The sequence below is a fragment of the Populus alba genome, chromosome 16 (genome assembly GCF_005239225.2).
Source record: "Populus alba chromosome 16, ASM523922v2, whole genome shotgun sequence".
Lineage (NCBI taxonomy): Eukaryota > Viridiplantae > Streptophyta > Magnoliopsida > Malpighiales > Salicaceae > Populus > Populus alba.
The window spans coordinates 11,317,499-11,389,587 of NC_133299.1; the positions used below are offsets into that span (position 1 = coordinate 11,317,499).

The following is a 72,089-nucleotide window of genomic DNA, read 5'->3' on the forward strand; positions in this document are numbered from 1 at the left end:
AATATAAAACTTTTCATGTAATATAATTTAATGATCTCAAGTTTAAAAATCACTTACACAACTATTACATTAGCCTTTTTATAGGTAAGATGCTCTCTACATATGAAATTCTCTTGTAGGCTAGTTTAATATACATGTCATCTGACAAACACCTGCATATTAGTTCTAGATATTCGTTATACCGTAATTTATTAGAGCAACTGCTTCTTTTTATAAATGAAAGAATATAATATACAATGGTCTCTATAACTCTAATTAATGTCCAATGCATTGAAACAATATGAATCTTATAATTATAATAACTTTATAATTTTCTATACAAAATATTTTTGTTTCATAGAGTTTATCTTTACTCCAGATTCATTAATCGAATATAATTGAAGATTCAAAGATAAAAAAAAAAGCCTTTATTAATAATAAATATATTTTTACATGAATAAAATATCTGTTACGTGTAACCAACCGATTAATTACATGGCATATTCACTAACAAACATCTCAATACTTTTTTTTATATATAAAAAAATTCAATATGTGTCATATTTTGAATTCATGATTAATTTTTGTTCTCTTAGAAAACATATTAATGATGTCTAGATATTTTTTTTTGTGTGAAAGAAAAAGATTAATTTTTTCTTTTCATGTTTTTTAAATGATTATCCATTATAATAATAATTTATTCCAAGAAGCAAAGTTATTTAACGCAACAGAGTTCGTTGTTTATGTTGCGAGATCATATATCTTAATACACATATCTATCACATTTTCAAATTTAGTCTTTAGTTATCATCAACTACTTTTGTTTGAAGTTATCATTATAGATGATTCCTAATTTATTTAATCAAATGCATGCAAAACTTTTTTCATTTTGTGATTAAAGTTTTTTTTTTTGCCAAAAATGTATTGTGAATGCTTGCACATTCATATTTTGTGCTGTAAAATAAAATTATGCAACATAGCTATTAGAAACATGAGCCACATAGCTAGTAGAAAACACTAAAAAATATGGGTAAATCATTGGAGCCCATGCCATTAGTCACCCATAGATAGGGCATTATGAATTGAATAATGCCATTTTCCTTCACTAATTTATTTTTTTTAATTTCACTTTTTTAGGACCAAATTGATGGCTAATTTAAGTAAATTTGTTAAGAAATGATAAGATTTAGAGTCAAATGACCAAAGTGAAAAAGGTCGAGAATATGGGTGACAGTTTCAAAATTATGGCGAAAAGTTTACTTTTTAAGTGATAAATTTTATGTCCCTTAATATTTTGAAAATTTAATTTTAATACAAAAATTCATTTTATTTATTTTTCAGTTCTTATTTTGATAGAGGAGAGAGAAGGTAGTCGAACTCCGGTTGTAGAGAGTGTTTTGGTTAACACAGATTTTAACCACAAAAAAAATCAATATTAATATCAACGAGATCTATTCGATTATGAAAGTTTTACCTATGTGTTTTTTTGTTCCTTTTCATTGTCTAAGATTGTAGATTTAAGCTCATGAATTTTATTTTTCCAAGTTTATTTTGGATTTTTGTTCTGAAATTTGATTTTTTTAGACCATTAAAGGATTTATCAAGTTCTAGGTGTTTTGAGTTAAGAATAGGTTAAAAATAAATTGTTTTGGTAAAACAACCCATGGCCTAACTTTTCAAGAACCCTCTAGTCGCTTGAAACTGGACCAGCAAACGGCGCGTTGCTAGCACATTATTTCTAGGACAGACGACGCGTCATTCACACTTTAATTGAAAAATAAACTTAAAGAGGCATGTTGTGTGGGTCATTTTTCTTTTAGATGACTAGGCACGCAGACCATGCAGGTGCCTAACATGTTTTGCTTTCTTTTTTCTCTCTATTTTTTTAAGGTTTTTTTCTACATCGTACACTTAAGGCCATTAACAAAAAAATAATTTGAATTTCTTTTTATTGTGTTCCATAGAAATTCCAATTTTCTTCATCAAATCATAGCTTTTTTTTTTTTTAATATTAGTGAGCGCTTGTTTTGAACCCCCTTAATAATTACAATTCAATCATTTTTTTTTAATAAAATAAAATAAAATTATGGCATTAGTTTTTTAAAACATTAGCCAACATTTTTTTTATAGCCCTTCGTAATGGTCTTAGGCTCATGATAAAAAAAAAAAATTACTAACACTAAAAAAAAAAATATTATTAATGGCTACAAAGAGAAAATGAGTGGTAATTTCAAAATTTACAAGAAAAGTTCACTTTGATACTTCAACTTTTTTAATGATAAATTTCCAACCTCTTAATATTTTAAAATTTTAATTTTAATATAAAACTTTATTTTTATTATTTTTCAGTTCTTAGTTTGAAAAAGATGAGAAAGAGTGGCTAAATTATGGTTATAAAGAGAAAACATTTTAGTTAACACTAATTTCAGTCATGAAAAAAGATTGATTTTATTGTCAATGACTTCTATTTGATGAGGAGAGCTTCACCTAGGTATTTTTTATTTCAAGTTGATTTTTGAATTTTTTGAAGTTGATTTTTTAGCTATTTAAGATTATGGATGAATTTATCAAAATATCTAAAATATTTTCTTAGTCTTTTAAATCAAAATAGGTTGAAAACAATTAAGTTTTTTTGACATAAAAAATCCGTTGCCCAACTTTCAAGCAACCTTCTAATTGCCTGAAATTGGGCCAGTTAACAGCACACCACACGTAATTTTTTTTGTTTTACAAAAACAATTAGAGTAAAAATGAAGAGTTGGGCATCCTCTAAGATAAAAAATTAAAAAGGCCTGATGCACGAGTCATGTATTTTTTGAATGGGCCAAGAGAATAGGTCTGCTAGTGATACGTCTATTTTTTTTGTTTTATTTTTTGTTTTTAATGTTTTTCCTATATCTTACACTTTATTTCATTGACTAAAAAAAATTTGAAATGTTTTTTATATGGTGATATTGAAGCTCCAATTTTTGTTTTTCATCAAATTATATTTATTTAATTTATATTAGCGAGAGTTATTTTTGAACAACCCTTCATAAATTAGTTTTAGTTTTTATTCAGTAGCTACATTTTTATGTTGTTTGATTAAATACTATTCAATCCTTTTTTTTTCCCGTTAAATTGTATGAAATTAATTTTCATAACATTAGCTAGTATTAACCCTTTGCAATTGTTTTGGCTCACGATAAAAATTATTTTACTCACATTAAAAAAAAAAATTGATACCTGCAAAAATTACATTGCTAATGGCTAAACCTTTTTTTTCTAAGAAGAAAATTTTATTCAGCTCACGCGGAATGCGAGCCAAATACTTTATACTAAGGATATCTGGCCGCAAGCTTCACATTTGAATGTGAAAGAGAAATGGGTTTGGCAATTTCAAAAGAAAAAACACAAGTAGCCGTAGCAATGAATGGTTCATCCTAATTCCTATACATAATTAATAAATTATTTGGAATAAATAGTTTCTCTTTCTCTTGTCTATAATTAATAAATGCAAGATCTGAAAAAAGGGACATCATCACTTCGTTTTTACAGGAGGAGCTACTGTTTCCCTTCACACACTGCAACATCATTCTCTTTTTTTTTTGTTAGATTAAGTATGATTTAATTTGATTATATATATTAACTCACATTCATGTGACTGTAATTTTCTGAATTCCAGGTACAGTAATTCACTGCTCAGAATTCATTCCCCCTCGATTGCCTCTTGCAGAAACCAAATTGAAATTGAAACTTTAAGCATGTATTTTCTGCATTTGATGCATGTATTCGTCAAAAGGGATGCTGTGTTATGCATCTTTTTATTTTTCTGCAGGTGATCTTGATCTTTCATATGCATCTCCAAAGGACATTACTAGCCTTGACATCTCAATGAACCACAACTTGTTCCCATTCTTCATGTAGATAAAACAGCCCTGAAGCTACACCTTTGATGACATTAGGCATGTAGTCATATACAAAAAGTAACTCTCCTTTACGCCGGCAGTAGCCTAAGAGTGGGACTAAGTTCTGGTGACGAAGGTGGCCGATGCTGACAATTTCCACCAAAAATCCCTCATCACCTGTCTCGATTCATGAGACACCCTTTTTACTGCAATCTCAACCTTAGAGGTTGGCGGCCACCTTTGTAGACTCTGCCAAAGCCACCAATACCCAACAGTTCCTTGTAGACTCTGCCAAAGCCACCAATACCCAACAGCTCCCAATCTTCCAGCACTTCTGCGAACTTCCTTGTCCTTCTTACAGCAGAAACTATACACCCTTTTAACTGCAATCTCGACCTTTTTAACTGCGATCTCAACCTTAAAGGTGGATAATTAAAAGCTTGATTTTGACTATAATTATTATAATTTCTTTAATAATATAAGTTATTTGTGGATTATATTTCTGTAAAATGAAAATACCTATTTATTTTTATAGTTTCTTATGTAAACTATTAACATATCAATTGATATATTTCTCTGTTTTACTGGTAAAAATATAGATTAAAAGTTGTAAATTGACATGACTGACTCTTATAGTAATTAATATTAAATGACCTACCAAAATTTGAAGGGACTTGTTTTTTGTAAATGACAAAGTAAGTGAGTTGATTTGTCTAAAAAATAAAGGAATCAATATGAAAAAAAATAAAGGTGTTTTGACTTTTCTATTATTTATTTTACTTTTATTTTAATTTTATTATATTGGTAATTACTAGCTAGAATTGTTAATATATAATTAGTTAAAACATTTTACTTACTATTTTATTATTCGAGTTTATATTGTATATTTTGTATTGTGTTAAAAAAATATTTTTGACAACCTTGATCTACTTTTCAGGTCATATCATTATGTGTTAATATATTAAATTGAGAAAATTATTCACAATTTAAAATAGCTTATGGTTTAACTTGTTAATGAAAGGGTTATATTTGATGACAATATAATAATACAGGCAACAAAGCATTGTTTAAGAAGGTATGACAACATGCTAAGAAAAAAAAAAAAAGTACACACTGCAAGCAATCAAAAGATAAAAAGAGGTTTTCTTTGTATGGAGATGAAGTTTGGATATATATATATATATAAAGAGATTTTCTAAACATAGAAAATCAAAATTGATACTTAAAAGAGATGATTCATTTAGATTTCTTGAAGGAGTCAATGCTTACAAAATGAATTTACAAGCCAAATATAATGTTATTGTTGTATTTAAAGTATCTAATTTTTTTTATTTGATATAAATGATGATTTAAGATGGAATCGTTTCAAGAAGAGAAGAGATGACGCAATCCATTTCAAAAACAAGTATTTCTTTATTTGATGTATAATGTCTACGGAGTTCTTGAAGGTTAGTGGGCTAGGATAGAAGGCGTGACCCTTTTGTTGTTTGGTTTCGTTGGTTAGCCTCAAAGGGCCATTGGAGGTTACGTCAGCAAACCCATTTGCTAGCAAGTGAAGTTGAGATCTTGAGAAGCTGTCCGTGAAGCTAACTGAGAAAGAAAATCTGGAATAACATTGCAGCTGTCTCCACCTAGCTGTTACTTGTTCATGTTTGGCGATTGTAATGGAATATCCAATCAGCAACACTAAATAGAAAGTTATGCATTAGATGATCGTGATCCTATAACCTTCACTTTCAGAGCGTTATTATGGGAGGCTGCTGCTGGAAGGCACCATGCCCATCATCCCTAGACTTTTGTTAATTATGGGTTAGTCGCCACTGATATTCTTTTATATCGTTCAGACTTGACCAGCAGACTCAAGAACCTTAAGGTTTATCTAGTTGTCCACCATCCCTCTCGTGGCCCATATAAACAGTAGAGGAGCCACGATGAGGATTAAAGGGCCAATTGCCCCTTTAAATTTTTTTTTAAATATTTTTTATATTAGAATTTTAATATAATAACTTCACAAGTTTAAATTTCTTTATTAACTACTAATTGATCAAAGTTTTTTTTTTTTTTGTTTTGAATTATTGTTCATGTCTCTCTTCATTTTATAAAATTTCTCTTCAAGTCTTAAATTATTAATTAGTTAAGTAATCTTTTATGCTTTATGCTTTATGTTTTAGGTGAGTTTCCTTTATTTTTTCTATTTATTTCATTGTTTAATTTTAGTTTTATTATTTAATAAGTAGTTATTAAAAATGTTGGAGTTTATGATAATTTATGGATTTGTTAAATTAATGTGTATAGATTATATTATATGCAATGAATTGAAATGAGTTTTGATGAATTAATATGTATTTTGTTATGAATTTCTTATGAAAAATGATAGTGATCAACTTACTAGTGATTAAAAATAAAGTACTGAATAATTCAAAAAATTAGGGATACAATAAAAAAAATTAAAAATATATATTTATATTTATATTTAATTCACCTGTATAAAACAAACAAGTGAACAAAGAACTATTGCCAATAATTTTACTAGTCCCTGAAAAATTTAAAAATAAATGAAAGAAAATTTAATTGTATATATAGAAAAAGAATATCTTTAATAAAAAATAAGAATGAAGTCATTATGAAATAGTTTCAAAAATATAAAAACTCGAAAAAAATAATTATAATATAAGTTTTTTTATTTTAAAAATATTCTTAAATTAATTTTGTTTTTCAAATTGATTTCTCTATATGTAATATATGTTTATATAATATATAATATCAAGTATTTATTATTAACTTGTCCTTTCATTTTAAATTTTTTTGCTCCGCCACTGCATATAAAAAATATATTAGTCTAAAAAGACAACAAGCTTAATGTAGTGTTACATTTGTAGATTCAGAAACCAGTTGTACATCAAATCTCTCTTGAGGCTTAGAGTGTGAATTAACTTGGTGTTAATTTTGCAATGATAATCCAGAGCTGAGATGTGTTTTCTTCTCTAGTAACGCTCGTAGGAGAATTCATAATAAACAATACCGATTGATCAATATGGTTAGAAGATATATGTCAATTGTATGGTTTATTTTCTTCCAGTTTACACACATTTCAACGTCAACTCGGATCCATTGGTGGCCAATGTCCACTCTAATGTCATTTTCAATATCTACTTTTCTTCTCCTTCTTTTGCATAAAAGACGCATAAATTTTCAACACTTGGATTTCGCCAGAATGGAGTAAGGTTAGATGTTGACTCATTGTGTAAAATTGAGAAAGCTCCTAGAATTGGCCTGTGTGTGTGAGAGAGTGGAATGAACAAATAAAGGCCTTATGCTGGTAATTGATACGTAAATGCTTGTGTTGTGAATGTTCTCAATGATTTCTTCTTTCCTTTTCTTTTCGTGTTTTTCACTTTGGCTTGTCTTCAGTTAAGCAAGCACGCAAATAGCAAAATTTACGGACAAATTGTTGTGCGACTCGCACTCAAAATATAATTAATTCTACTCTTCTTTTCCTTCTTTTGCATAGAAGACGCATAAATTTTCACCCAAATTATAATTAAAACGGTTGGATTGTAGCCAAAATAAACAAATTATTTTGGTTATGGTAAGGTTTTGAGTTATTTTTGTTTTTTAAACTTAATTTTTTTTATAAAATTATAGCTTTTGTTAATATGAAATTTTATTTACTTTATAATTTTAAAGAGTTGAAATATTTATAATTTTATCAAAATTTAAACAGAGTTTCCTCATAACTATATTTAAAATTTTGTTCCACTTAAAAAAAACCTATAAAAAAATCACAATAACCGTAATTAACAAATTTTAACTATACTCAACATATTCTCATATTCGATAATCACAAGTAGCCCATGAATGCTAAAAAAAAAAAAAAAACATGTATATATTCAAAATGAATATAAAATAATTCAACAATACAATATTTAAGTAATCCTAAAATATATAAATATAACTCATATATTTATCTATATCTACATTGTCTACTGGATGATCCAAGCTCTTCAGTAGCACCATCGGATCCAACTCCTTCTCCTGCTTGAGTAGCCTTATCCTTTTCCATGACATCATCAAGAGTTAACCTTTCTCCAAAGATTTCAAGTTTAGTAGGAAACCATTTAACCACCTTGACGTTACGATGTGAACTTCGCTTTCTTCGTTAGTACTACGAAAATAAGATGCAACCTCTCGACCCTCCTATAACAAAAAGTTAGTCTAATATTAATGAAACATTAATGTTAAATTAAAAGATAAATATATAAAAATCAACGATCAACATATATTAATCATAAAAAAAAACTTTATTACTTACATGATGTTGAATCCTCGAGGCATGTTGCTTGTATTGCATATATCAAGGTAGAGGAAGCTGCTTGGGATCCAGAATAATGATCTATCATGTTATACTCATGTACTAAATCATATACTCCTCGTCAATAATCATAGGATGCATCTTTGTAAATATCTCATTCCTCCATGCATCTCACTATGATACATAAGCATTATGAAGGTCTAACCAATCATAATCATTATTTTTACCCCTACGAATAATGGTGTGCAAAGCACCACTCATATTGAAATCGAATGGAAAGTGTTGTCTGTAGCCGAGCTATCACATTATTCGATTCGAACAATGAAGCTCGACCATCTCAAAACATATTAGCAGGACCACTGATGTCCATATATCTATCCCGCTAATATAGACAACTAGAGTAACAACCAATCTTTCTTCCAAGTAAGGCATCCAAATGACCGGCATATTATAAGTTAAATAAATATCAAACAACAATAATTTGGTACAATTAATTATTGTATTTAGCAAATAGTTAAAAAAAAATACATGGATAACATATTGCCTATTGAGCTCGCTGTGATAAAATGCTAGCATATGTGCTAGATTATTTTCACAAACTCATTAAGCACACCACCTAGCATTAAAAACATGTTAGTTTAATTATATTTTTCAAAGTTTCAAGAACACAATATAAATGTATATAATTGCAAAAATGACATCGCAATACTTGCATCCCAGTGGGAGATGAAGTGTAACCCCCATAGTTTGAACTGTTATTTCCAACAATCTCAAAATTTGGGGCCTGTTTATATGGAGATGTTCCAACCACTATAATTGTTATTAAATAAAAATATTTTGTTAATTTCCTTATGCATGAAGACATTCAAATCTAAATAGTTATTTAGATTCTTTTGATTCATACCTATAGAAATAACAAATACCCCATACCTGTTTGACCTTCTTTATGCATGCAAGATATAAATGTTTGTACAAGGATGCCAATACAGTAGATCCATAACTATATGTGGGGATAACATCGAAACTTTTCAAGAGCATCAAACAAAACAAAGGAACATATCTCCCTATAAGGTCAATAAATAATACACTACCAAATAGATGGAGTATCTATACTATAGCATACTTATAAACAAATTAAAACCATCATAATAATTAACGTAATCATAACAAATAATAAACATATCATATGGTGGTTTCAAAAATGTCTCCTTAATCCACTTAAGATGTATGCTACCCTCCTTCAATTCAGAAGGAGGGGGTGCTAGTTCAAATAATCACTCGCATAATGCAATCTTATTACAAACACTAATAGATGTGACTGCCCATCCATCAATAAACAATCCAAGCAAAACTACCACGTCCTGTATTGTCAGTGTCATCTCTTTATGCCTAAGATAGAACATGTGTGTCTCAAGTCTCCATCGCTCAATCAATGCATGGATCAAGTTGTAGTCAAGACAACTGATATACAAAAAACATGCTTGGACCATATATGGCTGGACTCACTCATATACTTACATTTACCTATGTGTATGACAGTGAATGGTGGTTTCTTCCTGCATAACAATTTGAATTATAATTGCACTAAAATATAACATTTAATGATAATTAAATAAACCTAAATTGAAAATATATTAAAATTAAATAAACTTATAATGCCAGCGAATATGTTCTTTGATCGATGTTGATCCTGCAACAATAGGATAAAAGTGTCAGCGAGTCCGGTAGGCATGTACTGTGACTCATATTCAACATGCTCATATTCATGCTCTACATGAATATTATAGGCATGCTCTCTATACTCATAGTAATGCTCACCCTGATCAGTGTCCAAATATGGATGCTCAACATGAGTAAATGATCTACCACCTCAAGTGTGTGGCATCTTGTGTAATAGTACCTGTGATTGATATAAAATTATATAAGTTTAATTTGCTTAAAAAATATTGTAATATATCATAACATGATCTAATAAATTGTTACATTTATGTTGTTGATTATGATATTTTATTTTTTATTACACCTTGTGTCATTGCATATGCCACACCTGTAATGTGCATGACCTTCTTTTGCATCCATCTCGTTGTGCAAATGATAGACATTTGTCGACACCTGGAAAATTTCTTAAAAGACTCCTTATGTGAACCAAAAATATGCTTAATCACCTTCTGTTTTGCAACCTATGCTTTGTCATATGATATTTTATACTTGTAATGCATTTTTGTTTTATCATGTATGTTGGCAACTATTATTGAAACATTATTCATTATAGGGGTTGATATAGCACTAACAATAAAATTTGCATCAAGCTGATGGTGGTGTTTTTAGACAAAGATCGAAACACATGTGTGTGACCCTTTTAACTTTTCTATCTCAAATGAATTTGATCTTTTATGATATCTCCTACGCAAACACCACTTACATTCTAGTGCTTGCACTCATTGTAATTAAATAAATTTTGAGTTCAATCGTTGGAATCGGTACCCAACTGAGTGTGCAATGTGTCACCATTTAATAACTTTAATGAATTTATTTTTACTACTAAATGTTTGACCAAACTCCAAATTAGAACCTTCTAACATAGTCTAGTGCCCAATCATGTGAAACAACAAAACTAAACCTAGAAACATCTCCAAATTAAGAAACGGAGTAGGAGTAATAATTTCATCATCAACATCATTATAAAAATCTTTAAAATTTAATTTTTACATTAGTATATCAAAACGATCTAATAATATAAAAATTAAATTTAAAACAAAACAAATCGAATCATTATCAACATCATCTTTATTGTCACTAGGTTCATAATAGTTAAATCTATGTTGATCAACAAAAAGGATTGTCAAATATAATATCATCTATTCTTTGCAACAATTTATTTGACAATAAACTATTCTTATCTCTACCAACTAAATTTGAAGGACCAATAAAAGTTGAAACACACCTAAATTTTGGTTGACTACTTATATACAATATAATTATGTTCAAACCATTTTAAATGAAAGAATCAATAATTGTCTTAAAACTACCATCACACACAATCGATACAGGATAATATTGTTGTTCATTAATTTGACACCTCTAAGTTATTTCAACATCAATATCATTATAATTTCACCCAAGTTCATGACAAATAATTTTTTTAATTTCTACATACGACATGTCTAAATTACCAGTTAACAACAAACTGCTCTCGTCATTGTATGTTATATCAGTGTTCACTTAAGGAACAATATTATTACCATAATGACATAACATAAATATGTTATTAGATATTTTGTAAGAAAAAAAATCAGATTCTAGTTAAGTTAACGCAATTTTAACTAAATTGAATTACCTCAACCCTAATTAGAAAAATTCATAACAAATTCAATCAAATTCTCAAAATTTAACGTTAAAGCAAATTTACCAAAAACAATTAAACATAATTCATAATACATTATCAATTGATATTTTTCATGGTCAATTGCATTAAATCAAACACAAATTCATAGCAAATTAATTTAATTAAAAAAAAATACTAAATTCATCAACTTATCGATAATTCAACAAAACATATAATTTGTCATAATTCAACCACATTTATACTCTATTGCATGAACGTTTATGCGTATTTAACTATATTATTGTCGATTACATAAAATCTCTAATTTGGCAACTTAACCAAAATTAAATGCAACACATAATTAATTCGTCATTAATTCAACTATATCAAATAAACTCTCATTGAATATATTCTTAACTAATTTATTATTGATTCAACAAATTCTAAACTCAACCTAAACCATTATTTGATTTCAATCAAACCAAATACAAATGAATAGCATAGAAGCATATTAAACTTGTTTATAGGACTAAAAGAATGAATGAGGTATCGATGGCAATAGTGGTGGAAGAAAAGGAAACAACGAATTTTCAACACAAAAACATTAAAAAATGCTTGAAGACTAGGATGAGTTCAATTAAGACAAAATCTGAGTGCTTAACAAGTTTTTTTTGGGAGAGAAGTGGTTTACTCCATAAGAGAGAGACAACGTCGTGTTTGATCTGTTTAAATTTTAATTAATATTGCTTTTATAAAGTGCAAAATATAGTTTTCACCCTTCAAAATGACAGGATAAAAGCATGGCATTTTTCTATAAAACATTTCTCAAACAGTATCATTTACTTGAATTTTTAAATTTACTATTATTAGAGAACCTGAAATTCACTTGAATGATGATGCCCACTGTCAAAGCTCAATTCCACTTTAAGATAAATAATTTATATTCGAGCATCCAAAATCAATAAATCCGCAGTTCAAGACAATTGAAAAGAAGCAAAATCAGCGGAGGGGGAAAAAAACCCATAAATGAACAACTCATTTTCATCAAGTAGCCTTGATAATTTTTCATACACAGACACGATTTGCAGTTTTATTTTACAGGGAAAATACTCGAGGGAAAAAATCAAAATGAAACTTGTTATGGCTGCATATAGTTATCCTGTAAATTGGCAAACTTCGACATTGAAATGAATTGTGGTAAGAGATGATCTGTCAGTCTCAACAATGTTTTCCCAGAAAAACATGCCAATCAAAATGGGCAGAGCAACAAAAAAGAAAAACTGTTCTTGTCAGCCTGAGTCATTCACTACCCAGTTTCCCCCCTACCACGGAGAAGTGACAGCGGCGAAGTAGAAAGTGAGGCAAAACTAGCACCGCCGCCACCATTTTCCATGAAAGAACATGTGCTCATTTTATCAAATGAGGACGAAGCAAAGGAGTGTGCAAAATCATCGAAAACCTCGCTCGTACCCTTCACTCCTTCATACGCACCATTTGGATCCCTCAAATTTTGAGGAATCCCGACTTCCTCATCCAGATACCTCACTACTTGCCTCATGCTAGGCCTTGCCATTGGAGCATTATGTGAGCACATTAGACCCAATTTGATCACCATCATCACCTCGCTTTCGTTATATTCACCGTTTAGCTTAGGATCTATCACATCAGGGGCTCTCCCTTCTCTAAACTTCTCCCACACCAAATCCACCAGCACCAGTTCTTCAGGCAATGCTTTGGGTTCAATAGGCCTCCGGCCACACACAACCTCAAGCAAAAGTGCACCATACGCATACACATCCGAGCTTTCTGTGGCCTTTCCAGTTCTTGGCAATTCTGGGGCTAGATAACCCAGTGTACCCACAACCCGGGTCGTATTTGGGTTCGCTCCATGTTCGTATAATCTTGCAAGACCAAAATCACTAAGCCTACCGTTTAGCTCATCATCAAGCAAAACATTGCTGGCCTTAACATCTCTGTGGATTACCACTTGCTCATAGCCTTCATGTAAATACAGAAGCCCAGAAGCGACATCCTTTATGATCTTAAACCTCTGCTCCCAATTTAAGATCATTTTTGGCTCTTCAAACAAGAACTTGTCTAAACTACCATTAGCCATATAATCATAAACAAGAAGGAAATCATCTCTTCTGCGGTACCAACCTAATAATTGAACTAAATTTCGATGGCGAAGCCGACCAATACTAGCAATTTCTGATACAAACTCCCGCAAACCTTGTGTTGATTCTTTAGAAATTCGCTTCACCGCAACTTCAATCTTTGAATCAGGTAATATCCCCTTGTAAACTTCGCCAAAACCACCTTTTCCAAGTAGCACCTTGTCACTGAAACTGTTAGTTGCCTTCTTGAGTTCTTGATAAGAATATCGATGTGGCCCCATTTCCAGCTCCCAATCTTCTACTATGTCAGCATTCTTGATTTTTCTGATCAGATAAATAGCAGTTGATATTGATATGATAACAAACACAACAACTGCAGCTGAAACACCGATTACTAAACCTGTATACTGCTTCTTGTGACCTGCTGGAAGTGAAGGTAAAGAAGAAAGATCCAGAGCTGGAGCTTGCCCATTTAACTTAAAGCTCCAACCCAGCATATAGTGTGAACTAGCAAGCAAACCTGTTGAAGCAGATAAACCCACATACATATATTCTTCAAACAGAGATGACAGATCTACGTGAGAAGACAAGATTGGAATTTTGGGTTTCTTGGAAGTAGGCGAAATAGTTACATTGACAACATTTTGAACTGAATCGTAGTCGATCCAAACTTGGATTGGCTTTCCGCCCTTAAGGTTTAAATCTTGCTTTGAAGAATCGGAATCACCAGTGTAATATGCAGCAGAAGCGGATGCGTTAGACTTCAAGCTGCCGAGATCAATACCAATATGGTTGTCATCAATGTCACCAAACTCAAAATCTTGAACCGTGTCGAACTCAACAGCAAAAAGATGATTAGTCAAGTTAACCACACTTGAATTGAGTAAGCCAAGATACTGACTTGGAAGAGCCTTTAGATCCTTTGTGGTTGCGATTGTGAAAGCAAGACCATGGCCTCCAAGTTTTGGATACTCGGGAACTATAACGAACACAAAACAAGTGGAAAAGGACAAAGCTGTGCCATTACTGGAGTTCTTGAACTTGAATGGAGAAGGATAAAAAGCATGACCCAGTAATCTACTAGTTTCATTGGTTAAGCGAAGTATACCATTTTTTTGAATCTCTGCAACCCCACTCAAGGTTATGTTGGTGGCAGCATCTTTGAATCCGGAGTACAAGAATTCATTCAGCTGGCTTGAGACTGGGATTATTAAGAGAAAGATAAGAGCAGAGAAAGATTCAAGAAGATAGCCCATGCCAAGAAAAGATCAAGGTGCAGTGCAGGAGGAAAGGAATCAAACAGATATTATGCTACGATTTTTGTGAGTTTGGTGAGATTAAAGGAAGAGCAAGAATGGTGGGTCATCTTATTTTGAGAAACAAGTGAAAAATTAGGCTGTAAAGTGCTCTTCGCCTTCTAGATAGAGGTGCAAATTCTTTTTTTCTTTTTGTTTTTTCAAGTCTTTTTCCATTTTGAAAATATATAACCAAAAAAAAAAAAATCTTAGAAATATGCTTAAACCACAGCTAAAAATACCATCAAAGGAGAGCGGTTTTTGGAACGGAATACGGTTCATTTCATAAAAAAAAAAATTAAAAAAAAATTTATTGTTTTGAATAGAATATTAAAAAGATAAAATTAGAAAATGATAAAATACATCTAAGTCTCTTAATGCATAGTTTTTAGACTCGACTCGGTTCAAAGCTCGAGTGCCAGGTTTTGATTGGGTTATCGTGTCGCCGGGTTAAATTTTTTTTTTTAAAAAATCAAAACAACTATATTTTAATTAAAAAAAAAGTTAACAGATTGCAACCGGGTTTTTGACAGGGGCTTGCCGGGTCAGCCGGGTCGCTGGGTCATCCGGATCGCTGGGTCATCCGGGTTACACCGGGTTTTTTCTTTTTATTTTTTTTCTTCAACTCAGCCCGGTTCTAGTCTCGGGTTGGCCAAGTTTCAGGTTGAACTACCAGGCCGTACCGGGTTGAAAACTATGCCTTAATTGTTGAAAAACTACAAATGTGTTCTTTGACTCTTGCTGACAATCGCCTTGTTAGACCTCTGTAGTTTTTGTTTTCTTCTAAACCCCAAGCATATTATTATTATTTGATTATTAGCAGAGAATAAACGATCATAATGGGGAGTTTGGAGAAAAAACAAGATGTGCATTATAATAAGGGATTAAAGTATAGATTATAAAGAATGAAGTATTAAAAAAATTCTAATTGCATCAAAATCCCGGACCCGGTGATTAATGAATAAAACACTAAAAACATAAAACAAATTGTGGAGTGGAACTCAACAGGTACGGTCTCTCTCATGCATATAAAAGCCCTTTGGATTTGGCGCAAGACCAAGACCACACCCAAGTTTGAACTATTCCATTCCCACCTCACAAGATGGATCAGGGAGAGGTTACCAAAAAAAAATAATTCAAAAAATCAATTAAATTAAAAAATAAAAAAATAATTGAAAAAATTAAATATAAAAAAAACTAATTAAATTTTTTAAAAATTAACCGGTTTAGTTCGGTTTCATCCATAAGACTAAAATTAAAAAATCAAACCGAACCAAAAACCAAAAAAACCAAGTCAAACCGAAAAAACCATTGAAAATTACAAAAAAAAACCCCAAGAAACAATATAATTTTTTATTTTTAATATAAAATAACCAAATTAAATTGAAATCATTCGATTTAGATTTATTTCGGTTCAATTTTAATTTTTTAAAAACAATTCAATTTAGTTATTTTATAAATAAAAATTAAATCGAATGAGAAGCACACTATTCTCTCTCTCTGTATATCTCTGTGTGTGTGTGAGACTATCAACATGGTTTTTATGTTTATTACCTCTGCGGCCCTCGCACTGACCACTGACTGACCTCTCACTTTTTGAGTCACAAGGATCTGTGTTTTTTTTTTTTTTTTTTATCACAATTTTTTATATTCTGTTTTATGTTAATTGAAAAAAACAGATAAATTATATAAATATAGATTAAGCTATTATTAACCTAGAATAAAAGGCCGTCTATTTTGATCTGGCAAATTAGGGAATTATCGATGATGCTTCATTAGAGCTATGAATTATAATTATATATATATATATATATATATATATATATATATATATATATTTTTTTTTGGTAACCCGGGGTATCCGGGCCAGCTTACGCGCACCACGACTATTCCCCGGGCCCACTGAACATCCTGCAAGCCAGTAGGCAGGTAAGGCTGACAGACTACTCTTGAGGATCGAACCCAGGACCTTCGCAAAGACAAGCTTCGCTTTTGACCAATGAGCTAGACCCTCAAGTGTATGAATTATAATTATATTGTACTTTAGAGTGCTAGTATGTATGTGGACATAGCTACTGCCGGCGTGACAGGATATTATATATATATATATATATATATATATATATATATGTCAAGTGGTATTAAGATAATGTCGAAGGAATAACAAAAGGCTGCTTTTTGGGCAGTGCTGATTTATTTTGTAAACATGAATGCAGACAGTGGGGCTAAGAACTAAGAAGAGTTGCGTTTATACCAGAAATGACCCCAGCCATCTTAATTTGATTTGGTTTCTTCAGCGGTGGATTCGTTTGTTTTATGTAAAATATTTTTAAATTTAAAATGTTTTCTCATGTAAAATGTTTTAAATGTTTGGCTAAAAGTGCTTTCAAGTAAATCAATATAAAATATTATTTTAATAGTCATGATAGAAAAGGAGAAGGAAATGAAAAACAAGGTGATGGTAAAATACTAATAGTATTGGTAATGATAATTATTGTGGAGAGACAATACTAGTGACATGGTAGTTATGGTGAAAAAGGTGGTGGTAAGGTGTCTAATGTGATGGAATTGAAAAAAAAGATGGAAGAGATGTTGGTGGTGGTTGAAATGGTTAAAAAAATATCATAAATAAATTGATATTTGTAAGAAATTTTATGGGTTGAAAATATTTTTCAAAAAATCAACTAATTATAAAGATTGATTGTAAAATATTTTTCATTGACTAGTTTTTATATAAAATATTTACATGCAAAAAATACAAGAAAAATATTTTTTTAAAAATATTTTATAGAAACAAACATGAAAAAATCTAGAATATTTTCATGTAAAATATTTTACATGCAAAACAAATGAACCCTAAAACAACCAAACTAACCAAAAAAACCACATCTTTATTGTTTTTCCTTTTATCTTTTTTTAAGAAAAGAAAAAAAATGAATTTTAGAAAATAAAAAAAAAACTAAAATATTTAAAGGCGGTTAGATATCATTTTTTTGTTTTTTTTTCTTATTTTTTTTTATATATAAAAAAACTTATTTTATTAAGGCGTCTAAGGTTAGGTTAAAATTAGATCTAAAATGTCTAATATTGAGGCGTCTAAAGATCTAGCCATAACTAGTTTGAGTAATGTTAAGGCCACGGAGGGTCATGATAGTGCTCAATCTAAAGCACCTAAAGTTAAGTTAAAGTGACATAGATAAAAACAATATAAGAAAGAAGTAAAAGAATATAAAATTATACTAAATATGGATCAAACATAAACTTTAATTTAAAATTTGTTAGATATTTTTTGTTCAAGTACTCTGTCTCTCTACGAGGTTTACAACACCTTATATAAAATTAAAAAACTTGCCTAAATAAATTAGAAAACCTAAAAATACAAAAAAAAAAAATCCAAAATAAAACTGGAAATATAATAAAAGAGTTTTAAACCAAAATAATAATAATCATAAACCAATTAGGAAAATATAGCAAATCTCGAATAATAACTTCTGGGCATTATTGGAAATCCCTTTTGATCCTCAATTCCTTCAAAATTCTAAGCCTAACGAAAATTAGACCTGTAGAATCTTCTGTCAAAATTTCATCTTAATTCAATGACCGAATCAAAAGTTATGTCCATTAACATAAAGTTTTGAATTAGAAAAAAATAATTCTCTTATACCAGTCTTCTTGATTTGGAAAGAGCTCATTATCAAGTTTAAATTGCTCTTATCTCAATCTTGTGAATGACCAAATAAAACTCTTTATTCCCTTTTCTTTTTCACTTCAAGTATATAAAAATTTAGACATTAACTTTAATTTTTTCATCTTAACATTTATATATGAAACAACAATTAACAAATTATTTATTTTCTTTTCATTGGCTTCTAAAGTAATGAAATTCAAACCTCAAATTTGCTTCATCAATATTTATTCTATCCACATAACCATTAAGCATGTTGACGAGTATCAAAGTTGTGCAAATTTAAACCTTAAAATTAATGTTTTATAGTATAAAATGCAAGTGTATCATCCCATATAGATATTAGTATTAGAAATTAATTACTTAATCAAAACAAGCTATTTAAGTTTAGATTAAAGTAAACCAAGTAAAAATGCACAAAATATGTTATTTGATGAAATCAACTAATATACAATTTAAACAGAAGTAACTCAAAGGAGGATTTGTTTATGATCTAAACTAACTAAAAACAAATTAGAAAGTTAAAAAATAAAAGAAATCAATTCTAAAAATTAAGAGGCTAATTTTGTAGAATATAAAATACAAAGAGAAAAGGTTTTAATATCAATTTTAAAAAAGTGTTCCGTAATGATAATTAAACATCAATCATTGAATTATATATGTTTTTTAATCAGACTTGTAATTATAAATAAATCAACCATGAAAAATAAGTTTTTTCTACCTATCCTTGCTTTTAGTTAACCTAACATCTGTGCATCAAATAACTTTTGTCACATAATAATATTCATTAAACATGTAAGATTTAATTATATGACAACATTAAAATTAAGATTGGTGCAATTGATTCATGATAATTAAAAAAGTACAAGGAGTTAATTTAATTAAATTTATTTTTTTCAAATAACAAATAATCAAATATGAGTTTGAAAATATATACTTCTATTACTTAAGTTAATTAGTTATGAATTCATCATAAAATAATTAATAACAATAAATTTAAAACCAAAAGCATATGTTGAGCATCATATAGAATTTGAGTCATCAATCATCAAATTTAATCATAGAAAAACACAAGATAATCATATATTACAATCAGATATAGAATATTTTTAAGTACAAACACTCATAATAATTTAAGATCTAAAAGTACTAAGATCTTAAAACTAAAAACCAAGTTTGTTGCAAATTAAAAAAAAAAAAGATATAGAAAAAATAATTCTGAAAACAATAATAGCCATCATTCTATTCTCCCATATAGAAGTTAGGACTGGGTATATATAAAGTTAGGGAGGTGAAGGAGTTTCCTAGTTAATAACCATTTCCTAATAAGACTACTATTAGGTGTCTTTATAGTATTTTGATTTTCAATGACTTGTGCATTAACTTTAACCTTATAGAAAGGTTTCTTGGTTTTATAAAATATTTTTCATATCATTAATGAGCTACTGTTTTATCATTCGAACATGAAAAGATGGGCTATACTCAAGTTACTCTGGTGGTAGATTTCAAGTCAATTCTAAACATATTTTTCTCTTATATGAATGAGTTATTAGGCATATCATATATGAATGAAAAGTTTGAGATATCTAATTTTTATTGCAACTTGAATTATAACAAAATTTCATTTGTAGCTTCATATATGATTTAAAGAGTACATAGTTGTTTAGTCTAATAAATTTTCTTTCACCAATCCTAATCCCACTAGGATTTGTTTTATCAAGCTGGATTCCTAATTTAATTAGGATTTTCTATTATTAGCTCCAATAAATCATCCCAATGTTCTCTTTTTAGTCTTTTGTTTAAAATTACACCAAATAATTCATTTAGCTCTTTTTACACTTTGTGTCTCTATAGCACTATTCAAATACAAAATAAGTTAAATAAGCTATTGTCAAACATAAAACAATAATAAAAGACTAAAAATAAGAAACTAAAAAGATATACTAATATGATTGTATCCAATTACTGCATATCTTTGAGCAAGGAAAAGAAAAGTTAAAGACAATAAACTTTAAAAATAAGATTTAAAATTCGAGAAGAAAGAAAAATTAAGGATTCAAAATAAAAACAAGCAAATTGAAAAGAGAGAGAGAGAGAGAGAGAAGAGAGAGAAGAAACTAATACAAAAACCACCTCATTATTCAATTTTTCTTCCAATTTGTCAACAACATCAAATATTACAAACATTATACGCAAGAAACAAGTTTGAATAGTTTATAAGCATAAAATTTTGTAAATTTATTAACAAGGAAACTTTCAAACCTTCCTTAGCTTTTGGAACTTAAATGAAATGTTTGTCATACCAAAATAATAAGTCCTCTCATTAGTATACTCTCTAACACTAAAGTGTTTATGACATATTTTTTTACTCAAAATCATTCTATGATATGTCATATGCTTGCTTTTCAATCCTATCTCCACTACTAAATATTATAAGCAAAATATAAATCAAATGGTCTTTTATTTATAATGGGGATGTGGTTAAGATGAGGTAAAAAAAGGGTAAAGAAAAGGCTCCACTACAAAATATTATAAGCAAAATATGAATAAAATCATCTTTATTTATAATGGGGATGTGATTAAGATAAGGGTAAAGAAAAGGCTCCACTACTAAATATTATAAGCAACATATGAATCAAATGGTCTTTATTTATAATGGGGATGTGGTTAAGATGAGGTAAAAAACGGGTAAAGAAAAAGTTAATAACCAAAGAATCTAGTATAACATATAAATGACAAACTCAATAGCATATAATCACCAAAACACACAAATTCATCATCATCAAAGCACAAATACTTGGCTTCTTTTGATTTCAAATCCCATAATATATTCTCATTAAAATTATCGATAAACAACGTCGCACGACGACTCCACTTTTTATTTTTAATAAAAACATTAATCGATTGGGAGAAATGAAAATTTTATTGGAGTCACCATCTAGTAATTTGACGAAACTAGAAATCTCAAATTAGACACTGGTCCTAGAGATTCAAGTATTGGGTTAGTTATGATTAAGGGAAGGTAGACATTATCCTTAAAACATCCTTTCAAGAGAAAGGTTACCCTTACTTGTGTTTTATTATTATTATTATTATTATTATTATTATTATTATTATTATTCAAATGCTATAATATTTTGAGTTTATTTGTAATTTTTTTTTAAAGATGGTTAATGTCGGTCCCTAAAAATAGAAGACACGTTAAAAAATAACATCAGTCCCTAAAAATAAAAGACTTGTCTAAAATATTGATGTTTAACCCTATAGAGGAGAGATGTTTGAATTACCAAAAAGAAACAATGGATATAATCCATATTTGTATTTAAACTTTTGACATCGGTCATTTTTCGTAAAAAAAAAGAGAGACATGTCGACAAACAATGTTCATAGGAGATACGAAAAAAAAATGACATCAATTCCTAAAAATAGAAGACTTGTCTAAAATGTTGATGTTTAACTTTAACCCTAAAAAGAAGAGTTACATTCTGAGTTACCAAAAAGAAACAATGGACATAATCTATATTTTGTATTTAAACTTTCGACATCGGTTTTTTTTTATATAAAAAAAAGATGTGTCGACAAATAATGTTCATTTCTAAAAAAAAATAATAATTTTATTGGTATCATTGAGAAATTGGCATAACCATATTTGAGAATTGGGCTTTGGACCCATGCACGATGACAAGATAAGATGGGTGTTGGACCTACGTCGTTATTCTTTTTATATTTATTTTGGTTTTTTAACAACATTCAAAGAAAATTTTACAAGTATTTGTATATAAAAAAATAATTAAAATACAACTAGGAATCCCAAAGATTACTTGAGTGCCACTGTATAAGTAAAAGACTAAAATACACTTGAATTTTGCAGCAAAAATACGAAAATACCCCTAGTGGCATGTGTAGCTCACGCGCGGTCATTGTTGGAGGGTTGAAATTCTTCGACGAGATTCCAAACCAAAAAGGGTTGATTCTGGTAGATCTGAGGGATAGGATTCTGATGACGGTGGTTTCGATGGCCGTTAATGGCTGATGAGAGAGAATAGACGGTTTGAAGCTTCGGGTGGTCAAAGAAGTCGCGACCCTTTTCTGGCCTGATGAGGAGGAGAAGGCGATGGAAACTGCCTGTTTTGTGCTTTAAAGGAGGTAAGTAACCTTTCTGTGGTGGTTCGGGAGGCTTTAAGTGGCCGGAGGTGCGAGATCGAATGAGAGAGAGAGAGAGAATCGCCGGCAAGGGGAGAGAGAGAGTCTATGAGATATACTATAGTGTTAATGTTAGCTTGGTAAATCGGTGCACCGGATGATTGTGAACCGTTGGATTACGGATGAACTGATCCTTCGGCTATGGTTGGCTTGATCTGCAAGTTGATCAATCTGTGCTGATGGACTGAGCTTTGTTGAAGTGTGGTGAGGTGTACTAAGAGTTTGGTACACCTGGTACGTGGCACGAAAGGAGTGAAGGGCAGAATGTTTTAAGGGCTGAGATGGATTTGGGTTTTAATTCAGTGTGTTAAGACCTATTAGATCCTATTAAATCAAAGGTTTAGAACTAAATACTATTAGATTCAACGGTTAGAATATTTTTAGTATGTTTCAAATTGTTTTTTTAAACAAATCAAGAACCTGAGTGAATAAAAAGTAAAAAAAAATACTTGATATAAATAATAATATCAAATCTCTTTCCTTTTTTTTCCTTCACGGATTTTCATTGGAGTTCATAGTCATTGCTAAAGAAATACTAAAATTTATAACCAGGAAACACGGATATGTATTGAAGAAAAATTTTCACTGTCCTAGTGGCACCAACTACTGAAATAAAAACTTTTGGATTATTAATTTTGTTTTATTATATATAATAATAAATATTTATATGTATAAAATTTAAAACTCAAATCAATATTAGAAAAAGCTTGTTTCAATCAGTGGTATTAAACCCGAACCGGACCGATGGGTCGATCTTGGACTCGGTCGATTTGGTGACTTAACTAGTTCGGGTTTGTCAAAAGACTGGTCAGTGCAACGACCCGGTCAAATACTATCGACCCGGCGGGTCAACTTGTGACCCGAGCGACCCTGGCAAGACCCGATATTTTTTTTTCTTCAAATGTGGGATTTGAAATCCATTAGTATATATATATATATATATATATATATATATATATATATAATATATATATATATTATTTGTTTTTTAAGAAAAGAATAATCTATTTTTCAATGTGAGATTTGAAACCCATTAGTATATATACTCTATGTTCACAAGAAAAAAGCTATGCTTTTTCAATGTGGGATAAGAAATCTTTTTTATTTAAATACTTCATCTTAAAAGCTTAACATAATATCTTTTTAACGTGGGATAAAAAACTTTTTAAAATATCCTTTTAAACTTCATTATTTACAATATGTATAGACTATATTTACATGATTTTTTTTTTAATTTGTTCATATAAAATATTAAAACTTTAAATTTTTTTTTAATTTTTTCAATTTGATCCAGGTGACCCGAGTTGACCCGGGTCGACCCATGAACTCGAGACTCGGTCCCTTGGCCGGGTCAACTCCTGGTCCGAGTTTTATAACTATGGTTTCAACCACCAAATATCAATTTTAATTACGAAAAAATTATTTTGAAACACTAAAAAATATTTTCGATCGGTATCAACCAGGTGGACTGGGTTTTGACCGAAAACAACGGTTTTGACCCGAAACGACCCAAAACAAATTTTTTACCCTGATTGACATGGTTTGATCCTTATTAACTTGGTGGACTCGGTTTTGATAAAAAATAATGGTATTCCCCCAAACGGCCTGAAACACATTTTTTCCCCTAGTCAACATGGTTTGACCCGTATTGACACGGTGGACTTGGTTTTGACCGAAAATGATAGTTTTGACCCGAAACAGCTTGAAATTTATTTTTTACCCTAGCCAATGTGGTTTGACCTGGTGGACTCGGTTTTTATGGAAAGATGCGGTTGACTCGAAAAAAAATATATTTTTGAATTTTAAACTTTTTTCGTAATTTTTTTGGTTTTTTATGAATAATAAGAGAAATAAAATAACATTCAAGAAAATCTTGATGAATCCAAAATTGTTACAACAAAAATTATGAAGGGATTTTTTTTTATTTTGTCCAACACCATCATGTTTCAGTTTATATATATATATATATACTACTTGATATGGCCGAAAGTGATCATACTCAAATTCAACATAAAACTCCATCATATAACCATTTTTTCTCCAACTTTCCATCCATGAACCCATATAAACATCACACATATGTTTTACTAGTCCTTGGCTAAGAAAAAAGAAACATATGAAAAGTTAATGCTAGTAAGATATAAGTAAAGAAAAAAAAAGATAAATAATCTTAAAAGGGCTTATTAATGGATAGCATACTTGAGGTTGACTTTTTAGACTTAAATTGTCAAATTCCTATATGCCCTTGTCATGTTCATGCAAACATGTAATGTAAATGTAGTCTTTATAATATATTAAGCAAGTTTTGAAAATACATAATCTTTGAATGTATAATACTTATCAAATAATCATGTTGGAGACTAAAAAACTCACAAAAGGTAAAAAAATCATATGCTAAGTTATCATGACATACTGTCAAAGCTAATTCCTAAACTAATTAAACTTAAAATATTACAAGTAAACTCATTCATCTAGTTTATACCTTTATCAAAATCAATTAGTTTGAACCTATAATACACATATTATCATCAATCATTAGGAGATTAAAAGATAAAATAAAACTCTTAGGTTTCAAAAAAAAAAATCCAACATAATGTTTTGTACAAAAACAAGCACTAATATCCAAAGTAAAGTAAATCACATGCAAAGGGAAAACACTCAAACATGAACAAATTCAACTAAACTAGATAAAACTTGTATAAACATACCCAAAAACAAAAAGAAGATGAAAATAAAAGAGAAAAGCAAATCCATTTTTTTTTTTCATATGTTAGGTTTTCTCCAAAAACAAAAGTTAATTAAAAAAATAGAAAAAACACTCAAGTTAAATGGTTTAACTTGTCAAACTCGTGACATAAATCATGACACTGAGGTAATTACAAAAAAGAAAAATTACAATAAATTATGAAGTTCAATATCTAATAAACCAAGTATTAGATGATGAAATTAAATAATTTTTTTTTAATAAAAGCAAAAACAAAAAAAAAACTATTTGGCAGGAACGAAATGGCTGGAATGAAACCAAAATGTTCTAGGTGGAATTCCCATAACGGGCTAAGATTCCAAATAAGATGAAATCTATTATGGTTTGGTATGTTTCTTGAACTCAAACGAGATATACTAGTCATTCTAAGCGGAACAGAACAAAATTGACAGCATTGATTTATATAACAACCAGAGTTGTAATTATTAATTTTGAATTATAAGAACCAATTCTTACATTTTTTTTATTAATTGCAAGACATTTAATACTTTAAACTTTTCAAGTGTTAATGTAAGAAACTTATCTCACAAACTACTAAATTTAGACACATGTTTTTTTATGGATTGGCGTAAAAATAATTATTTTGTATCAAAAATTTATTTATAATAAACTCAAACCCAAATCTAAATCATTTAATTTTAAAACTCACATAGCCTATGTCCTCTCCCTTCTAATAATTTTAATGTCTTGTAATCCTAATTTTTATCTTTCAACTTCCCACTATATAAACCACAAAAAAAAATCTTGTAAGTTTCTAACTTGAAACTAAGATCTTTTTTAATTTGAAAAAATATATCAATCAAGAGTTTTTTAAGATTAATTTTTCTTTCACCTATAAATGATTTTAAACATGTTAAAATACTTATATTGAAGAATAATTTTCAACAAAATCTTAATTCAATACGAGTGAATCCCATATTTAATTTATAAATTATGTTCATTAACCACAATTTAAGACCAAAGTCTTCAAGGAGTGGCAGGAGTACATCAGCAACTTTAATATACAATTAAATACCAAGATAACTAAACTTGATATAGAGAAAAAAAAAAAACTACAAAGGGCCAGAAACCAGATCCAGCAGCTAGAAAAGACAGTTCAAATGCTAGAAAAGAACAACAAATCATTAGCCACCAGTAATGAAACACTGCTTCAAGATTCCACTACAAGATTAAACAAAATGACAAGTTAATTGATATAGTGGCTCATAAGGTAGACGAACTGCGGGTAAAAGCTTCTAGGATTGATAGCAATGTCCATAAATATAAAGAATATTTGAATGAAGTCTCCTCTTTTATCAAGAATGTAGCCAATAGAGGAGTAATATTTGAATAAAAAAGACTCTTTGTATGAAAACTTGTTCTTCATAAATGAAATAAGCTGAGACCTACTTTTTAAGTACTTTCTAATGTGTAAGAGATTCAATTAACCTTAGAACTTGGGTAAAACATCTTTAAATTTATTAGACTGAGGATTCTACCCATGCTTGATAAGGAAGTTATGGATTAACTCCTTAAATAGGTTAATTCATACCTAATATGAATGTGCATACATTTGTATCCATACATATACATCCATTCATTGTAAATAATAAACATACATGCACCAGATTAAAATATAGGTCCCTAAAAAGCTTCAATCCGTAAAGTCTTCAACTCTCAACTCTAACAAAGAAACATGGAAAATGAAGAACGCGCATACCATGATGCTCACTTCTAGAAAGAGTTGGATTCTTTAAAAGTTAGTGTGGTTCGCCTTACTAGCTCACTCGAGTAAGCACTAAAGAATGCCTATGGTGAGGGTCCTTCCAATAGACTTGCCATTTTTGTTCAAAATTAAGCAACAACTCAGCTCGAAGAAATAACAGGAGAAAGAGCTCAGGATCCCCAACATAATCCAGCATTTGTGCAATCAACAATACTAATACCAGCACCAGCAGTCATATATACATTCGCAAACAAATCCCATAAAACAAGATCATCTAACGATATTGATCAAGATAAAATGGCAACACTAGAAGCTATGATAAGGGCTATTGAAGAGGTAGGCTTGTGTGACCCAATAAAAGCCACAAAGTCAAGACCCGAATATGGTAGTACCATATAATTTTTGAGTTACAGAATTCATCAAATACATCGGAACACAATGCCCCATTACCCATTTCAAATCCTACTGCAATAAAATGATAGAAGTAGTACATGATGAGAAATTACTGATACACTTTTCCCAAGATAGTTTGAGTGGAGCGATATTGATTTGGTACATGAAACTAGATAACACCAATATCTGTAGATGGAAAGATTTAGTAGATGCTTTTGTTAAACAACACAAGTACAACATGAACATTGCTCTTAGTAGGACCAACTTGTCTAATATGAAGAAAAGGAATAATGAAAGCATAAGGGAATACTCCCCCGCTCTTGGAAAATGAAATGGTTACTTCATTTGCTAACACGCTCATGGCGCTGTACTATAAACATGTGATGAGTAGTTTGGCAATGTCATTCACTAATGTTGTGGTAATGGCAAAGCGTATAGATCAATAAGTGAAGAGTGCTAGAATCTCCGCACTCATGGAGAAAAAAAGGCTTTGGAAAAAAAAAGAGGTTGATCACAACGAAGGCAACTATAAAAGTAAGTAAAACCAATTCCAAATATACAACACTCTATACCCTTCATCCCATATCATTAATATCAACTTCAACTCCTTAAAACCTATTAGAAAACTTGAGCCCCAAAACAACCAAGTAAAAAACCAAATTGAAAGGAGTCTATGAACAATTATCTTCATTCCGCTTGTACTAAATAAAATGTACCAAAAGCTACTGAATATTGTAGAGATAGCTCCCTCCCGTACCTTTTGCGCCTGTACATCATCTTTATTAACTCAATTATAAGTTAAACCAATATATGTGACAGAGTTGCTAACTCATTCTAGAGTATACCATCTTAACGACATAATAACATTTATAAGCAAGGCCTAAAAGTGACCGAGGCAGCTGCCATCATCACTCCTAGCGGTTGGATGAAAGTTCTCTGCCAATGAATTAGTGCAGTCTTCTGGAACAGGAATGTTGACCTGTTGGGTGGCTTTGCCTGTGTCCAAAAAATTATAGAAAAGCTTGATTATTTCTTCTGATATCTTTATTGCACAATCCTAAAGCCAGATGTAAATATCTCATCAAGGCGTTTAATTTGGACCATGGTCTAACCATAGAAGCTTCCGTTCTTCATGGCATCTTCATTTGCATCTCCAAGAGCTGCCTCTTTCAAGTATTTGTCAGACAACCGGACTCTCTTCACGTTCTCCTGCTCCAGGACAAGCATGTTGCCATACTCAAGGAGCTTCTCGAGAGTCATCTTCGGTTGTTCCAACGTTGGAGGTCCTTCCTTTGAGTTCACAAGCCTTTTCCCAACATTTTCTACACCCACACCACAAATCCACCTCCTCACTTCGTCGTCATATACTCTTGCCCTAAGTGCACCGAAGAAGTCTACACTCAAAACAGAGATAGTCATCAGCATTCATATTCTAGTATAACAAAATCACGTCTCACAATCAAAACCAAATCGAACATGGCTTAATCAGAAAACTAGTGGCTTGAAGTTCGAGAGTTGTTCTTCTCACTCTAATGCAAAACGTGTTCAGTCAATTATTTACTAGTTTAATTGCTCAACCATATATGCTTTTCTTCAGCTGTTTCGTGGTTTGGATTGCACGGCTTGAATGCACCATTGACTATTAGATCAAAACTTTTCTAGGAGTAAATATAAAATAATTGTGTAAACCTTACCAATGGATTGCCCATGGAAAGTGTTGACAAGCTTGACAATGTCCTCCCTGGGAAGATCATCACTGCCAAAGATCCCTGTGCACACACCAATTCGGTCTTCCCGAGTAGGGGCCCAGTAGAATTTCTCCATTCGGCCATCGCGGATGAGAGGGGCGTACAACGTGGAGAAGTCATTACCAGTGACAATGATCGGAACGCGGGGGTTCTCCTCCTTGTTGTACATGCCTGGGAGCTGGACACTGGTCGGGTTATCAGCAATGTTCATGAGGGTAGCATTAACCATCTGATTGTTTACTGTGTATTGGGTAGTTCCTCCAAACCTACCGGCTCCTGCATCTAGATCATTGATGAAGAGGCAGCACATCTTTCCCTTCTTCTTGATGATGTCCGCTGCCTCACGATACCTTTGTCTGATCAATTTTGCAGGCTCACCAGCGTTCCCACTTTCCAATTCTCCGGCACTCATCACAATGGGGCTGAATATTCATCAGCATAATATCAGAGAGCAAGCATTCAAGTATTTGTAGACAAATTTTTCAAAACTGGGCTTCCTCTCTTATATCTTGAACTTGAAACCAAAATCCTTGGGAAAAAAAAAAAAAAACAGAGAGAGAGGCGAAAATTATATCAACTCACTTGATTCCCATCTTGGCAAAGACAAGCTCACACTGAAATGATTTACCTTGACCTTTGCCTCCCCAGATACCCAAGATGAGGGGAACCTGTTACAATAATTATTATATGAACCACGTATTATTTGTTTTGCATTTGTCAAGATAGCAATACTAAAAAGTTGAATAATTCTCAAAAATACAAAAAAGGAAAAGTCAAATACTTGCCTTAATGTTTGGGATTTGCAAGAAATTCTTGGTGATGTGAACAACAACTTTGTCCATAAATGAAGATGCGATGTAGAAACCATCCATATTGTTGTCCAGTTTGTACCTAAATACAGCTCAATAAGACCTCGAGGTTCAAAATTCCATGCCCAATAACAAGGATCAAGCATAGTTATCCCCAACAATATTTATAAATCAAGTTCCTGGATCTTCAACTAAGAAAAATTGATCTACTTACTGTCTTAGACCTTTGCTAGTATAGTCATAGGAGCTCATGACAGCATAGTGAGTTCCTGTCCCCATGGGAGCTTGGAAGAGAGAGTCAACCATTCCCTTACCTCTGGTAATGTCTTGTTGATCATCAGATGTGTCAAATGCAAGCCCCTTCCATTTGTCTTTCGAGGGCTGCTTTTCCTTATCATATTCGGCAGCAAGCTTCAAATTCCGTGTCAAGAGCCTCTGGTTGGTGATCTTTGAGCCCAGTACCGTTTTCAAGCTTTTGTCAAAGAATGCAGAGGTTGGCCACAAGGGTCCAGAGCCAGCGCCTTTTAAATTCAACTGCAAAAAAGAAACTTGTTTCTTTGTCATCGATGAACCAAAACACTGTAAGCACAGCACCAACTCCATCTCTTTCAATCTAATTTCAAACAGAAAAACAAGACAAAAAGAAAAAGGTTCTTGAACTAAACTTATAATCATGTGATTATCTTCTACTTTCTCTACAAAGAACAACGAATCTTGCTTGTGTAGTAAAATCGAAAAGCTAGAAACAATGCTACATTTTTTTTTTTTAATTAAAAACAAGAAAAAGATTCATTGGGCTCACTCTATAAAATTCAACACAACATAAAGGTAAAACTGAGAACATAAAGAAAAGGGCGGGAAAATCAGTACCAGCCCTCTGTTACCAGCACCAACGGTAGAGACAAATGCAGACATTTATCTAACGGTGGAGATCGAGTTGGAGGTTTATAGAGAAGAAGACGAAATGGAACAGAATTAGGAGTACTGTTTTATAGTTGCCCTTGGGATAGGGCGAGGGACTTGGATGAGGATTTTATAGAAACGCAGCATTTAAAACAACACTTTCCATCTCTTGCTTACATAGAAAAAAAAAGAAAAAATATATATATAATTTAGTCCTTTATCGCTTGTTTAATCTTTCTCTGGATCCCATTTTGTATGTTCCTTTTCTTCTCCATGAATTTAACTATCAAAAGGGAATATTCGGGATTTAATAAAAAGGGCTAAAATGAGTCAGAGTCAAGAAAATAAATTATCAATTTTCAAAAAGGAAGGACTAGCCACAACATTTCTTGAAACCAGGGACTAAAGAATAACTGAATTTGGTTTTGGAGCGTGTGAGAAGGTGAAGTGGAGAGATGAGATTATAGTCTGTGGATTGGCTTACGAAATTATAGTCTGACGGCCGCCCCGTTGGGGTTTGGTTTTATTACGTGGCACATTGGTTGAGGTGGACGTTAGTTTTGCGGCAGCGGAAACCACTCCAGTTTTCACACACAAAACGGAGGCTTCTGAGCTGGGAACTTGTTTGAGGTCACGGTTTCACATCCCGTGCTTGCATTGTCATACCTTCTAATTTAGAGGGTTTAACTGAATTTTTATTTTAATTTTTAAAAATAATTTTAATATGTTAATATAATTTATTTATTTTTATAAAAAAATATTTTAATATATTTTCAATTGAAAAATACTTTTAAAATTAACTATACCACCACCTTACCAAAATATATTCTATGCTCCACTAAAAATTAGTTAGTTTATTATGCCACTAAATTTTGTTTTTGTTTGAAAACGAGGAAGTCTATTGTAATATAAATTTCTAATTAGGGTATTTTAGGTTAATCCATCGTTAAACAATTTAGATTTACATTACATCTTTCATAAATCATTAATAAAAAATTAATACATAAGGCTTTGACATTGTTGAAGTGAATTTAAATATTTCAACTAATTTTATAAATTTTAAAATTAATAATTATATAAATCTTTAAAAAATTCATGATGATTTGAAAAAAATAAATTTAAAAACTGAAAAGTTAAGTTATCGGCGAGCCTATATTTTCTCACGAAAGAGAGAGTTCAGAATTCTTTCACGTTGTTGCCTTCCGACAAAGATTCAGTGCTTCCTCGTGACTTGTTTATCGTTGTCGATTTGTAAAAGAGGTTTGGATGCTTGATTTGTCTTCCACGTGCTGCACCCATCGCCACCTCGGATTCATTATTGCTTTTTTCAACCAATTATTTATTCTTTTGATGATTTAATTAGGTTAGGAATCCATTTCGCTATATATTTATTTAGTTCATTTTAGCAGGAGTTGGTCGCTGTCGTTTATTTTTGGGTGATTTAGTTCATGTCTTTCATCATACCTATGTTCATTAAAAGGTGGTGGGTGTAGGTACGATGCTACACCTCGATGAAGACTTAGATTTTAGAGCACATGTCTTCAAATTATTGAATTTTGTTTCCTTTTTTAGCCCTCCACTTCTCATGTTAATTTGTTAGTGTTTTTCATCTTTTGTTTCACCATTAGGTTTTTGGTGGTTAATTCATATATATATATAATTGTCTATATTTGTCAAATTAAATTGAAATGGTTGAAATTTGGTATATAATATTACCATTGTGTGAATTCAAGTTGAACTATATTTTGGTTGTTAAAAAATAATATAAATCATATTTTTGGAATCTCACCTTTAACAGTTTAAATTTTTATGTTGAATTAGTTATTTGACATGGTATCAGAGTCTTGAATAACCAAACGGTCACGAGTTTGAATCTCACCATCCCTATTTATTTGATAAAAATTAAGCACAATGTAATGTGAACCTATGTAAGTTTCAAGCCGAAAAAACTTTCACTTAAGGGAGTGTGTGTTAGAAAATAATATAAATCATATCTTGGAACCTCATCTAACAGCTTAAGCTATTGGGTTAAGATGATTCTTTGACCTTGACTATCAGAAATAAAACAATGATCCTTTTCAACTACATGAGGAGTAATGGTATGCTCAAAAGATGTTCAAGAAAATATCTTTCTTATCATGAAAATTGTGTAATTATTAACCATATATTTTATTAAAATAAATGAAGAAACTAATTTTGTTTAAACTTCTTAGACATGGTTTATATCTTGTGAAATTATTAATAATAATTGTGGCTAAATTGATGATTTGTTTGTAGTTAAGGGTAACATTAACTGGATTATTTTTTAATGATGAAGGGTTTAGCTTACTTTGGGTACCTGGATTAATATATTTGTCTTTCTCAAAGTTTGTTCTTCTTCCTAACCATTAAGGTATAATTAATCAATGCCTTATTCATTCATTTGTTTCTTTTTTTTTTTGGTTCCATGTTAATTCTTCTTTTACTTTGTTTTTCAAATCCATTATCCGACATCGCAGCAGCGGCTCTAAAAATTAATTCTCGAATATGAAAAAAGAATAGATTTCTGGTATCCGGTTCTTTTAAGGGAAAAGGTCTTGTTTGAGGAGTCACCACCTAGTATTATGGTCACTAGGAAACCTAACTAGTCAACAGAGATTTTACGGCTCAGGATTAATTGCGTAAAAGAAAAGATATTATCACCTCTTAAACATTTTGTCTAAGGCAGACTGCATTGCTGATTTTGTCTTAAATTTGCTAAATATTTATTAGTTTATGCTATGATGATTTTTTTATAATATTCCTGAATCTGATGCCAGTGAATATTCGAGCTCGAATAATTTCAACTCTAACGTTGGTAAAAATTCGTAACTACAAAAATTAATTAGATCAATATTTATTATTTTCTACTCTAGCATAAGTGAATAAATAAATCTAAATAAATTTATTTTTACGCATGCACATATATTTTTTATTTTTCTAGCTAAATAAAATAAAATACAACGAATAAAAATAATATAAATTTAAACCGGTATTTTTATTCCTGACTCTGACGTCAGTGAATAAACCATTAAATTTACATTATTTTTACATTATTTTTATTCATACATACACATTTTTTATTTTTTTCTATTTTTATTTATTTTTTATTTTTTTGGGCTGGGCCCAGCTCAGCCCACATGGCTGGGCTGGACCCAGCAGGCCTAGCCGGGTCACAGGCTTGACCCGGCTGGCCATTATTTCTGTTTTTACCTACAGGAGCATGTAATTAAGATGCAAGGAAGGAAAACGCTGCTTACCTGCGCTGCACTTGGAGATGAAGATGACGGTGATGGAGAGCTGGCCGGGCGACGTTCTCTCCCTTCTTTCGCTTTATCTCTTGCTTTCTTCTGCTCTCAGGATTCTCTCCCTCCTCTCTCTCTGTATCTAGTCTCCTTCCCCTGACTTTCCTTCGTGTTCAATCCCCTGTTGAAGGCTTTCTTCAGTCAGCCCCTCATTGTTTTTTGATTCCTCTCCCCGTTGAAGCTTGCTTCAGTCAGCCCCTTGTTTGTTCGTTATTTGCCTATGTTTTCTCTTTAATCTCCCTTCTGTGATTTCTCTGTTTCTCCTCTCCGGTCTCTGTTCCTCCCTGTGTTTTTTTGTTCGTCCTCTCCCTTTATCGTCTCTTTGTTTTCTGTCGATCTTCCATCTCTGGTGTTGGAGATGGAGACTGCAGTGATCCCTTTTTTTCTCCGTGGCCTTCTCTGGATTTTATAAAGCCAGAGGACAACCTCTGTTCCTTTGAGAAGAAACAGGGGCGGAAAATTTGCTCTCCTCTATCTTGTTCGTTTCCCTGTCCTTTTCCTGTTCTCCTCAGTTTCTCTTCCTTTTTTGTGTCTCTGCCCAGTCTTCTCCGTTCAAGACGAAGACAATGGTGGTAAAAGCACGAGGATTTTCTGCTGGTTGAGGGACTAAAACTTTCCCCTGGTTCTGTCTCTCTTCGTCCCGTCTTTTTTTTGTTTTTTTTCCCCATCCCCGTGCATGGCCTATCTCTAGCTTTTATATAGCCAGAGAATGCCATGCGGTCACCTCTAAATAATGAGGTGACCGACCGTTTGCAAAAATAATGAGGGACTGAGGATCGTGCAGTGTCCGTTTCTGGTTTTGAAGAAGACGAACAGTGTCTCTTGAAACGGCGCTGTCTTGAGATGCGGTGGCCATTTACGTTTTGGCCCATGAAGTTCCGAAACATTTATAATTAAGTCCCTGGTTTAAACTGTAATTGCCCCTGCATTTCGGCGCCTTTTATAAGTTAGTCCTTGTACTTTAATCTGCTGCAATTGTGCCTCCAATTAACCCCAAACTTTGCTATTTCTTCAATTAAGTCCATGATTTCATTAATTTAATGAAATCCAAGTCCAATTAAGTCTAAAACTTATCAATTCTCCAATTAAACCCCTGATTTGATTAATTAAATTAATTCCAAGCTCAAGTAAGTCTCAAAACTTATCAACTCTTCAATTAAACCCTTGATTGGATGAATTAAATTAATTTCAAGCTTAATTAAGTCTCAAAACTTATCCATTCTTCAATTAAACCCTTGACTTGATTAATTAAATTAATTATAAGCTTAATTAGATTAATTTCAAAGTTTAATTAAACCCAAAAACTTCCAATCATGTTGCCCCTAACCTAAATCTTAATTCATTCTTCATTTATTTTATTTTACTTGTTTTTTCATCATTATCATCATTTTTTTTATCATTTTCAGTAAATAAAATAATAATAATAATAATAATAATAATGGTCAAAAATTGGGTTATGAACAATTGCCCCCTCTTTATAATATTTACTATGCAAAGATATTGAAAAAATTTATTTTCTTTTAGCTTTGTGTAGTAAATTTATAAAGAAAAGTAGATACAGAAAGAACCTTTGCTCTTTTCTTTTTAGTCTTGAAAACTTTAAAAACAGTAGATTGACACACGACCTTTACATAGAGATGTAGAAATTAAGAAACAAGTCATTTGGAAGATGACCCACTTTTTTTGTTTTATTTGTTTTTTTTTAGTCTTGAAAACTTTGAAAACAGTAGATGGACACACGACCTTTACAGAGAGATGTAGAAATCAAGAAACAAGTCATTTGGAAGACGACCCATTTTTTTTCTTTTTTTAGAAATGATTTCATTGTGATGGGTGACCTACCCAAGTTAAAAAAAAAAAAAAGGAAAATGAGGGCTCAAAGGTGCACTCAAAAGCAAGCGAGGGCTCAAAGGCGCTCGAAGAGGAAGGCGAGGGCTCAAAGGCGCTCGAAAAGGAAATGAGGGCTCAAAGGCGCTCGAAGGGAAGCGAGTGCTCAAAGACACTCGAAGAGGAAAGCGAGTGCTCAAAGGCACTCGAAGAGGAAGCGAGGGCTCAAAGGCGCTCAAAGAGAAGCGAGCGCTCAAAGGCGCTCGAAAAGGAAAGCGAGGGCACAAAGGCGTTCGAACAGAAGCGAGGGCTCAAAGGCACTTGAAGAGGAAAACGAGTGCTCAAAGGCGCTCGAAGAGGAAGCGAGGTCCCAAAGGCGCTCGAAAAGAAGCGAGGGCTCAAAGGCGCTTGAAGAGGAAAGTGAGTGCTCAAAGGCGCTCGAAGAGAAAGCAAGGGCTTAAAGGCGCTTGAAGAGAAGCAAGGGCTCAAAGGCCCTTAAAAAGGAAAGTGAGGGCTCAAAGGCGCTCGAAGAGAAGCGGGGGCTCACAGGCGCTCAAAGAGGAAATGAGGGCTTGAAAGCGCCCTAAAAATGATGATCAAAGGCTCGAGGGTGCATTTGAAGGGAGGTAAGGCTCGAAGGCGTTCTTAAAAAGTGAGGTAGGGTTAGGAAACGCAATACCTTGGATGGTCAAGGACTCGAAGGTGCATTTAAAGGAAATAAGAGCTTGAAAGGGCCCTAAAAATGATGATCAAAGGCTCAAAGACGCATTTAAAGGAGGTGGAAAAACACTGAGATTTTTTCAAGTGGCCTAATTCTCATGGGTGGCCTGCCCAAGATGACAAATTCTTAAAAATGAAAAATTTTTAACAGCAATTTTGATCTTTGGCCATTTCAAGTTGGCCTTCCACTTGATGGATTCCGCTGGAATTTTCTCATATGAAATTTGCAAAACTTATTGTCCAATGTCTCAAAGTTTAGATGATATGCATGCATCTTTACCTGATTTGAAATATAGGCCCCCATTTCTTCTTAGTCTTCTTGTTGCTTGACTGATGAGGACTTGCTACCTCTAATTTGGGTCATCTTTGTCATTTGGCTTCTAACCCACTCGAGTTGGCCCATGTAAGTCTATTTTCAGATTTGTTTGCACAACTCAGCCTTTGTGATGCCCATCGTAGGGGTGATCATTTCCGGTTCGGTTCGGTTTTCTTATAAAAAAGTAGCCAAAATAAAATTTTGAAAGTCTGAAAAATTCAAACCGGAACCGAACCGAAACCGGTTCAAACCGACTGGTTTCGGTTCGGTCCGGTTCGGTTATTTTGCCATAAAAACCGAAAAAACCTGTATTTTTTGTTTGGGCTTTTTTTTAGATTTTCTGATGGGCTTTCTAATGGGCTTTTAATTGATATTATCATATCTAATTTTGTTACAAGATTCTATAATATATTTAACTTTTTCTATCATTGAATATTCATTTATATTAAATTATTAGTGCTAATATTATGTTCATATGTTGCAAGACTTTTAATATTTGTGTTTTGGACTCTTCCTGCATTTGAGTTTAAATAACACACAATTTAAAATCTAAATTACAAAACATTGCCTTCAAAAGGGCTTAATAAGAAACAACAAATAACCTTATGATAAAAAATAAAAAACTTCATGCGAAAAATATAGATGAAAAATCTTCATTGTGCACATCATCCAATCGAAAAGCCCATCAAGATATTGCACTTTGATTCCTTAATACCTGGCTGGAATTCAAGATATAAAATTATAACATGATAAAATAAATTAGAATATATAAAAATAAAAAGTAGTATTTTACCATCAAATTAACTTTTGAACTAATTATCATTCATTGTTAGATGTTACTTTCCACCGAAATCTACAAAATAAAAAATTAGACATGTTAGATGATTGCAAATACTTTAATTAATAAATCACAAAATAAAATATCCAAGTTTATATAAAAAAAAATTACCCAACTCAAGGTTTTTGTAAATTTCAAGATCCTTTATCAAGCTTCTAAATGATAATTGGATATCGATGCAGTAGTTGTGAAAGCATATATTTTTACACCACATTCTAAACACTGGAGAAAATCAAGCAAGTGATTTCAAGAAAATCACTCTTTCAATAACAGCACTGGTTTAATAACATAGTTCAAGTTCAAGTTGTTCAACAACACACTAAGCCATCATACAAATGCCGATGAAAGTAAAAACAATCCAGGTAAGAATTAAGGCTTCTTTAGTCTTTCATTTTTCCTTTGCAAATTTGTTTGAATTTGTCACATTATGTCCAGTAGTTCATTTCCCTGAAAGAAAAACAAGGAGCTGGAATATACATGTTGGCTGGTGCTTAATGCTTAATTGCTTACTGACAAGGACCTTTACTGAATGATATTTCTCGACAATAATTTTTCCCACTAAAATGAGCAAAACCCAGATCCAAATTCCCACTTTAGTTAACTACATCAACTCAAATCTAAGTTCTGCTCTCCTATCCATACAGCTGAAAATCAAAATTTCTTTCAAGGTTTCTGGGAAAAGGAATAACCTTTCAAGGTTGGTTATACACAAAAAACTCAAAAGATCATTAATTACCACAAAACTCAAAATTTGCAAAATCACAAGAAAAATCTACTAAACATAAATTAAAAGACAGTACAATACATGCACACAGATACACATACATAGAGATTTTTCAAATTTTATACAAACAACAACTTCAACACAGTGTTTAATGGAAGAAAAAACTAGTGTAAAATATGCTTCCAAAAGGCTAAATCACACGAAATTTAGCAGAATGAAACCTCAAACAAGTATACTGTACTACAAATAATAATAATAATAATAATAATAATAATAATAATAATAATAATAATAATAATAATAAAGTTATAAAAACAACATATTAAGAGCTCAAAAAAAGTGAAAACTAGATTGTGAGTTGTTGAGATATGTATACCAGAAGAAGCGAATCCTGCTGGCCCTGGGTGATCTCAGCTTCTTTCACTTTCTGTGCAACAACCTAATCGAATACGAAACAGAGATATAAATCACTCTCACATTTAAAAACAAACCCCAAATCAAATCAACCAAAATAAGCATATTCCCAGAATCTCAAATCAACCAAAATACGACTCTAAGCTCAAACACTGATTTTTTTTAAGGATACACCAACAAATACACAGATCACAGAGCATATGTTAAAAAAAAAAAAAAAAAACAGAGGTTGATAGAAAAAAGAAATCATACCTGGTATGAGTTGTGACAAGATTCAAGGTCGGGTGTGAGAGAGGGAGGTGACTGGTTTGCTAGATCTGGACAATGGAGGTTAGGTGTGCTGGTGTGGTGTGTGTCATGCTTGTGTGGGAGAGGGATGTGGCTGAAGTCAGGAGAATGGAGATGAAGACGGATTAATTTGATTTTGTTAGAGACTTGAGAATGAGATGAGATCTGCGATAGTGTGAATTGTGAGGGTTAAGACTTGAGGGAGTGAGGGTTGAGGGAGCGGCTTGTTTGCTCAGGACGGCTGGACGCGCTAGGGTTAAGAAAATTAGAGAGCATTTTTGTATTTATAGTACCCCCTTAACTGAACCGGTTCTGTTCGGTTGGGGTTTTTTCGGTTTCAGGTTTCTGAAACCGGAACCGAACCGAACCGAACCTTTTTTTTAAAAAAATAATCGGTTTACTCGGTTTTTTTTTTCGGTTCGGTTTTTTCGGTTATTTTTTTCTCGGTTTTCTCGGTTTAATCGGTTTCTCGGTTTTTTTGCTCACCCCTAGCCCATCGTAACCCACTTGCTTGCTAGATATTTTCTGTCTCGTCAAATAATGTAAGAGAATCATTCATTAATCCTCGTCTCACTGCTAAAAACATTCGGTGTCACTTGCTGAAAGGATCAAACTGTCTTTCATAAACCAAAATGCCCCCTTGTCTTGTTGTAGGAAATGTTCCTTCTTTTTTTTCTAGAAAAGATAGATTTTCCTTAAATACAATGTTGCCCCCTTATACTGGTCATTGCCCCCAAGTGTGTTATGTCACTGACTTAGATGAATAATGGTTTTAAAAGGTCATTCTCTCATTTCTCTCCTTTTTAGTTTGGTGAAGGAATATGGGTATAGAATGAATCTTAAAATCTTGATCTTACATTTTGAAAACAAAAATTATTTCGATGTGAATCTAAAACAATTTGCTTTTGAAATCTTGTAACTTATTGGTTATTTTCTTTCTTGGAAAAGAGGTTATTTGCTCTTGTGTTTGGCAATGAGATCTTTAGTGAAAATACATCATGAGATGACCTTTTGTTTCAAAGTGAAGGGCTCAGAAAAAAGCTCGAGGTTTTGTATGAGAAAAATTTGTCTCTTTTTGAATCATTTATTTTTTATCAGCATGAATAATAATGAGTAGTTTATTATTGATGTCATGAATCTTATGAAAAAGTGTTCTTTGCATTTTGAGAGCATTGTTTATTGTTCTAGGTTGCTTGCTTGCTTGCTTGATTAGAAAGGACTTATACAGGGACATAACGTAGGCTGTGGTTTTTGGCTATGAAAGAAAAGGATTCATAAGGCTCAAAGAGTGTTTCAGGGTTTCAAAGATTGAGGATCACTATCAGTAGTTTGACTCTTTATGTCTTCCATCTTTTCTTTTGCCGCTTTTATTTGCCCTTTGTCATTGTTTTGGCTGGGACATATTTACATTGTTTTGGCTATCACTTTTTCTTGTGATTTGGGCATGCCTCCTAGCATTTGAGTTTCTTGGGCTCTTTATGCCTTTTTTGGCTTTCTTGCAGTGTTTTCTCTTTTCTTATTGAAAATTTTATCTTGCTCCCCAGTGTAGGATGTGATCCTAGTCGGGATTTTTTTTATGAAAGAAAAATTATTCAGGCTCAAAACGGGATAGCAAGGGATGTACTTATTTCAGAACGTGAAAGGAATAACAAAGATGGCCTTTCATCATTTCAAGCACAAGCAGTTAAGATCAATAAATTTTGACCTCATCCAGTATGATGTTTTAGTCTTTGCAAAGATGCATTTCATGAATTATGAGCAACGAGTTCACTACGTACCATTATTCATACATTTAAAAACATATGATTCAAGATTCATAAGGTAAGGGTGTTTATTCATTTCTTTTTTCTTTTTTCCTTTTTTTTTGGTTTATAATTTAGTCATCTCAATGATGGAGTTGCTTGATTCACTTGTCATTCTACAAGTAAAATGTTAAAAATATCATTTTTAAATAAACATCAAATTAGTTTTTGAAATCAAAATGCCAGATCAATTTTTCAAAACTCCAATAGGAAAATTAATTTTGGTAAGAGAGATGAGTTGCGTCTAGGAGATCGCGCAAGGCTTCAAAGATGTGTTTGTGAGTCTTTATAAGAAAACTCTCTCAAAAAAATGAATAATGCTTGGTCATAAACACAATTGAATGACAAACTCATTATTTTCATTGAAACTTTGGAAAAGAAGTTCAACAACAAAGAACTTATGACAACATCTTGGGCTATGAATATTGGCATGATAACATATAAAGGGGCTAAACATTTAGCAATCATTGATTGGAATTTCTGGAATCATTCATTCTTTTTGACAAATGCATCTTTTCAACAGTCGATTAAAGTCATTTGTAGACCATTCTTGACCTAATATCATCATAGCTTTATCTTCAAGATAGTTGATTTCTAAGAGTCGGTGTGAAGCAATCAGCTATAGGAACGATAAGTGTCTTGGCAAGCACCTTTAATGAAACCGTTCTTCTTAGTCGGATCAACAATTTTACCTAACCCAATGGCTTGTTCAATCCTCTCAGCTATAATAACCAGGTCAGTGAAATGCTGTGCAGAGTTTCTAACCAAGTATTCAAAGTACAGAGCATTAAAGGTGTTGGAAATTAAACTTATTATCTCTTTTTCCAACATGGGAGAATTAACTTGTGCAGCTACCTCACTTCATCTCCAGGCGTATTCTCTTATATACTCCTTGTTGTTCTTCTCCATAACTTGCAAGCTTAACCGATCAGGGCTCACGTCTATATTGAACTTATATTGCCTCATGAAGGCATCAACTAAGTCCTTTCATTTTTTAACCTTTATATTATTTAATCGCATATACCAAGTGAGGGCAACACCACTTAAGCTGTCTTGAAAGAAATGAATCAACAATTTCTCATCATCAACCACCTCAGCCATTTTGTTGCAATATGCCTTGAGATGAGCTATAGGGTATTGGGTTGCCTTATATTTAATAAATCCTGGCACCCTAAACTTCTTAGGAATGACTACGTTAGGTACCAAACACATATTGACAGCTTTCACCAGGTCACACAAATGGTTTCCCTCAACTGTCCTTATCCTCTCTTCTAGGGCAATGTATTTTTTCAAACCCTCTTCATTCACCATTTTGTCCTTTTGAGATTCTTTCTTGGTAGAATCAATGGTAGACGAAATTCTCGAGGGGTATGCTGGCTGGAAATACATAGCTTGTTGAAATTCAGATGACACCCTATTTGCCCCCAGATTCTGTGGATCAAAATGAGTTACATGCATATCTTCAGACTGAGCTATAAGTGTTGTTTTTCTGGATTTATCTCTCAAGGCTTGCTTAAGTAGACTAGTAAGCCTTGCAACTTCTTCCTTAAGATTGTCCACCTCTTTTTAATGTTGGGCTTCCAACTGAGCTCTTTCTTCATTTTCCATTTGTCTTTTTCTCGAATGAGTGTTATAGATGGGTTTCAATGGGGAACCTATATTTCAACCTGCTAAATGTAAATCATACAATTATGCAAAAATGTTGAAGCAATTAAAAAAATATGTATGAAATGCGGACTTGCCCTACACAGGGTGACAACCTAATAGGAAGATCCTAATTATTGAGTGCATCAAAGGGTTGGTTATTATCTAGTTTTAAAGGGTCTCTCGCATGCTTAGTGATCGTCCTTGAAAGGTCGATATGAGGCTTACAAGTAGTGTGAAGATAGAGGCCCTAAGTAATATCAGTTTGGCATATCAACCACTTCCAAGTAAACAATCAAGCGAGAGTTGGATGGTTTCACGAGTCTTACCCAGGCTAAAGCCATTGGGGTACCGTTACTCCCCCACTTATCCTAGGTTGTAAAGTGTGTGCTCTCAAAGTGATGCATGGCAACATAAACAAGGATATATGTTAATGCAATAAATGCAAGAAAGATAAATAAACAAATAAACACAACAAACAAAATAGCAATAATAAGACAAAAGACAAAGCTTAATCCTAAGATCCCCAATGGAGTCACCATTCTATAATCTAAACTGAATCTATCAAAATTTAATGTCGCATCCGACATCGCGGCGGCTCTAAAAATTAATTCTCGAATATGGAAAAAGAACAGATTTCTGGCATCTTGTTCTTTTAGAAAAAATGTCTTGTTTGAGGAGTCGCCACCTATTATTATGGTCACTAGGAACCCTAACTGATCAGCAGAGATTCTACGGTACGAGATTGGTTACGTAAAAGGAAAGATATTATCACCCATTAAACGTTCTGCCTGAGGTAAACTGCATTGCTGGTTTTGTTTTAAATTGCTAATTTTTTATTGGTTTATGCTTTGATGGTTTATTCGAATATTCCTGACTCTAGCGCCAATGAATATTCAACTACGGATAATTCCAACTCTGACGTTGGTAAATATTACATAGCTATAAAAAAAATTAGATCAATATTCTTTATTTCTTACTCTAGCACCAATGAACAAATAAATAAAAATAAATTTATTTTTATGTAAAATAAAATAAAATAAAAATACAACAAATAAAAATAATATAAATTTAAATCGGTATTTTTATTCCTGACTCTAGCGTCAGTGAATAAACCAATAAATTTACATTATTTTTATTCATGCATACACATTTTTTATTTTTTTTCTACTTTTTTTGTTTTTTTATTTTTTATTTTTCTATTTTTTTATTTTTTATTTTTTTGGGTTGGGCCCAGCTCAACCTACATAGGCTGGGCTAGACCCATCCCAGCCCGGCCACTGACCCAAGCCAGTGGCTCGGCTGGACAAAACAATAGCACGCATGACGCGTGCGGTGCTGTAAAAGGGTTAATTATAATTCAAAGCTACCATGTCTAATGAATTAAATTGCAGAATGGGAAAGGATGAACTTACCTGGTCTGGTATGCTTGATGACGAAGACGAAGCTGTGGGTGATTGGTGCAATGGTTAGGCAACGCCTCGTTCTTCCATTCTGTCCTCCTTTGCTTTCTCTCCTGATCTTGGTTCCTTGTCTCTCTGGGTTTGTTTTTCATCTTTCAGCCCCTCGGTTATGTGATTCCTCTGTCTCCCCTTTTCTCCTCGGTTTCTCTTCCTCTTTTCCCTCCTGCTTGTTTTCCCCTTGTTTTCTGGTTCGTTGTCTACAGGGACGAAAGAAATGGTAAAAACAATACTCCTCTCTGTGTAATCTTTGTTTGGTTCGTGCTCTCTCTTTTTTTGCTTGCATTTGTCTTTCTTTATGCTCTGTTTTCTTCATTTTTCCTCTGGGTTTCTACTTGAGTTTTCCCCCCCAGTTTTTCGTTCAAACCCCCTTGGATCCGTTTCTTCCTCCCCGTTTCACTGGTTTTTTGTGTCTGGGTTTAGCCTCTGTTTTTCCCCTAGGTATTTTTTTTCCGCCCCATTTTCTTCGTTGTTCCTCTGTTTTATAGAGTCCGATCGGTGGTAACGGACAGCATGTAGAGGGACGAACACATTAAAACGTCCATAACTGAGGTGCCCCATCATTGTTGCCGGAAACGGTCTCTGTTTAAAGAAGAAGAAGAAGATGAACATCGTTCCTTCAAATGACGCTGTTTTGGGATATGGGGCGGCTATTTCGTTTTGACTCGTGAAGTTTTGCAACTTTTGTAATTAAGCCCCTGGTTTAAACTGTAATTAGACCCCTGCATTTCGGCGCCATTTTCAAGCTGGTCCTTGGATTTTACTTTGTTGCAACCTTGCCCCCAAGTAACCCTAAACTTTACAATTTCTTCAATTAAGTCCCTGATTTAATTAATTTAATTAAATCCAAGTCCAATTAAGTCTCAAAACTTATCTATTCTCCAATTAAACCCTTAATTGGATTAATTAAATTAATTCCAAGCTTAATTAAGTCTCAAAACTTATCAATTCTCCAATTAAACCCTTAATTGGATTAATTAATTCCAAGCTCAATTAAGTCTCAAAACTTATTAATTATCCAATTAAACCCTTAATTGGATTAATTAATTCCAAGCTCAATTAAGTCTCAAAACTTATCAATTCTCTAATTAAACCCTTAATTGGATTAATTAAATTAATTCCAAGCTTAATTAGATTAATTTTAAAGTTTAATTAAACCCCAAAACTTCTAATCATGTTGCCCTTAACCCAAATTTTTAATTTATTCTTCATTTATTTCATTTTACTTGTTTTTTCCATCATTGTTATTCTGTTTCATCATTTTTTTTAATCCTTTTCAGTAAATAAAATAATAATAATAATAATTAAAATAAAATGGTCAAAAATTGAGTTATGACACATTATGTCATGTTTTTTTTAATGGCATGTATTCTTTGACATTGTTGTAGCCCATGTATTTACACAATTATTTTTGCTCAATATCATAATCTTTTTTTTCTCTTTCTAAAATCACAATAAGGATAGAAAAAAACATAAAATGATTTTCCTCGATATCATACTTTTTTTATTTCTTGAAATTTTTACTAGAAAATTCTATAAGTCTTGTTTTATATAAGTTTAAAATATCATAGTCATAGGATATCATTAAAGCTTTGTGATAAAACCTAAAATCTACTATGCAGAAATTGCATTATTTTTCTAATTAGTTTAGGATTATTTTTATTTTATTTTATTTAGAACTCTTTTGTTATTTTCTTAAAGCTTGTTTGGAATATTTTACCTAGTATAAATAGCGCTATTTAATTTTTTTTTAGACTTGGTTTATTTATAAATAATATTATTGTGTATATTTTTTATTAAACTTTTTAAGACTTATCAAAGATTAATTGTTTTTTGTAGCATTCATCCTTATATTTTTTATTCTTGATTCTTTATAATCAAAGGATTGAGGTTTCTCATCCAGTAACTTTGGTTTTTTAGTTTAAGTAATCATTGAGTCTGAGTTTTTTATGAATCTAATTTTAGTTTTCTAGAGTTGTTTTTTTATATTGATTTATATTCTTACTCCAGGTTTTTATTAGTTGATTTTAGCTAACATTAAATAATCACTACTCTTAATCAAATCAAATGACATATAAATGAATTATTTTTATTATAAACAAATGCATTTCATGATTTTGAAACCGAAGATACTTTGATGAAAAAGTTTTAGTAAGGTTTATTTTATTTTATGGGAGCCACTTTTTTCAAACATGTATCTTTAATTTTCTAAGAGGATCTAGGTTATCTCTTTCTTGTATGAACTTGGTCAAACAAGACGTGCAAATTCTCGTAAGGAACCGATGAATTTGATATGAAACGCAGCAAGTGAGGTAGCTTTTTCAAACCAATATTTATTTTTCAATTCTTCACATGAAATTAATATCATTGTCAAAGTTTATTACCTAGATGTGATCGATGGAGCTGCTTATCTTTAAGCACATCGTCTCCTCTTTTGAATTATTAGCCAATTCCGTAAGGTTTGAATCTCCATCATAAGGTGGATGAGCTATCATCATCATCACATAGAGCAATAATTCGGATGCCAGATGAAGAAGAAGGTATGCAAGTTTATTTTAGCCTAAACAATTATGTCATAAAGCTAATTATTTGAAGTTACGAATTATGGGAAAAGTGATGAATTATGGCTTCAAAGTCTTGAGACTTTGATGGGCTTGCGCATACTAAAACTAAGAATCTTGAACCAAGTTATTTGATTTTAGTGCCTTGTTAGATCCAAGTTATTTAAGTCAAGTATCCAAATAATTTAGGTTTGGCAACCATATTAAATCCAAGAGCCTAATTAATAGTAATAAAAATAATACTATTAAAAATAAAAATAAAAATAAAAATATTTATAGTGATTTTTTTACTAATAATAATTTTTAATCTTACCATTCAAATCAAATTTATGATTTTTTCTAAATAATAACTTTTTTTTCAAATTCATTAATAATATTAATAATAAATAAATAAAAGTATTTGTAATATTAATAATAATATTAAACATACCTGACTCAAGTTCTTCTAATTTTTAATTTTATCATTCAAATCAAATTTATTGTTTTTCTTCAATAGTAATAATATTTTTTAAAAAATTTAATAATAATAATAATAATATTTTTTTTTATTTTTCCCTTCAAATCAAATCTATGGTTGTTTTTCAATAGCAATAATATTGTTTTTCAATTTTATTAATAATAATAATAATAATAATAATAATAAACATGTCTGACCCAAGATCTAATTGTTTTTAATTTTATCCTTAAAATCAAATTTATGATTTTTCTTCAATCCCAATAATATTTTCTTTTCAAATTTAATGATGATGATGATGATGATGATAATAATAATTATTATTATTATTATTATTATTACTATTTTAATATTAATAAGAATATTACTAATAAAATTAATATTAATAATAATATTAAACATGTTTGACACAAGTTCTTATAGTTTTTAATTTTACCTTTCAAATCAAATTTATAGTTTTTCTTCGATAGAAATAATATTTTTTTTCAAATTTATTATTAATAATAATAAATGTTAACACTTGGATATGACATCACATTCCAGAACCAAGTAGCTTGGGCTGCTTGGCCTAGTAATTTCGACCTAGTATATATCCTAAATTTCTCAATTGGATTATTTTTGTTAATTTCTTTTAATAATCTAGGTCTAATATGCACATTGTATGCACTAAAATAACACCAATTTGAAGAAAACTCAATGAAAAATTTAATGAATAATAAAAACATATTATGAAAATTTTAAAGACTATTAACATGATAGAACAAGAAAACTTGATCGGATTATTGATGATGTTAACAAAATACCTATTTGTGAATAAAAAAAAACATTTAGAATCAAATTAATAAAATTTATAGATTTGAGACTTAATTGAGAATCAATAAATAGATTTATGATTAAATTAAAGTTTCTTTAAAATTGTTAATCACTGTTCCAATTAGGATATATAATGTTGGGTATAAGTGTGAAAGCTATTTCTAATTGGTTTTTAGTTTTAGTTCATAGAATTGCAATATAAAATATTGTAAGATAAAAATTAAAAATTATACTTCAAGTAGTGCCAAACTAAGGTAAAAAAAACAAGTTTATGGACTAAAATTTTGTATTTGCTATAAATGCCAAATTAAATATAAAGCTAAAAGTGTGATATTTTTATTGTTCTCATCTTTACTTTTTACTCTCTTATAAATAATTATAAATTGAAATAGTTGATTTTTTAAAATAATTTTTATTTTAATCCTTATATTTATTATTTTACACAATTGAACTTTTTTTTAGCATAAATTAGAACTTAATTGCATTTTTTATTTTTGGGAGTGAGGGTTGAATTAAAAAATAGAGAATTGAAATGAAAAACATGGTAAAATAGATGACTTCTCTATTATTTATTTAAAAAGTTTTTTTTTTATTTCCCATCTTTCTTTTTAAGATATTAGATTAATTAGTTCCTCTAATTTTAAGTCAAAATGGAAATTGTCTTTTTGATAAAAAAGAAAAAGAAAAAAAAAAAAAAAAAAAAAGAAGAAGCAAACCCCGTTTTTAAGGCCACACTAAAGTAGACTGGTGGGGAAGGGGCTTTAAAACCAGCTCTAGAAAAATAGCGAAATGAGGAGGTGGGTCACGTAGTATTGATAGCTAGAGAAGCTAGCTTTGAAACATAGGGAGGGAATTTCAACTGACAAACGCTGTATTTTAAGGGTTCTCTTTTAGAGCTTTAAACATGCATTGAAAAAGCAGTTCAAGTGTAATTTGTGGCTGAAATTTGGCAAGTAATAAACGATGCGTCGTTTTTTGTTTTTGTTTTTCTAGATTATCATGGGCGAACGACACATTCACTTCAAAAAAAAATTGAAGATTAATGCGTGTGGACCTCGACTTATAGGCCCACATACAAACCCTTTCTATGTAAGATAGGCGTATGGACTACATTCATTTAAAAAAAAAAAAAAACTTTTTAGAAATTCATTCCCCTTTCTATGTAGGATGCGAATTTAGAATATTATCTTATTTTTAATCAATTCACCCGAATTAATTGGTATGAGTTTTTTTTTTTTTCCCATAATGGGTTTCATACTTGTTCTTCTTTAATTATTATGGATTTTTTTTTAATTGCAATGCTAATAATTAAAAAAATATTTTTTTTTGGATTCATCCATTAATATTTAATTGATTGAGAAATAGATTTCATGAATGATTTTTTTATTGTTCTATTTAGGGTTATTATGGTCTCAAACAAATATCTATGTTATAATTGATGCTTATTTTTTTTAGCATCTAATTCCTATCATTTAAGTAAATAAAAATTATTTTAAAAAATTATTAAACCTAGTTAAGTTCATAAACCGAGTAACGTGTGACCGGGTTCATCAAATATATCATCGTCTCAATACTTTTTTAAAAAAAATCTTAGTTTTTTTATAAGTTGATTTATGTTTTTTCTAGTCATCCAGATTTTCTTTGAACCTATTACGTAAACCAATTCATATCGGGTTAACTTTTACATGCATGGTTTAGTTGAAAATTCACGCCATGCAAGGAGCCGGGTCAAGAAATTTCAAGATTTATTTGCTTGCCTGAATTTAAAAGGATTGCCAAAAAAATCGGCACACTTTTAATATTCTTTTTTAAATTTAGCCTAGTCCATGGTAAAACATGTGCCAATAGACTACTGGATAGCAAAAGCATGAGAAAAAAGAGAAGAATGAAACTAGGAACTGAATAATTTACATGGCGATGAGCTAATAATTAACAGAACTCTAAAATGCGTGGGTTTTTTACTGTACATGAATTCATTGTGGACTAAGAGACAATTCACCATGGACTTACTGTACATAAATAATTTACATGGAGAGGAACTAATAATTAATACAACTTTAAAACACGTGGGTTTTTTTACTGTTCATGAATGCATTGTGGACTTAATGTACATGCATGTACGTGGACTTACAAGTTGCTTTGCTATGTATAAAAACTTGCATAGTTGCTTTGCTATGTCTTAACACGTATAGTGATTTTCTATTGTACATGCATTATGGACCAAGATACAATTATTTATGGATGACACTATAGCACATTAGGAGACGTTCCTTACATGTGGTTTTAGTCAAGAATTACAGTTGGGGTGGCTCATTTGACTCTTGCCATTAAGATGAGAGTTATGCAATGACAAAGACAACAATTTATTAGATCAGGTTGTCAACATTTGGCGATTGGACCGTCAAGCCAGGGTGTTGGGGCTAGCCACCTAGCGCTATGGCTGGCTGAGGCCTCAACATGCAGGCATTTGACATGAGGTGTGACTAGCCTTAGGTGCTATAGGCGGGCCTGCACGCTTGGCCGCAACCCTAGGGCACTTGACACTTGATTATTTATTATTATAATATCTATAACACAAATAATTATATTAATATATCTAAGAATATTTATAACACAAATTATAATATTTTTATATTAATACTTAGAATTATAATTAAAATAATATATTTATAACACAAATAATAATTTTTTTGATATGAATACTTTGAACTACAAGAAAAATAATAATATTTATGATGAAAATAATTATATTTTTTATATAAATACTTTGAATTATATTTTTAAATATAAAAACAACTGATGGTTTTTCTTCAATAGTAATAATAGTATTTTTAAAATTTATTACTACTACTACTACTACTACTAATAATAATAATAAATTTTCCAAATTTATTAATTATTTTATGAATAATATAAATTATAATAAAAATAATAATATGTATAATACAAATAATAATATTTTTAATTATAATAATAGTAATAATATTTATAAGACAAATAATAATATTTTTAATTATAATAATAGTAATAATATTTATAAGACAAATGATAATATTTTTAATATTAGTATTTTTGTATTCTAATTAATGTTATTGAAATTAAAAATATTCTTAGTTGTATTATAAATATTAATATTAATTTTAACATTAAAAATATTATTATTTTTATTAAAAATATTTTTATTATAATTAGTATTAGTATTATTCATATAATAATTAATAAATTAAAAATATTATTATTTGTATTATAATTAATGTTATTGAAATTCAAGATATGCTTATTTGTTATTATAAACATTGTTATGTTTATTATAATTAATAATTTGATAAATACTGTGATAAATACTATTATTAATATTGTATCAACTTTGATCAAGCAAGTTTCATATTATTATTAATATGATAAATATTATTATTTTCATTCTAATTCTTATTATTTTTATTTTAATTAAATGTATTACTATTAAGAATAGAAGAAAATTGAAAAAAAAAATATAATAATAATAATTGTTGTTGTTGTTGTTGTTAAAAAAAATATTTTTTAAAAAAAACATCTTATTGCCAAAGTGCCTGACTTGATGCACATCCCCTAGAAATAAGTGATATTTTGATCATTCTTATCTTCACTTTGTACTTTCTTATAAATAACTGTAAATTGAAGTAGTTAATTTTTTAAAAACAATTTTTATTTTGATTCTCAAACTTACTTTTTTATATAATTGAGCTTTTTTTTAAAGTAAATTAGAACTTAGTTGCATCTCTTTTTTTGAGAGTGAGAGTTGAATTGAAAAATAAAAGAACTAAAATTAAAAACACGGTAAAATAAATTATTTCTCTACTATTTATTTAAATTTTTTTTTATTCCCCATCTTTTCTTTTAAGTTATTAGATTAATTGGTCTCTCAAATTTTAAGTCAAAAATAGATGGAAATTGTCTTTTTAATAAATAATAATAAAAAAAACCCCCGTTTTTAAGGCCACACTAAAACTAGTAGACTGGTGGGGAAGGGGCTTAAAACCAGCTCTAGAAAAAAATAGCGAAATGAGGAGGTGGGTCACGTCGTATTGATAGCTAGAGAAGCTAGCTTTGAAATATGGAGGGAATTTCAACTGACAAACGCTCTATTTTAAGGTTTCTCTTTCAGAGCTTATATTATTTTTATTTCAATTAAATGTATTAATACTAAGAATACAAGAAAATTGGAAAAACAAACAAATATAATAACTATTATTATTACGGTTAAAAAAACATGTTTTTTTAAAACATCTTATTGTAAGCTCCAAGCGCCTGGCTGGATGCATACCTTTTGAAACCGTAGACACCTAGCGCTTGGGTTGCGAGGCTTGGGTTGGTCACGCGCACTTGCCTTAGCACCATGTTGCCTGCCCACACCTAGGCACCTACCACCTAGCGCTAGGGTAGGCTGAGACCCTAGCATGCAGACACTTGATATGAGATCTATCATGCCTTGGGCACTAGGGGCATACCCGCATGCCTTGATGCTGACCCGACCGTCAAGGTCTATTCTAACCGCTCTTGGGTTTAAAGACCCATAAAATCAGTTAGATAAAATCTAAATATTTTTTAAAAATTATATTTTAAAAAAATATAAAAACATGAATGAAAATATTATTTTGAAGCAAAGATAAAAATTAACATTTAAAAATTTCTTGGCCCTGGTAGCGCGCAGCCAAATACAATGCTAACATTTAAAAAAAATTACAAAAATATATATAAAAAATAATTTGAAGTAAAGAAAAAAACTTCAAAATTGTCAATTTTTTTTTCAAAGAATTTTTGAAACGCAAAATCAAACATGATCTAATTAATTTGAAGTAAAGAAAAAAAAATTAAAAAAAAAAATTCAATTTCACGAGTATTGCCTCTCAACCAGACACAATCTTAATATAAAAATAATTTTAAAAATAATACAAAAACATGGAGAAAATATTATTTTGAAGTAAAGAAAAACTTTAACAATTTCTTGGATTTGGCGTCGCAGCCAAACACAATCTCAACATATTTTTTTTAAAAATAATACAAAAACATAACAAAAATATTTATTTCAAGCAAAGAAAAAAAACTTTAAAAACTAGGATTTTTTTTTAAGGAATTTTTGAAATGCAAAATCAAACATGATTTAATTAGGAATTTCAACCCAAACTAAGACGGGAAAATTTTTTATCATCACCCAATTTTTATACAGTATAAAAAAATTTATCATCACCCAATTTCAACCCAAACATGTTTTTATATATTTTAAAAATAAATATATTAAGATTGTGTCTGACTCAAAAAAGAGACACAAGAAATCTAAAATTATTTTTTCCCCTTTACTTCAAATTAATATTCTTTTGATTATTTTGCATTATTTCTTTTAATATTTTTACGCATTCAAATTTCAATTCTTCTTTAAACACAACATGAAATCATTTATTTTATGTTTGATTACAACAGTAGTGTTTTATAAGAGATAAGAATTTCTCTTATTGATATTTTTTTTTGTATTATAAAAAGTATATAATTAATGCGACTTTTTTTATATTATATAAAAGTTGGGTGATAATAATTTTTTTTTTTCATTTCAGGCTGGGTTGAATTTCCTTATTAAAGGTGTTTAAGAAATGCTTTGAAAAAAATTGAATTTTTTTTTATTGTTTTGTTTACTTCAAATTAATATTTTTTATGTTTAATATTTTTTAATTTTGGATCCTGCCGGGTGCAGGATCTGTACTGAATTGGATCCTGCATAAGCCAGGACCCAAATGCTTTAAATCAAACAAAATTTGAGCAAGTAGGGCCCAAGAAAGTTGGGCTATACTCCCACCAAGATCCAATAGCATTGAGTCCTGTTATCAGCCCAAACTACCAGCAGGGCCAACTACTGCCGGGTTCTATGATGGGCTATGCTGCCAACCCTAATTGCCAGCAGGACCCATTGCTGTTGGGTATTGCTATCAGTAGACGCGACAGTTGTAGAGTTTTAAAAATTTGCTCATATCAAACCATCAAGTTTAAAAAAGATTATTATTATTTTAATTACAGTTCAAATTACTAATATAACAATTGTTCATTTTAAACAAATTATTACCAATATTTAAAAAAGCTATTATTACCATCAAAGATAAACCATACATTTTTCCCACATTAAACAATGATATTATAAATATTATTAAATTTTTTTTCAACAAATATTATTGCTATAACAACTTAGACCAAACAAGTTCAATATTATTATTATTATTATTATTATTATTATTATTATTATTATTATTATTATTATTATTATTATTATCATAAATGTTAATAATTAATTAATGTTATTAAATTTAAAATAAATTTGATTACTATCAAACAAAAGACAAAAGAATAGATTTCATTTCAAGGATAAAATGAATTATTAATTGATTATTATTATTATTTTTAAATATTGTTATTTTTATTATAATTAATATTGTTAACATTAAAGATATTATTATTTATATTACAAAACACTACATTGTAAAACTATTCTGTGTTTCTCTCCTATATGACCAGTGATCCAAAACACTACAGTGTTGTTGGGTTTTATGGAGGAGTGACGCTCTCCATCTCATTGCACCCTCTGATGTTGACCTGCACCATGCTGCTCATCCTGTTTTCTCCATTGATTACCTCACAGCACTGTCTACGTGGTGCCTGATTGTTCAATTATATATGGAAACGTGTTACACACTCATGAGATAAAATATCAAACAACCAATGTTTTCCATTCAACAAATCAAATATTCAGTGACATCTTTTCATGTTTATAGCACCAATTGCGCATAAATTGTAGTGGCACACAACACCAAATAGAAAAGGAAAAAAAAAAAAACATTTCTCAGTGTCGATCGCGGATCACGTTTTAAAAGTTATTTATTTTAATTTTTATAGTTAAAGTTGTGATTCGATTCAGCTTAATTATATATAAAACTCAATTAAAAAAATTAATTTTTCTTACCTTTTTAAATTTTTTTAGTGAATCTTATACCAAAAACTCAACCTCTCCTCTAAAACAAATCCACACTTAACAAAATTGAGAACTATTTGAATAAATAGTGAGCCACCCAATTCATAGGCAACAAAGTATGCTAATTACGTCATAATTTTGACCTAACAGACCCACCGAATCTCCTTACAGAGTAATTGGACCTTTCTTTCTTGATTTCGGGAATTAACTACCAAGCATTTTGCCTTTTCAATGCCACTTGGCAACTAATACGGGCATTGAAAGGACGACGGTCTAGCAAAGTAACGGTACCACTTTGCCTACCTTGAATTAAGGGTAAAGCAGTAGATAACTAGATAGGTTTTGAATTAGTTTTTCAATGGATATAAATTTGAGTTTCTTTCGACCACTGAAGAATTATATAATTATTCATTTTAAAACCTGTAAAATTAAAAATTAATTTAACGCCCATATTAATTTTAAAAAAATTTAAAGGTAGAGCAGACAATTCTGTCCTAACAGATCCACCAAATTGAAAGCACATTGATTTTCATTTTCAATTAATGTTCTTGAACTTTTTCAAAGAACGCTGAAAGCGAGGCTAACAGATTAAGAGAAGAGGAGCTCACCATATTCCAAATGTCAGGTTTCAATGAAGTGGATGTTATGACATTGACTGACCGGACGGCATAAACGGGAGCATAATCAGGCCGATCGCAAACTTTATCTAACTCATCCTCGGACCTTTTATACGTTGTCAAGGTGCCATCCTCGACTGTTTCAACACGATCCAAGAAATAAACAACCGGTCTTAGACACGGGTCAACATTCATGGGTCGGGTGTTAAATGTGAACGGTCCTTCGCTCCGTCTCCTCCATGTTTGAAACGTTCTAAACACTGTTTGTAGCTGCATTGCCGTCAGTAGAGCAGGATACAACTGTATGGTGTAACCCCAAGATGCTGAAACAGACCAATTACGCGTCAAATCGTAGCAGAAACTATATTGTAAAGTCCGACCCGGATCCGTTTTATAAGCAGTAATTAACTTGTCGACAGAGTCAAAGCGGCTCAGCCCTGGAAATATTGACTGGACGTAGTCTAGATGGTGCAAGGACACCAATGGCGCCAATGGGTGCGCTGCTAGCAAACCATATGGATCTCCTCTTACATCAACCTGTAATTAATCATCATCCTTTTTAATTAATCAACTAAATCGTAATGGAAATCTTACACTACAGCATAGCATACTGTACTTTCCATAATTTTCCTATGTGATCAATGTTGATTGTTTTTTTCTTTCTTTCTTTTTTAATTAGCCTTACACATGTTAGTTAAAAAAGAAGAAGAAGAAAGTAGATGAAACAAAAGTAAAAATTATCACGGGATTAATCATATCACTTTGGAAAAAGCAAGAAAATAACCTGATGGAATCCAAGCTCTTTAGTAAGAGGAACCCCAATCTCACTTATGCAACCCTGAACTTTCTGATCGGAACCGTAAAACGATGCATATCGATCAAGGCAGCCATCCAAAACCCTAACGAGCTCTTTCGCTAGAGGATAACTAATAGCAAAGCCGCCGCCACCGTAGGCCATGGTATATGAATGTATCTCATCTTGCTCAACACTCTCTGAGTTGCCGCCAATGTAATACATCTGATTATGATCGTACTTTGCTAATACCACCACCAAATTCTCTATGAAAAATACGGTATCATCATCTCCCATGACCAGCCATCTCACATTTTCCAGTCCTAACTCAAAGCTCTCCTTGACTATCCTCGCAATTCGAAGCGCTGACCGAGAGCCATACGAGGAGGTGTACTTGAACCGCGACGTATCGGCAGAGACTTTGTACGGTGGTGAGGTTAACGGCCACGTGTCGTTCCCCGGAGGCTTCTGGTCGAGCCAAACATAGCCACGGGTGATGTTTGGCATCCACCATACCTCAGTGTAGTGTCTGCGCTTATTCCACGTCTTTGCAGAGCCACCAATGCCGAATAAAATGTGGGAAATATTTGTCTTCTCATAGCTATAACCAGAAACCTCACCGTTTGTTATCTTCCGGTGATCGGACATTAATATCTTATTGCATTCTGGGCAAGGTAGCCGTTGAGATGGATTAAGGAAGGAGTAGAAGACGAGGGAGATTGAAACGACGGTACAAATAGCTATAGTTGCTTTTAGGAATAAAGAGAAGACATCACTGACTTTTAGTGTTGGCAAAACCAGGAATTTCCAGTCTTTGAAAGGGTCTTGAATTGGAGATGGCATCTTTCTCCCTAAAAGATAAGAGTTTCAGGGCCGGATAGCGGGTTTTTTTCTTTTTCTTCTTTTTTTTTTTTATAAAGAAGGAAATCAGGAAGAATTCTTAGCGAAGTAGATGACCACTTTAGTTTTTTTCGCTTGAAGGTTTCCTTTTTAAAGGGGATATTTTGAAGCAAAAATCTATGAATTGGTATGGTCAAGGTAATAATAAATGATAGGTAAATGATGCGTCTGGAACGCAGTTGGAAAGCGACAGTGATAATGATTTAAAATATTTTTTATTTAAAAATATATTAAAATAAAATTTTTTATTTTTAAAAAATTATTTTTAATATTGACCTATTAAAATAATAAAAAATTATATATTTTTTAAAATTTTAAAAAATATAATTTGTATTATATTTCGGAACCCACAAGAATCGCTGAAAGCTCTCTTTATTTAGGCACCACTATATTTGGGAGGGTTAATTCGCTAATTCAAATTATAATAAATGATAGGTATTCGTCCATTCGAATCTTCGAGGGTAGGCCATAGACAGGGAGGGTCCATCACTATGTACTTTTTTTTTTTTAGAAGAAAAAAGAAACGAGTTATTAAAAAAATAAAAATAGCACAATGACTAGAAAATATCCAGATTAGCAAAATTAAAAATTTATTTCTTAAAATAGCACATGTAATTTTGGAAAATAAATTCATGTGTGCTAGTTTGGATATATTTTTTAATTAATAAGCTAATTTTGAAAAAAAAAATCAAAACGTAAATCACTTTCTAATTTTACGTTTTAGTGTTAGTGCATTTTAATCTTAAAATAAAATACTAGTGTGATAATTACGTAAACAAATTAAAAGAACTTGATTACATTATGAAGCTTCATTTTTCATATTAATTAAGGTACTGATTCTTTTGAATTTTGTTTTCCAATTCAATATCTTTATAGCCTAATTGGATAAAATTATTCTCATAACTATAATAGACCTATATATTAAAAGATAAAGGATTGAAATGTAAGGCATAAAAGAATTATATGCTTCATATCAAATTTTAGCAATTTATACTTTGATCCTAAAGTTTATTTTTTTCAATTTTCAATGCTTTGAGGGAGGCTTGCTGAAAATTAATTGTAAAGAGAAAAAGTAATTGATTTCCACGATTCCAACAATAAAAATGATTAAGTTTGATATCAAAATGTTCCATTAACAAGAAGAGTTTGGTGGTGGATTTTAGTCTTTTTCTTGCAAAAAAGAGTAGATCAAGGCTTGGTATGATTTGTGATCTCAATTTAGTTTTTTTTTTTTAAACTGATTTTTTGCTACTTTAAGGGCTTAAGTGGGTTTGTTGAGGTTTCTTAGATGTTTCCAAGTCAGAAATTGGTAGAAAATCGGGTTGCTTAGTAAAAACAAAAAGACCTTGTTTTTTGGCCTAGTTTCTTACCATTTTGAATACCAAAATCTAGGCAAAAGTATGATATATTATCTGCCACAACAAACAATGTGTTGTCATATAATTTGTTTTCAAAAAAATAAGAGGTGAATGAATTATAGTAAGACCATGCACGTGGGCCTAGCTTCTAGGCATATGGGATGGTTAGTTATGGGGGAAAGGGAAGGATGCTTTTCAATAATGAGGAAAGGAGATGGTTTTTTGCCTTTGTTTTTTATTTCCTCTTTCTTCAAATATCAGTATGGAAAGAGGATAGAGATGGGTTATCAAACTTGGTTGATGGCTTGATTAGTGGTGGCTATTAGAGGCAAGATCAATGGTGAGTTTGAGGAGATGGGATTTTGGGTTGTCTTTTTGGGTCTTTTTCATGGCTAATAGCTAGTCTTTTGAATAATGGGTCTAGGTTTTTTTTTTTTTATTATTATTGTATGAGTGTCTTTTAGGAGAATGTTTTTGTGTGTGTGATTTTTTTCTCTCACTAATTCTCTCCCCTAAAATCTTGATGCAACCATATTATTTGATAATTTTATCTACATTTGCCTAGTATTTTGCATATATTTTATATATATAAATGACTTGATATTCTTTGTTTTATGTTTTGAAGGCAGATTTGACATCCAATCGATGTTTTATATGGAGCTTGAGCTTTAGAGGTTAATATAAAGTAATTTCAATGGCATTAGAAAGCTAGTATCCATACTTTTCTATAAATATATGACAAGAAAAATAAAAAGAGAAAGACCATGGAAATTGCAGCTTTTAGAAACAAATCTTGCATTCTACCAATGTTGACACTCGACCATTCTGATTTGAATATCTTGAGTTAGAGAGATCCATTTATTTCAAACTTAATTTTGTTGGATTCTTGAATCAAAGACTTATCATCCTATCAAACTTCATCAGAAAAAGAGCTCACATGAGAGAGATATGAGTTTTATAAGACAACTCATAAATTTCGCCAATAAACAAGTTTTGTGAAGAAACAAGTTCAATTTACTTCCCAAGCATCCAAACCGACATCCAAGTTTGTATTTGGGCAATTTAACTCTTCTAAGTTCAAAGTCAAATCTTGAATATTTTATACAAGACTATTTTGTTTTTAGAAAAATAGTTATTGCATTACTTAAATATAAATTGTCTATTTAGGAAAGGATTATATTTTTAAGGATGTAGGGATTGGGTTTTGCTATCAAATAAAAAGAAAGAGAGGGGCGGTTAGAAAAAAAAAAAAAACTCCACTCTGTCATACTATACCAAAAATCATGTATTCATCTTTTCTCTTGATTAGTTTCTCAATAAACATGCAAGGCTAAATTGTTTTTCTTGGTTGCAAGGATACAAAACCTTTGGATTTCAAGAACTGTGAAGATCTATTTTATCTTTTTGTTTTTATTTATTTGATGAGTATGAGTATCTTTATTTTCCTATGCTTAATTTATATGATTGTTTGGTTTAATTGCTAGAGTGAACTCTAAGTTATTATTCTAATTAATCTATTGCTAGGTTTGCTATTAAAACCATAGTTGTGATATATAAATTTGTGAAGCAATTGAGTTTAATAATTATGGCGGATCTATGTTATTAATCTTAGGAAAAATATTCAATCAAATCAAACATAGACTACAAATTGTTATGTTGTCTAGTTCTTAAGGCTGTTATTGAACTAAATTACTAGTGTGGATACTATGGCTGTTTAATGGTTAGGGTTAGTTACACTGTGGATTGGTTGACTAACTAGTGTTAAGAAAAGATAAATATTCAGAATATAAATTGACATTTCGTTTCATTGATCAGTTTTGATTTTTGTAGGTGGATGTCTACTTGAGACTAAGATTTATTCTTTTGATAAATTTTAGATTTCTTTAAGTTGGCTTGATTGTTTCATTTTGTTTACTATAACATAGCCTAGATAACTTCAAACCCCCCTTCCCTAATTTCATATCATCTAGCATAAAAACCTGACTAAACCTTCCTTGTAGGATTGATCCTTTACTTGCTCTATACTATCTTGTTTATTTAAGCTAGGTAATTAATTTATGTAACCACAACATTGCAACAAATCTCCCCCCTTTTTTTGTGTGGTATAACCAACTATTTATAGGTAAAATAAAATTTTCTTCTTCCCCTTAATTAATTTTTCTTTGGTTCTTCATTTTCTTCCTTTACACTTTTGATCCCTTTGTCCATTTATATTTTGATTTTTCTTATTTTTCTATATTTTAATTTTTTTCAAACACATCAACATCAACATCGACTTAATAAGCGCATTAACAATTGAATGTGTTGAAAGTATATTTCTTTTAATTTTAAATTCTTTAGAAAAGATGTTGAAAGTGATGCAAATACGTCAAAGTTATAGTTTATAGGTTTTTTTTGCTATTTGTTGTGTTTTCGCAATTTTTTTTTTAAAAAATAGGGTAAAAAATTAGGGTAGCAACAAATGCTTCTTTTTATAATATTTACAAAGCAAAGAATTGTTAAGTGCTTATCATAGTAAGTTTGTAAAGACAAACAAACTATTCTTCCAAAACTAATCTTCTCAAAACTTTTAGTTTGAATTTGTAAGTGAACATATTGCACTCTTTAGAAAGAAACCTACATTTCTCCACAGTCTTTATTGATTAATGTGTCAAAACTTCATAGATGACATTCGTGCATAGGTTCCAAGTTAAGTTCATGGTAAAGAAGAGGTTCTTGTTACCAGTTTGAAAAAAACCACAATGATACTTATGGATTCGAGTGAATCCTCCCTAACACCGTCAAATATTGGCAACTCTTGACTCTTTAGGGGAAAACTAGATTTGAAGGACCTATATTTCAACCTGTAAGCATGCATGTTAAATGTATGAGCATGTTTTTATATGATGGACTCACCCTTCAAGGGTTGATACATGGTTGTTACTTTTGCATGATGAGTAAAAATTTTGATTCTTACCTAAACTTTATAACAAAAATTTTCTAAGTGATGACCATTGTGTTACCCATAAGTCTTGAACTCAAGATGCTACATGAAGGGTTTGCCTTAATGTAAAACATGTGTAGGGAGCATACACCCTAAAGGTAGATTCTAGTCCTTATACGTGAGACATGGAGTAGGCTTACTACTTGGTCTCTAAAAAGGGTCACTTGTTATCTCAGTGATCACCCTTATAAAGGTAATATGAGGGCTCAATAGATAATGGGATGACATGTATATCAATTTTTATCAGTCTAAGCACTCAACAAAGAGTCAAATGGTTTCATGAACTTAAACCCCGATTGAAATTCATAGGGTAAGTCGCTACTCCTCCACCTAACCTGAAGTTTCCATGCGTGTGCATTCCAAAATGATATATCACAAATAAACTAGTGATTCATAATGATATTCTTCCATATCCAACATACATGTACAACCAGGATAAAACATGCCGAAGCATAAATAAAATAAAATAAAAAAACAAGCCAAATGCAAAAAACACACCAAATCACAAAAACCATATAAAGCATAGTCCAATACTGTGAAAAAGGAATTTTCTAATGGAGTAGCCATTCTATCGCATGTGGGCGCGTGACATCAGGGGTAAAGGAGTTGCCACCTAATTGTTTGGTTTAGGATTGCTAGGAAACCTGGGTATACTAGTATTATTACAAATTCCAAGGTTAAGGAACTAGTTGTCGCTAGGAAAGGTATTATCACTCCTAACATATCCCAGATGAGGTGGGTTGCATTATTTGATCCAGATTTTAAAGGTTTTAATAGATTCCTAACTTGGTGGTTTTGTCTATAGTTCAAGATAAAGATTCACTCGTTAGCGTTTTAAATTTATTATAAGCTCATTTATCCAAATGAATTCTTATGAAAAAAGGTCCATGTAGGTGCTCTGGTAGGGTTTACTTGTCTTAGAATGCGAAAGGGTTTTTCACGACTCGTATATTGTGGTAACAAATACCCTCAATTAAAATTGATGAATATTCAGAACAATTCTGAGAATTTCTAATCAATTCTTGATATTTAAATACCAGCTTATTTGTAAGTCCAACATTTATAAAAACATTTTTACCATTAATTTTCATGAATTAAAATTTTTAGAAGTTATTGAAATATTGATCAAATTCTTATGAATTCAGCAAACTGGTTATTAAATCCAAAATGCATGTAAATATATATTTGTTTAAATTTTGTATAAAAATACTAAAAACACAACATGCATGTTTATATTTTATTTGTTAAGCAAGATATGATTATTTATTATTATTATTATTATTATTATTATTATTGAGAGACTTGGTTGTATGCAATTTAAAATAAAATTGTATTTTTGAGAGAAAGATTTTTGTTGTTGTTTTTTTTTGGAAAAAACTATTTTATTTTATAAAACAAAACACCTTGAGAGTAGGTCATAATTTTAAATATTAAATACGATAGGTAAAAGAATATGGAGAATTAAAAATTAATTGTAAAATTGTCTTTCGAACATTTGAAAATTTTACTAAAGCTACATTTGGCAAAGTACAATACTCTCTATAAGATATTAATTTAAAACAAATTATTTAGTATTCGAACTCAACTTAAAGCAAGCGACTACCAAACCCAAACATATTCCTTGAATTAAAAATCAAAACTCAAATCAACATAAATTCAAACATAATCTCCAAATCAAACATTTAATGTTCAAATAGCAATCGTAACCTTAAAAAATAAAATCCACAATCTAATATAAATTATCAAGTCATTTCAAAAGCAAAGCACACATCAAACCAAATTAATAATGTCAAAAAAATCCAAAAATTATACAAAATAATAAACAATTTATCCTAAATTTCACAATGTTATAGCAATTTGTCTAAAAAACATTTTGAGTTTATGAATCGACCTTCTGAGATGTTTAAAATGTCCATGAATTAACTAAAATTTGGTCTAAAAGGCTGCTAGAATAGTGGTGGCACATGTACCACACGTCACTACCACTAGAGGCACGTGAATCCATGCCCCATCATTGATTAATGAGCGAAAATTGGTAGATTTAAAGCGGCTCCTTAAGTTCTTCCTTTCCTTGCCAACAATGCTCCTCCATGCTCTCTGAGGAAGGAGATCAGGGCATATCAAACCTCAACCTTCACTTTTTTCTTCTTCCTTTCTTTTTTACTGGTTTGTTTTTTTGTGTATTGCTTCATGAGTTTTCTTCTCCTTGCTAGTTACCTTAATAATCAATAATAGAGGGAAAGGGATTGCTCAGTTGTGGTCTATTATTGGCCGTCTATTGTAAAGGAAGAAGGGTCATCAATATTGTTTTCAAGGAAGATATAAGCATAATGGTTGGAGGAAAAGGGAAGCTATCACTAGCAAGCGACATCACTACCTTGCTTGGAGGCTGACATAGAGGTTCATGACTGGAATGGAGGGGAAACATGGATGATTTGTATGGTGTTGTCTTATGGGTGTTATGGGGAATGGGGTTGTTGTTCCTGGGAAAGAGATGGTTGGCTGACATAGGCAGAGGTTATGAGAGGAGGATGGACGATTACCTATAGGGGAAAGTGGATGATGGTTTTCAATGGTAAGGAAGGGAGATGGTTTTTTTCCTTTGTTTTTTATTTCCTCTTTCTTCAAATATTAGTGTGGAAAAAGGATAGAGATAGGTTGCTGAGCTTTGATGGTGGCTAGGTGAGTGGTGGTTGTTAATGGCGAGATCAATGGTAATTTTGTATAGGTGTTTTTTAGGGTAGTGTTTTTATGTGTGATGTTTTGCCATCACTAATTCTCTCCCTTTATTTTTGTGTGTGTATACCACCTATTTGTAGGTAATTTTTTTTCTTATCTTTTTTCCTTCAATTACTTGGTCCCTAAGCAATCTAAATTTTATGTGGTCCCTCATTTTCTTCATTTTCACTTTTGGACCCTTTGTCCATTTATATTTTGATTTTTCTTATTTCTTATTGTATTTTGATTTTTTTTTAAATGCAACATCAACATTGATTCCATAAGCACATTAAAAACTGAATGCGTTGGCAATATATTTCTTTTAATTTTAAATTCTTTGGAAAAGATGTTGAAAGTGATACAAATATGTCAAGATCATATTGTTTTTTTGGGTTTTTTGTTGTTTTTTTTGCTATTTGTTGTTTTTTTGCAATTAGTTTTTAAAAATGGTGTAAAAAATTGAATAACAACAAAAACAAAGGAAGGCACGTACATGTTTGAACATCATATAAGGATCAATAATATAATATCCTTTCACTTCAATTATCTATTAAACATCATGATTTTGTCAAAATGGGTTTTGGTTTTAAACCAAAATCCTAGAATTAAAAATCATAAAAATCATATTATAGATGCAAATAAACACTAGATTATTGGTTAATCATGCATAAAGAAAGGGTTTGTGCAAAGAAATACACCAAAATTTATCCAAATTAAAAGGCAAGACAATGTTCATTCGATGAACACGAAGAGCATTACCTATAAACCTAGAAAAAACCCAACCATGCCCAGTCACTACCAAGCCCATAAATATGCATTTTGGCTTCTAAAATATATTCTTTTTATCCCAACATGTTTGAACAAAAAAACATCAAAATCAAGCATGAGGTATCCAATAAAAAAAAAATATCAACTTAAAATAACATATATGTTCATGTAACATGGATTCAAAATTAATTTTCTAAACCTATTTTGTGCATGAATAACCCTAACAAACCCAAGGCAAACACCTTTGCTTTAACATGCATAACTTAAGTTAAATAAAAACTAAAACAACATAGAGAGAGATGCTCTCCTTCTTTATGAAGCCTTCTTTTTATGTTTTTGATCTCCTACCACTGTCTGTGTTCTTGTTTATTTGATCTGTTAAATCTTGGCTCCTCTTGGTTATGACGAACAAAAAGAAGAAGGCTGGGTCTCATAAATCCTAACTAAAATAGCAAAAGTTACTAGCTGATTCTCAGCTTGTCAATGATTCCACTGTCCTAGCTTTAGCGGCCCTATCTCTTTCATGTACTGTTCATGCTACAGTTCTCCTAAATTCAAATTCAAACCACAACCCGCCTGTTACTTTAGCCCCTAATAGTCCTTGCCTTAATCCTCAAATCCAGTCTTTCTCATATGGTCCTGTGTCCTAATATCATGTTGATCCATCCCCTAGCATCAACCATGTTTTTGTTGAGTATTGTTTTGATGACGACGACTTCGATGATGAGGAAGTTGATTTTGAATCTTCTGAGGAGGATTACGAGGGGGGTTCCAAATTCTTCACCACTCTAGTGTTTACAGCTCCTCCTAGCCCTTCTATCTCCCCTGTAGGCACCCAGCCAGCCGCTGTTCTCCCCCCCTCATGTGCTAATTCTGCTCTGGCTGTTGTTCTAGCCCCATCTGCCCCTAAGGCTCCTATGGACGCTAATGTCCTTTTGGCTGCCACTGCAAGTGCCAGTCCTGAGCCTTCTCCTAGCACTTGGCATAATCTTTTCGCGTCTAATTGTGACACTACCAGGTGCCCTAAACTCATCCATTCTTCTGCTTTCACTGAAACTAGAGGCTGCAATTTGGTTGATGATGATCTTGACACTAAATGTGACTATTGGAAGATATGTCTTGTTGGGTATATTGCTAGTCGTTCCCCTTGCTTTAAAGCCTTACATAACCTTATTGTTACCACCTGGCATTACGAGGCCTCCTTAACAATTCATGCCTCTAGTTGGTTGATCTTTAAATTTGCCAATGATGCAGACAAATTGAATGTCTTATATAGGGGCCATTATCTTGTCTATGGCTAGCCACTCATCCTTAGAGCAATGCTAAAATATTTTGATTTCTCTTCCTCAGAATGCACATTGTTCTAGTTTGGGTTAAGTTTCCCAATCTGCCACTCAAGTGTTGGTCCCTCAAATGTTTGTCTAAGATCGCCAGTGTACTTGGTAAGCCCATTCAAAGTGACATGCATACCTCTTCTACATCAAGACTCTCCTATGCTAGGGTGTTGGTGGAAGTCAACTTGTTATCTGACTTGCCGTGTTCTATTAAAGTTACTCTGCCTAATGGCAGCTTGCTACAAGTTGTATATGAAACGCTTCCTTGTTTTTGCAAGCATTGCAAAACCCTTGGTCATATTACTTTAACTTGCACTAAATCCTTACCTCCTATTGTTCCAAGCCAACAGCAAACTCCTAACCCTTCTCCAGCTCTCCAAGGCAGGGATTCTGTTTTCCATTGGTTGGGACCCCAAATGACAACCCTGTTGTTGATCACTCAAAGGAAAATCTACCTGCTGATTGTGTTCCTAATACAAAGCATGTTAAAGCTGAGCTTGTCTCTAAGAAAGGAGCCGGTGCCCCTAACACTGGAGGCAGGGAAATTGTTCAGCGTAGAAAAGTGAAGCGCAAGCCTTCACCCCAAGACCTTTTACTGTGTCTAATTATTATTTAAAAGTGCATTTTTATCAAGGTTTTATATCATCATTTTTGCACTTGAAGTATCAATAACTCCTTAACTAAAGCATGTTTTATAATAACATACCTAATAATATAAGATACCTTTAATTTATGGTAAATATTCATCTTAAATGCGGGCCTATCACATAAATGAAAGGATTGATTGATGAGTTTAAGTATTGAAATTGAAAGGACAAGCCAAACTTAGAAAAGAGATGTTGGTGCAACCCAAACTAGAACATTGTTCGGTAATTGGATCATATCTCGAGTTCTAGTTTTCCAAAGGACCTTAATTTTTTGGATATATTCGGTAAGACATAGGCCTACAACTTTCATGTGGAGTCCAAGATTTAAAAATGCTATTTTCAAGTCCAAATTATAGCAATAATGGAGAAGTCCGAATCTGTCCTGCAGCCCAGACACTATTCAGTGTTCAGTCAAAATGACCTCAATTTTTTTCCATTGGAAATATAAGACAATTTCCTATAACTTTTATGCGTATAAGTGGTTCCAGTTCTGATGCTAGCAATGACGTTTTATTCAGACAAGAAGATAAGGATTTTCACCAAGTCAAGAGCTGGCCACCCACTCAACAATTAGTCATCAAATCAATAGTTTAAAATTTTGGCCTATAAAAGGAGGCATTTGACATGCATTTAGGGGCTTGGTTGTTCAAATCAAGAACTTGCTTTTGTTCTCTCTCTTTATATTTTTTTTGTAATTCTTAAGTTTTGCTTTTATTAATATCTTGTTTGTGCTCTTCATTTCCTTTCATGTACTTAGTTAACTTGTATCTTATTTATGTTCTTATTTTTTTTATTTATGTTTCTCTTCTTCATTATGTTTCTCTTTTTCACCATTATTCTTACACTAATGGTGTAAGAATAAGTATAGTGTAAACTCAACATGGACCTTAAAGTTTAATATTAACATGTCTTATCTTTTTATCTTACTAATTCTTAACACCTTGGTTGTTAAATGATTAATCTAGATTTGTGGTGTATAAAACTTGGTACAACAAATGTTGGGCACTCTCATAGCCCAATCATATGGTATTACTTACACTTGTGCTATGAAAGGAACTTGATTTGTTGTTAATATAAGTTAGCATAATAAATTCCTGACAATATTTAAAAGTTTGGTGTTACTTAAATAAAATAATTAATATGATCATAACAATTTATAATGAGCTATTAATGATAAATCATCTGATCAGAACCTCCTTTGTGTGTGGTTTCTAGTTGAATAATAAGAGTTTATACTATACTTGTTTGAAATACCATTAGTGGATCCTCTAATCTTGATATTTGTTTTTATAATTATTTAATCCTCACATTAATCTTTCATCTCAAAGTTCTCATCAACTTCTTCTTCTTCTTCTTCTTCTTCTTCATTATTATTATTATTATTGTTGTTGTTGTTGTTGTATTATTATTGTCTATAATTTATACAATTAACCTCCATGTGGTTCGACCCCGGTCTTGTCGAGTTATTTATTACTTCGATACTACTGCACTTGGGAGAAGACATCAATCTTTTGGTCGTGTCAAGTTTTTGGTGCCGTTGCCGGCGAGGTAAATTCTTGTACAAATTATAGTATTTATTTTATTTTCTCTTTTCACTTTTCTTGTATCTAACTTTGTTTCTTTTGTTTTCTGCTTCCTTTTATTCTCTTTCTACACGTGCATAAGTGTTTGGTCACGTACATTAAGTGGTAGACTTTGTAGGGTATCCTCATCATTTTGAGAAAATATGGCCGAAGAAGATAACCAGTCACTTTATAATGAGAATAATGAGAATAACCGTGTTAGAACACTTAGAGACCACATGAATCCCACAAGAACAAGTGCACCCTCTTGCATAGTTTTTCCTCCCAATACATCTCATTTTAATTTTAAGTCAGACATTATTCAACTTTTACTTTCTTTTCATGGCTTAGATCTAGAAAATCCATACTTGTATTTGACAGAATTTGAAGAAGTTTGTAACACCTATAATGACTTAAATTGTAGCATGAATACCTTTAGGTTAAAGTTTTTTCCCTTTTCATTAAAAGATACAACTAAAACATGGCTATAAAATCTTAGGTCAGGATCCATTTGTGCTTGGGATGAAATGAACAATAATTTTTAAAGAAGTTTTTTCCATCTCACAGAACTAACTCTTTCAAAAGACAAATCACCACTTTCACTCAAAAACCAGGTGAAATATTTTACCAATATTGGGATAGGTATTGAGACTTGCTTAATACTTGCCCTCATTATGGTTTTGAAACATGGAGATTGGTTTCATAATTTTATGAAGGGTTAACACCTAAAGATAGACAAATGGTTGAATTGATGTGCAATTGAACTTTTAAAGATAAAGACCCTAATGAAACAATGGAGTACGTAGATTTGCTAGCTAAAAATGCACAAAATTGGGACACCACAAGTACTTATGAGGCACCAAGTAAAACCCAACCTCATACGTTTAGTAGAGGTATGTATAACCTTAGGGAAGATCATGACCTCCAAGCCAAGTTTGCATCTTTAGCTAGAAAAGTCGAAGCACTAGAATTGAAAAAAAGTGGTCAATTAAAATTTGTTTAAGAAATTGTATGTCAAATCTATGAAACGAATAAGTATGCAACCAATGACTGTCCAACTTTGCATTCTTTTAAGGAATGCCTCCATGAACAAGCTCATGCTTTAAACAGTTTCCAAATGCCCAATCATAGCCCATACTCTCAAACATACAACCCTGATTGGAGAAATCACCCAAATTTTAGTTGGAAAAGTGATAACAATAATGTATAAACTTCACAGCCACCATTCCAAGCACACCATAATTTTCAAAATTCTCATGGATATGCACCTCCTTATGCTCCACCTCTTAGAAGAAATCTTGAGGAAATATTATATGTATTCATTGAAAAGCAAGAAACAATCAACACTCAACTTGCTCAAAGCATAATAAATTTTAAAGATGCTCTTGCAAAATTCACATCTGCTCTTAGTTTTCAAGAGAAAGGTAAGTTTCCATCTCAACCGTAGCAAAATCCAAAGGGGCAATACAATGCAAATGCAAGTAGTTCTGGAAGCCAATACATAGATCAAGTCAAATCAGTTATCACTCTTCGTAGTGGCAAGGTTATTGAAAAACCCACTTTTCAACTTTGTGAGAAAGATGATGAGTCAATCTTTGAGGGTAAGGAAGGGGTTGAATCTAAACATTGAAAAAAAAAGACTGATTCTCCGCCAATACTTCCATTTCCTCATGCCATGACCAAACAAAGGAAAGTCAATCACAATTCTGAAATTCTTGAAACTTTCAAACATGTAAGGATCAATATACCTTTGTTGGATAAACATGTATATTTCTATGCTAAAATTTTGAAAGATTTATGCATTGTGAAGAGAAAACTGAATGTGAAAAAGAAAGCATCTTTAGCCTAACAAGTAAGTGCTATTCTTCATAACAATAATGCTTTGAAATATAAAGACCCTGGTTGTCCTACAATTTTTTGCTTTATTAGAGAACATAAAATTAAAAGAGCTTTACTTGATCTTGGAGCTAGTGTGAATTTACTTCCATATTCGATTTTTAAAAGTCTCAATCTAGGTGAGTTAAAACCAACTTCTGTAACTCTTTTACTTGCTGATAGATTTGTAAAAATACCTAGAGGAATAGTTGAGGATGTGTTAGTACAGGTTGATAAATTCATTTACCCTGTAGATTTTATTATCTTGGATACGCAACCTATTGAAGCATGTAATTCAATTCCTGTTATTTTAGAACGTCCATTTCTTGCAACTTCTAATGCATTGATTAATTGTAGGAATTGATTGATGAAGCTATGATTTGGAAACATGACATTGGAGATGAATATTTTCAACATTTGCAAGCAACCTGGAGATGATAATGATTTACAAGAAGTGGACATTATTGAAAAATTAGTTCATGATCAATTTCAAACCACTTTTAGTGAAACTAAGATTAATGAACCTGATGATTTGTAAATGGTCTATTTTTAGGAAGAAGTAAAGGCATGTAATTTGAGACCACAAATTGAAGAATTGCCACCATGATCAATTGAGTCCATACCTTCAAGTGTTCAACCACCAAAACCTAATTTGAAGCCATTACCATTCAATCTCAAATACTCATTTTTGGAAGAAAATGAAACTTTTCTGGTAATAATCTTTTCCAAACTTAATGCACATCAAGAAGGTATATTATTACAAACTCTGAAAATGCACAAAAATGCATTAGGATGGACCATAGCTGACATAAAAGGAATTAGTTCTTTGATTTGCACACACATGATTTATTTGGAGAAAAATGCTAAACCCTTTAAAGAAATGCAATGAAGACTTAATCCTAATATGAAAGAAGTAGTGAAAAATGAAGTCATTAAGCTTCTACATAATGGAATCATTTATCCTATTTTTGACAGCAAATGGGTAAGTCCTACCCAAGTTGTACCCAAAAAGTCTAAAGTCATTGCGATAACAAATAAGAAAAATGAGTTAATTCCAACTCGGACTATTACTAGTTGGTGCATGTGCATTGACTATAGGAAACTTAATTCAATGACTAGAAAAGATCATTTCCCTTTACCTTTCATGGATCAAATCTTAGAAAGAGTTACAAGTCATGAATTTTATTGTTTCCTAGATGGCTATTGAGGTTACAACCAAATTGAAATTGCATTG

The 72,089-nt window shown here is 31.3% G+C and overlaps 3 protein-coding genes, 1 long non-coding RNA gene and 1 pseudogene across 4 annotated transcripts; 1 reads left to right on the plus strand and 4 right to left on the minus strand.

The window, feature by feature from the left end:
* Positions 1–12,526: 12,526 nt before the first annotated feature.
* Positions 12,527–15,064, minus strand: LOC118045001 (L-type lectin-domain containing receptor kinase S.4-like). Its single transcript, XM_035053480.2, has one exon. It carries the CDS (start codon positions 14,874–14,876, stop codon positions 12,810–12,812), a length of 2,067 nt encoding a protein of 688 aa, XP_034909371.1. The 5' UTR covers positions 14,877–15,064; the 3' UTR covers positions 12,527–12,809.
* Positions 15,065–28,201: 13,137 nt separating this feature from the next.
* LOC118045002 (ribulose bisphosphate carboxylase/oxygenase activase, chloroplastic) lies at positions 28,202–31,355 on the minus strand. Its single transcript, XM_035053481.2, has 7 exons — positions 31,093–31,355; positions 30,437–30,756; positions 30,199–30,304; positions 29,996–30,081; positions 29,360–29,835; positions 28,778–29,059; positions 28,202–28,661 (listed from the first exon to the last, which is right to left on the minus strand). Exons 1-7 carry the CDS (start codon positions 31,135–31,137, stop codon positions 28,546–28,548), a joined length of 1,431 nt encoding a protein of 476 aa, XP_034909372.1. The 5' UTR covers positions 31,138–31,355; the 3' UTR covers positions 28,202–28,545.
* A 6,475-nt stretch (positions 31,356–37,830) lies between these two features.
* LOC118045004 (uncharacterized) lies at positions 37,831–40,061 on the minus strand. The gene is made up of 4 exons (XR_004686903.2): positions 39,540–40,061; positions 39,250–39,312; positions 38,105–38,164; positions 37,831–38,030 (listed from the first exon to the last, which is right to left on the minus strand). It is a non-coding gene; the product is annotated as an uncharacterized lncRNA (long non-coding RNA).
* A 14,669-nt stretch (positions 40,062–54,730) lies between these two features.
* LOC118045005 (uncharacterized) lies at positions 54,731–57,694 on the minus strand. Its single transcript, XM_035053482.2, has 3 exons — positions 56,702–57,694; positions 55,909–56,454; positions 54,731–54,987 (listed from the first exon to the last, which is right to left on the minus strand). Exons 1-3 carry the CDS (start codon positions 57,551–57,553, stop codon positions 54,877–54,879), a joined length of 1,509 nt encoding a protein of 502 aa, XP_034909373.1. The 5' UTR covers positions 57,554–57,694; the 3' UTR covers positions 54,731–54,876.
* Positions 57,695–64,377: 6,683 nt separating this feature from the next.
* The window catches only part of LOC140954693 (uncharacterized), a 10,525-nt pseudogene continuing 2,813 nt past the window's right edge, over positions 64,378–72,089 (plus strand).

Excerpts from the sequence above, each read along its gene's own strand:
- LOC118045001 (XM_035053480.2), bottom strand. The coding sequence starts at position 14,876 with ATGGGCTATCTTCTTGAATCTTTCTCTGCTCTTATCTTTCTCTTAATA.
- LOC118045002 (XM_035053481.2), bottom strand. The coding sequence starts at position 31,137 with ATGTCTGCATTTGTCTCTACCGTTGGTGCTGGTAACAGAGGGCTG. Across the intron at positions 29,836-29,995 it reads TTTGCCAAGATGGGAATCAA|CCCCATTGTGATGAGTGCCG; the intron begins GTGAGTTGATAT and ends ATGAATATTCAG. Across the intron at positions 29,060-29,359 it reads TTTCCATGGGCAATCCATTG|ACTTCTTCGGTGCACTTAGG; the intron begins GTAAGGTTTACA and ends TTTTGAGTGTAG.
- LOC118045005 (XM_035053482.2), bottom strand. The coding sequence starts at position 57,553 with ATGCCATCTCCAATTCAAGACCCTTTCAAAGACTGGAAATTCCTGGTT. Across the intron at positions 56,455-56,701 it reads AAGAGCTTGGATTCCATCAG|GTTGATGTAAGAGGAGATCC; the intron begins GTTATTTTCTTG and ends GATTAATTACAG. Across the intron at positions 54,988-55,908 it reads AACCTGACATTTGGAATATG|GCACCACGTAGACAGTGCTG; the intron begins GTGAGCTCCTCT and ends TTGAACAATCAG.